Source organism: Rhinolophus sinicus, linkage group LG05 (assembly GCF_036562045.2).
Source record: "Rhinolophus sinicus isolate RSC01 linkage group LG05, ASM3656204v1, whole genome shotgun sequence".
Taxonomy (NCBI): domain Eukaryota; kingdom Metazoa; phylum Chordata; class Mammalia; order Chiroptera; family Rhinolophidae; genus Rhinolophus; species Rhinolophus sinicus.
In genome coordinates, this window is record NC_133755.1 from 60605945 (window position 1) to 60678033 (window position 72089).

The 72089-nt window shown below is 34.3% G+C and overlaps 1 pseudogene; it reads left to right on the plus strand.

Annotated features, from left to right (window-relative positions):
• Positions 1 to 36747: 36747 nt before the first annotated feature.
• Positions 36748 to 39076, plus strand: LOC109454019 (T-complex protein 1 subunit zeta; annotated as a pseudogene).
• The last annotated feature ends 33013 nt before the right edge of the window (positions 39077 to 72089 follow it).

A 72089-nucleotide genomic window follows, 5' to 3' on the forward strand; every position in this document is an offset into this window, starting at 1 on the left:
ATAACATTGGATGGAAAGACAGGAACAACAGGGCTTTCTGGGTACCCAGCAGGGGAAGGATGACAGCAGTGAGGAGGGGAACTGCTGGCACATAAGGGATACAAGTGAGCAAGAGGAAAGGAGTACAGGGCTCTGGAGATACGAGTATATTCTGTTGGCTTCATTTGTTTCTGACAACTTGAGCTTTAGATTAATGTACAGCTGTGACTTAATTACTTTACACTTGACTAGAAATGCCAAGAAATTTTGACAATGGGGGCACGGTTTCTAGGTACATATCAACTTTAGAAGCTTCATGGAATATTGGAAAGAACATAAGTTCAGGAGACAAACCTAAAATTAAATCCTGGTTCCTCTACTTTCTAAACTGGTAAATTTGGGCCAAGTACTTAACATTTTTAGTCACAAAAATTAGCTTCACCATACCAGTGATAACAGTTACTACTCATGGAAATTTATTACATGCCAGGCACTGTTCTAAGAACGTTAAGCACACCAGTTCATTCTTTTTTACATAACCCTGTGAAGTAGGTCCTATCATTAACCCTTTTACAGGGAGGCAAATGAGTCACGATGTTTTTAAGCAACCCACCTAAGATCAGACGGCTAGGAAATATGCAATACCGGGACCTCTGGCTCCTTTAAAGCCTTTATTTTTAACTACCTCGGTAGTTAAAATCTACCTCCACAATGATATACCACAAGACATGTATTAGACTGGCTAAAATCCAAAGCACTGAAAACAACCAAGTGTTGATGAGGATATATAGCAATAGGCATTCTCATTCATTACTAAGGCAGATACAAAATGGTAAAGCCATTTTTGAAGACAGTTTGGCAGTTTCTTACAATGCTACACAGGCCCACCAGAATCCAGCAATTACATTTCTAGGTATTCATCCAAATGAGTTGAAATCTTGTATGCATACGAACTCTGCATATGAATGTTTACATTCGCTTTATTCATAATTATCAAACATTGAAAGCAATCAAGTGTACTTCAAAAAGGGAATGAATAAACAAACTGTGGTACATCCATTCAATGAAGTATTTATTATTCATTGATTAAAAGAAATTAGCTGTCAAGTCATGAAAAAAAGGATAGAAGCTAATTTGTGTATTGCTAAGTAGAAGCCAATTTGAAAAGACTACATACTATATGAGTTCAACTGTGTGATATACTAAAAATGCAAAGCTGTATAGAAAATAGAAAGATCAGATGTTGCCTGAGATTTAAGGGGAGGGGTAGAGGGATGAAATGGCAGACCGAGTGTTTTGGTGAATATATGATATTATGCATTTGTTGAAACCCATAGAAAGTACAACACTAAATATTAACCCTCATGTAATGGAAATTAGTTATTAATAATGGATTAATAGTAGCTCATCAGCTATAACAAATATATTAAGTTGGTGCAAAAGTAATTGTGGTTTTTGCAATTATTTTCAGCCTTTTAAACCACAATTACTTTTGCACCAAGCTAATACTATACTAATGCAAGATGTTAACACAGTAGGAAAAGCTTTCCAGGGAGAGTGGAGAGAAAGTATATGGGAACTCTCTGTACCTACTGTGCAATTTTCCTGTAAGCCTAAAACTACTGAGAAAATAAAATGTATTAATTTTAAAAATTATTTTAAAATTCTACATTGTAGTGTTTTGAAGGGTAAGTGAAATAAAATTGTGTAAAATACTGAACCTGATGTCATGTAACCATTTCAGGAAAGAAAACTTACAAAAATCACTCGAGTTTTTATAATTAGCGTGGAAGATAATCTCAAAATTTGAAAATCTTTCTAAAATGCAATTACGCAGTGCCTACAATTCAATGAAACTGTTTTTTCTACTGCTTAAAGAAAATTAAAGGCGATCCCCTGAAGGCATTCTGATCATTAGCTATAAAGCACACTTCAGATATTAAAAGCTGAAAGCTGAGATTTTTTTTCCCTTTAGGTCATATTTATCTTCATGATACACTCTCACTAATTGTTTCCTCGGGAGCCCAGCTCTGTTTACTCGGGCTCTCTGGATGGTGATCATTTCTAAAGCTAACAGCACTTTATTAAACAAAAACTTTATTTTTTATTTAACAGATCTTATTCCCAAGAATAGTGTAATCCTTGAAAGGAAAGCATTCAAAAAAGCCATCAACTTAATTACCCTATTTTAAAATATAATTGTGCATTAATTGAATACAAATGTTATTTGTCAATATCTTTACTGTGTTATGATGGTCACTGCAATGATCCACTTTCAGGGCTTTGTAGCACTGGTAAGATGTGTTCAAAGGCAGTGAATTTAGACTAATGAGTAAAACAAATAAGCATGTAACTCAGTGTTGCATTTAGTGTGTATTCAACAAATCCATTTACAAATATAAGGCTGTAATAATTCTCCCTGGCAATTAAAAAATTGCATGTTCAGATAATAGCAGGATTAAAAAAACAGAAAAGGGGGGAAAAACAGGAAGAAAGAAAAGGAAAGGAGATAAAAGAGAAAGAAAAGACAGAAAACATTTTATCCAAATGCTAATGTCTGAAGAGTTCAGTAGGAGGAAAACAATTGGAAGCTTTAAAATTGTGCTTCTTTTTGTCTCCCTTGTAAAGAGCTAATTCTTTACTGAATTTCTTTTTAATATCACCATATTTGTGATGTTAAATATGGGAACATTTTAATATTATAGGTAGGATTACTAACCTATGGGCCTTAGAACCAATTCTGCCTTCAGCAGGGAGTTCTAGCTCACACAGTCATGAACAGAAGGATCTTTAAAAATGATTACTGAATACCTGGATGTTCACCATCATCAGCATCTCTCATGTGTCAACTCTGACCTTATATTGCAGTTTTATTATCTAGGAGGGAGTTCTGGTTTTTTGCAAGGAATTCTCTGTGGAAGATGAAACTAAAACAAAAATGATCGCTTGTAGAATTTACAGTATCCTAAAAGAATGAAGGAGTCAGAGTCTCAGGAGGAACAGGAAATAGCACAATTCCTGACACTCAGAACAAAGAGATAGTTTATACAAGGCTTCCAATAAGAGTGAAAATCACCCTCCATAAACAAAGCAAAATAATTTCGGAGCTGTTGCTCTATGGCATCATACCAAAGCAAAATTTGGTTTAAGCAATTATTCATGGAATTAGAATTATGTGTTCCTGGTGCAGTTTTCTCATAGTCATAGTTGTATTTTAGAAGTAAGAGTATTTCAAATAGTGGTTCCCTTTTTTCTTTCTTTATTGATTTTGGGTACATTTTGGGTGAGGTAAGTGGGAGACAAAGGTTGTAGGGGCTCTTAGACGTTTTAAAATTTAACTTATATATGAATACATAACAGATTGTTTTAGTACAATTTTAGGGAGTTCAGACAGCTCTGAAATTTATCCATGAAACCTCAAAGAGGTCATAAACCCAAATGGATGAATATATAGCATATTCTTCAAGGATTTTTATATGCAAACTATTATCTCTTGGTTTGTGATCGTGGAAATAATGCTTTTCAGTAGGTTCTAAATTACTGTCTGTCACAAATACCGAGTCTGTCATGAATGATTAATGTCTATTTCAGTCCATGATCTGAATAGATGTGCGGCCTCCCACATCAGGAGCGAGTGAGGCCCTGTGAGGCTCCAATGAATAAAGCGGGGCCTGGGAAGAAGCAGAAGGCAAACTGCCATCTCAGGAATATGAACTGCATGATGACTTAGTTCTCTTCAATTAAGAAAAGAAACTCCTCCATAGGCTTGTTAGTAGCATTTGACATCCCTTATACCATTGAGGGAATGTCAAAGTTGTCAAAATTGTTCACTGGCTGGGATGTGCTAGTTATTTCTCTACAGTCTCTTCAGACTACAGTCTGTGGAGACATTTTCCTACTTGATAGTCTGGGAACTAGCCAAGGTCATTCTCAAACATCCTACACATTGTAATTACCTGAAGAGCTTTAAAAAAATGGATCTCGCACCTTGAAGACTTGATTTGATTAGTCTGGAGTGGGGTCTAGGCAGGGGTATTAGTAAAATGCCTTAGGTAATTTAATGTATAGCCATACCTGACATTCACTCCTATTGTCTCAGTGTGCGTCCTATCCAAGCAGGCATGTAGAAATCCCAAGGCATATTCCATTAATGTTAACTGTCTCCTTCAGCTTGGCTAGGAATTAAGGCAAATTTTAGGTCTAAATCTGTTGTTGTTGTTGTTGTTACTGTTGGCACATGACTTATAAACTTATAGGATTATAAAATGATAATTTTTTATTTGTTTTAAGCCACTAAATTGGTGGTAATTTGTAGCAGCAGCAATAACAAAGTAATATGAACAATGACAGATTTGATGGTTATTATTTCTTTGGTGTTGTAAACACTCTTGGATTTCCCAGAATCTATGAATGAACAGTTTAAAATGGGTGATTATTTGGGGATATCCTTATTTTTCAATTGAGCTACAGAACATGATCAAATCCAAGTTCAGCTATTATAGAGCTTGTCTGAGTTGATATATGTTTGTACAATGTTAAGTGAAAACTGGCAGCAATGTGTTAGCATCTGGGAAAGGCTACAAATTGTGATAATCTGATAAAAAGGATAGATGGTAAATTTCTGAAGAAATGAAAACATAATCTTATCATCTTAAGAGCCCAATACCTAAAAGAGTTCCCGGCATCTGGTGGTCAAAAAGTATTTATGAAATAGAGGTGTGATTGAATTACCTACTCTTCCCAGAAACATCATGTTGTTTCTTACCTTTAAGTACTTTCTTATTCTGTACCTTTGTCAGAAATGGCTCACATTCCCTATTCCACTTTTTTCACTGGCTTACTTGCAAGCATCATTTATACCATATCAGATTTCACTTCCCTGGAATCTTTATCCACTGCCCTTTGTGTAACCAGAATATTTGGTGTGCATTTGAATAATAATATTAACAAAAGTTTTAATTAATATGATCCTTTCCTATGTTTATCTCCTCAACACAAAATGATTTCCTCTTGGTGATCCATCTGCCATTTTTAGGTATATATCCCTAGTATCCATGCGCAGTGGGTAGAACTCAGAGATTATGAATGCATATAAAAATGAACAAATTATTATGTGAATGAAAGTGTGATAGGTAAAAATATTAATACTTGTATATATGAGGGAAGGTTATTTCTAAGTCCTTCCCCTCTTTGTTTCCTGTTTATTGTCACAGCTACTTAAATTATTCTAATGACCTATTCCTTTTATTTAAAATTGAGAATTAGTGGACATACAACATTGTGTAAGTTTAACGTATACAGTGTGTTGATTTGACACCTTTGTGTATTGCGATGTGATTGCCACCATAGTGTTAGCTAACATTTTCATCACATCATATAATTTTTATTTCTTTTTGTTGCAGAAACATTTAAGAGCTAGTGTCTTAGCAACTTTGAGGTATATAATAAAATAGTCTTAACTATAACCACAATGTTCTGCATTAGATTTCCAATGAAAACACTGCAAGTGTATGCCCTTTGACCTATTCTCTGTTGAAGATAGAATGGTCTCAGGGAGCCAGAAAAGTTGGTTCTAATACTTCCTTTGGAAAAATTCACCTTACCTACTAAAATTCGCGTTTTTTTCATGTGGAAAAAATAAAACCAAGTTTGGAATGGATGATGTTTAAATGTTCTTCCAAATTTAATGCTCCAGTTCTTAATTTGTGTAAGTTATGTCCCCTAGAACTAATCCTAGAAACATGATTAGCCATAGCCTTGATGATTGAAGCTTACTGAAACTATGAGAATGTAATACTGACACAACTAAAGGATAAGATAACCAGTGATGCTGTTGTCTCTTGATATTGTGCACAAGAAACCTTAAATTCTGCTACGAGTAAGATTTGTGTCCAATAAGATCATGATTACTCAGCTGCTATGTTCAGCCCTGCAGTGTAATGACACTGTCACAGTGTATTTAGTGCACATATAATCAGATACTCCACAAATACTCCTGGATGGCTATTACCCAGTTCCCAAACCAATGCTTTTATCTTTTTCAATATACCCAAATCCTTTATTCTGTATTATAGGTACTGGTTTGTCACATAAATTATTCTGTGCAAATACTATCTTGCTAATGTGTAACATTATAAACCAAAAAGGTTTATTTGCTGCATTTTATTAAAAGTATCTTTTATTTAAAAAGATTTCTTGGAGGTTTAGTCAAGATGGCAGAGTAGGGTAACGCTATCCTTTCCTCTTCCTGTGACCACACTAAAATTGCAACTAAATTATAAAACAATAAAATTGGAGAACGATCCAAAGACTAGCTGAACAGAAGTAAGTAAGGATATAAAGAAAAAGCCACATCAAGACTAGTACGGAAAAAATAAATAAATAAATAAATAAATAAATAAATAAATAAATAAAGACTAGTACGGGTGCAGAGATGCAAAATGGGCTGGCCCCACACTCATGTATGGTGTTCAAGAATTGGGAGGGTTATCTTCACTGCAGAGGTCCCCCCCTGAAAAGTGAGGGAGTCCCAGCTTCATACCAAAATTCTGAATCAAATATTGTTTCACTAAAAGAATCTTTGTCTGGAGCTAATGAATGACTTGATAAAATTAAGCAATAACAAACTTGGCCTATCTACCTAGTAAATCTTTGTTCATTTTGTCCTCCGGTTGTCTCTGGGTACAGAGTTATCCCTCTTTCCCTTTTCTTCCAATCACTCTCCTTCTGCACTTCCTATTTTTCCTGCTTTTTTTTTCTTTTTCCAGACCACCTTCATTCACCCAGACTGTCTTAAGAACCCCAAATGCTGGTTGCCTCTAAATATTCTTTCATGTGAGCCAGGTATGCAGTCAACTGTTTACAGTCAACATTTACAGTCAACGTTTTAAATCCTGAAACAGCTGAATTAAGCACTATACTTAAGGAATACCATAAATATAAATCCAGGCAAGACCAGCACAGAATCTAGAATTCTCTTGAATGCATACAACCCAGGGTTACTTGCCCTATCCCAACTTGTGCCATATTGATTGAGACCTCAGATGCTGTGTCCTGGATGGCAAAAGCTGATTGGACTGACACAGAGAGGGACCTACATAATTCCTCTCCCCACAGTAAACCTGAGGGTCAAAATATGACCCCAAAGTAGGATAAATCTCCTCAAAGATATACCTGAAATACTTCCAATAAAAACCAATTACATCATAAATTACTTATGCAAACATAGAAAGCATAAAACTTTGGAGATTTTTTTAATGGACTAGAAAAGCTTCAACATTTGAGACTTAAAGAAGGAGTTGATATAAAAAGTTATTTCATACCATTTAGTCAATGAAGTTAAAACTGAAATTGTAAACCTAATTCAAAACAGAAGTTACAGTGGGAAATAGCCCCTTTATCTGAATTGTAACACCTGACAGATAATTCTGGAAAAGCTTTAGAAAAAAAATTAAAGAAAATCAAAATTAAATTTATGGCCCTGAGATCAAATAACCAAGTGGCCACTTCTCTATTGATAATGTATTTATAAGGACCCATGTATTGTAAATAGAAGGGAAAGTGGAGGAAATAGTGTACCATCTTATTAAAAAAATACATCGAGATAAAGAAAAATCTCTCAATTCTGATCATTGAGGATACTCTGAGGAAGGAAAAAGCACCTCACCCTTAAATATTCAAGGTAAATTAACTATAAATATGGATGGTCAATCTTACTAATTCCTGCTATTACAGGAGCTGCTCTTTCTACATTAAACTCTGCCACCTTCACTCTGCCATATTCGCTAAACCTCTTCCTCTGACTAAATATACCACAGAGGTTTTCCCTATCTCCCATTTATTAAGTGGTATCTTTGCAATCTTACATATATATATATATATATATATATATATATATATATATATATATACATATATACACACACATATGTATACACATATACATATATACACATACACATTTATACATATATACATATATATCTATATATAACTATATATATATATATGTGTGTGTATATATATATATGTATACACACACACACATACACACACAATTCTTTCTGCTCTGTGGTAGCCTTCTGCAGATTTAATAGGAGACACTTACTTTGCAAATGGAGTGTTAACATTAGAAGCACATCAGATGAATAATTCCTTGACATCCCAGAGGACTCCTCCATTCTTATTTAAATTGCATCTTCTCCAGATACACTTTTACCTTCTCCATTGTATTTGATATATACCTCAGATAAAGATCTTGACACCATATTTGACACTCTCTGCTATAAAAATTCCCTTGACATAAGAACAATAATTGGAGCAGAACCAGAGAAAGTGAAAGATGCTCTCCAAACCAATCATATAAAATGCCAAGAACTCCAAAGTACACCATACACTTTCCCTGAATTTCACTGTGACGTTTTCCCACTCCCTTGACTACCAAGTGCAGGCGATGTTGGCTAACTCTTTTGCTATAGCAAGCTCCAAAAAAATAGCTTCTGTGTGTTCTCATTTGAGTAACTTTTGCTTATTTTAACACCACTAAAGGTGAAATAGGTGGGAAGGCAACTTCAATGAGAAACTATATTATAAAACTTAGTTCAAAGTCTTCAAAAGGAAAATTGGGAGAAGGCACACTCTATCTTTCTGCTCGACTGGATGCTTGGACGGAGTAAAAGTTGTTCAAATAACCAATATCATAGAAACACCAAGGATTTTCTATGGAAGAACTTGAAGATGTTATAAGAAATGTTCAGGAGACATGTGGAAGGAAGTCTACTTTCATCCCCATGGAAATATATTTAAGAAACTCATTATTCAAAGTAGTGCTTTTATATTTAAATAGCTCATTCAACTTTAAAAATGCCAGACTTAAATAAGGGAACACTGGGTTGTTCTTTAACCCAAAGTTAGATACAAAGAGTACATAATATACAACACAGGGAATGAATGGTCAGAATACTTCTAGAACTTGCAGAATGAGCTTCAGTTTCCTCATAATTTCTCTGCTTTTAGAGAGCAACATCCATATTCTGGGCCCGTATTTCTTATTTGTAAAATGAGGAGGATTAACTAGATTGCTAAGAGCACTTTCTCCATGTGTAAACCTAAAAAAATAAATAAATAAAAAAAGTTGTGCAAGATATTCTGCTTCTCCAACCTAGTAAGAGCCCACAATGTCTCCATTGCATGATACGTGAAGTAGAAGAGTTTCTGTAGAGACTCTTTTTCCAAAGGTATACTCATGACATTTAATAAAGTCAGTCTGAGACAACCGTATTTTGTTTAAATGAATGCACATATCAGATAGAAAAAAAAGTAAAACTTTGGTATTGTTTCTGTCCTAATTTAGAAAGAAAAGTAATTGTCCATCCAATTATTTTAATATTGAAAGTCTGAGTTGCCAAAAAGTCCTCCCTAGAATTTCTAAATTCACTGCAGCTCAACTTTATTCTCCAACCCCACTCCCTGGTTTAATGATGAGGATTGATTTTTTTTTTTTTTAATTTCCCTGTCTGAATTCTTTATTCAAATGTTAACTACAGCAATCCATTCAGCTAAAGCACTAAGAATGTAGTTTTACAGAATCCAGTATTCCCTACATGTGAGGCTACATACAGATAATGCTGCTTGAAGTGCAGTATAAAAAAATCATATATTTGCTAGAAAAATTTACCATTTTCAAACATAACTCACATTCAGTGTTGTCTAGTGTAGGAGTTTGTTTACTTGCATCCTTCCTTTACGGGACCATTATGAGTAAAGTGCCAGTTTCTTCAGTTTCCATAGGGAAATATTACACAATAGATTTAGAATAGTTTGCTTTATTTTTTTATTGGCAACATATTGTAAAACTGATGTTCTTTAATTTTGAATGCAGAATTCTTTCTATTCAAATTCAGGACAATAGGACAAGAACAGTTTTCCCAGCTGCAGAGAAAACATTTAATCTCTGTGAATGTTAATGTGTAGCCCTGGACTTCCTAATTTGATTTCGCTTCTTAGCTCTTCTCTCTTAGTTCCCTCAGGCTCAGACTTAAAATTGTTTACCAACTGCTGCTTACAATTACAATCACTGTATATTTTAATAACATAATGAAGAAACAAAATAGGCATTCCCCAAGGTTTGGATTTATGTCAGAACATGCCAGAAGGTTCACATTTCACTGGGATTCAGTGAAAGAATTCAGTGGAAGCCTTCGGTTCCTTAACTGTTTCTCTGTTCTCTTTGCTTTCTCCTAAGTGTACCCTGAATCAGAGTAATGAGTTCCAAACGCGGAAATGTGCCTAGGCTCTTGGGTGGGCTGTCAGGTTGAGGAGATTATGCCCTGTTTTGTTACAGGAAACCAAAGTAATAAAGTGAATTAGCCAAAAACCCAGCACAATCTTCTTTTACTGAATATATGTTCATTGCCAAATGCTCAGGGATCAGTCACAACAGATGTTAACTGTGCAAGTTGTGAACAACACTAATAAGATCTCTGCCTTCAGGAAGTTTAGCTTCTAGTGGGGGAAACAGGAGTCAAACATTAATTTCCATACATTTGCATGTAAAAATACTTCAATGTTTCTCACCTTTAAATATATATGTATCTTTATATATTTATGTATACAAGTATATGTTTATATATACTTGGTCCTAGTAAGTCACCATCCAATGAACATGCTCCAGTGTATAAACCAAAATTGTGTGGTATTATTGATAACCTCTATTTTTATTTCCTATTCTTCCCACTCCAATCAGACTCTTATTCCTAACACTGTTAATATTCTTATCAATTTTGTCAATGTCTGTCATGTTCCAACTCCAATGAATATTTTTCTCATTTTCACCATATCCATTAGGGGCATTTGTCCAATTTATTATTTTCTCTTCCTTTAAACATGATCTTTACTTGAACATCAGGATATATCATCTATCTATCTATCATCTATCTGCATCATCTATCATCTATTTATATCTATATTTATCATCTATTTATATTTAGATCTATCATCTATTTTTATCTATAGCTATCCTATCTTATTTCTCTATCATCTATCTGTCTATCTATCTATCTATCTATCTATCTATCTATCTATCATCTATCTATCTATCTATCATCTATCTATCTATCTATCTATCTATCTATCTATCTATCTATCATCTATCTCTTCTCTTTTCTTCCCTCTCACTTTTCTCTCTGTTCTCATTCCTTACTGGGTATGCCTTCTGAGTTGCTTTTGCTGCTTCCTACTCACTTGCCTCATCTCTAAATAGCAGAATGCCCCAGGACTCAGTCGTTGTACAACGTTCATTATAGGCTTACTTCTCATGAGAGTTTATCCAGCACCATTTTTAAACATTATGTGCAAAGGATACACAAAATTTTACATTCATATCTGACTACTCTCCTAAAGTAGATCTAAGAGGTATCTCAAACTAACCATGTCTACAATCAAACTCCTGGGTTTCATTTCCTATTTCTAAATCTTCCCAAAATAATAATAATAATTTTAAAAAGCTGCTACTTCTGGTCTTTTCTAGCTCAGTAAATACAACATCACTTAGCTAGTCTGTCAAGCATATATCTAATACACTTAGAGAGTGCTGTCAGTGGTGCTTCAGTATAACTCTGGAATCTGACCCCTTCTCAACCATCCTTGTTCAGTGTGTATCTCCCTTCTAGCCTATGATGTTTGCCCTCCTAAAAAGTCTCCCTGGCTGTTCCCTTTACCCCTATCATTTTCTGTATAGGGACATGAATAATTTCCTAAAACATAAAAATCAATTTCCTAAAACATAGATCAAATTCTATCATATGGAGTTCTATTTTTAATTTTTTTAGGAACTTCCATACTTTCTATAGTGACTGTACCGATTTACATTCTCACCAATAGTGCACAGAGTACAAGAGTTCTCTTTCTCCCACATCCTTGCCAACACTTGCTATTTCTTTTCTTCTTCGTCTTTTTTTTTTTTTTTTTTTTTTACACTAGCCATTCTAACAGGTGTGAGGTGATATCTCATTGTGGTTTTGAGCTGTATAATTACAGATAGTTAGTGATGTTTATCACCTTTTAATACCCAGTTGGCCGTCTGTATCTTCTTCGGAAAAATGTCTATTAAGATTCTCTGACCATTTCTCATTGGATTGTTTGTTTGTTTTTACTATTGAGTTGTATGAATCTGCACTTACTCTCAACAAAATAATTCTATAAGTGGTTCTTTTCTATGGATCTCATTTTAAACTATGAGAAGAAACTTCAGAATATGACAAATTATCAAGCTTTAAAATTGGAAAAACCTTAAAAAAAAATCCAATGCAACGTTTGAAATCTTGCTGTTGAATATTTTATACTATTTTTCTTAAATATATTGTTTTCATGATGCGATTAACCTGCCAATTAGATGTCTGTAACTGATATCAGTAAAGAGACACATACACAAACACACACACACACTATCTAATGATAATTTCTAAGATTAGTGGTGATATTTCTTTTTCATCCTTTTATTTTGTATCCAAATGTTTGAACACATGGAGAATATTACTAGTGCCAAACTTAGTTTCAAAGCTCCAAATCTGACAGCTTTTGACAGTTCTCTTTAAATGCTTTTAAGTAGTGACAGATGAGTATGCAAAATAGATAATTGAAACGGATGGACTGATTGAATCCACAATTCACAGTAAACTCACAGACAGAGCCATTGCAAAATGCAGGAACTGCTGACCCCAGTAGGAGGTAGCTAACAAATATTTGTTGACTTGTTGACCTAAGTTTACTGTTAAAAAAACTTTATTTTTTCTGTCTTTCATTTAGCACAAATAAAGAACAAACTCAACAGTCTGCTCGTTTTGGCATAGATGTTTTGCTTACAATTCAACCTCCTATTTTAAACATTAAAACTGTTATTCTAGGAAGCAGTAGCATCTAATTAAGGCCTCCAAATGGTATACAGCTTTATGATTCAAGAAATCAACTGGGGCATGAGTAATAGGTTACATGCAACCTGGGATTTTATTCTAATGGAAACATATGTAAGATTTTGACAAGGGAAATGCAGATAGCTCAGTTAGACTCTACAGCAGTTAGCACAGAACATATGTCTAAAGCTGATCTATCTGCTCATTTCGTTGTCACTTAAACATCCAGATATTTGAAAACTTAGCATCAAAAAATGATTTGGACTAAATGTGGTTTCAGAGTTTTAAATGTAATAGCTTTTGAGTTTTCCTTAAATGTTTTCAAGCAGGAAAAGAGGGGATACAGAAATACTTCAATCAATAGGGCCTACTGAATCTGTCACTCACAACAAGTTTTCAGAGTCATTGTCAAAAGTACAATTGTTTGATAAGTGTGCGCTGTTATGGAGGACTAAAGTAAGCTTTTTCCCAATGTTGATTGCTAAAACAGTGTCTACTTTTTCACTGACAAGTCATAAGTCTCCTTCAAGAAGAGTACCCTCTTCTTTTTTTTCTCTCCTTTCATATATATGTTTTTTAATTTTTATTTTTCGATTACAGTTGACATACAATATTATATTAGTTTCGGGTGGAGTACCTTTTTATTTAATGGTGGTATGCCAGATTCACCATTCGTTAATATGTATGCTTATGATTAGAAATAGTGAAATTATCTGTTATAATACAGATTTTTTTGTAATGCAGGAAATAACTTTTCACAAAACTCACATATGTTTTAGAATCTATGTTGTGCTCTAAATTTTTTTAGAAGGCTGTAAACTTAACCTTGAAAAGGCAATATGTTCTGTAATAAGAGTAGTTTTTGAAATCCAGCAGCTCTAGATTCATGTATCTACTTGGACTCTTTAAGTCTATGTGACCAATGAAACATTATGTGTTTACTGTGAGACTTAATCTGTCTCACAAAGCACCAATTATAATACAAATTTAAATACTTATGATGAGGAATAAATTTGATCATATATGTAGAGTCCTAGGTAGTGCCTTTTACAAAGCAAACACTCCAAACTTATTGTTGTTATTGTTCTTCCCCTCTCCATCTTCCCTGTGAAAGACCTCAGTTACTACCGTGTTTCCCCGAAAATAAGACCTAGGCGGACAATCAGCTCTAATGCGTCTTTTGGAGCAAACATTAACATAAGACCTGGTCTTATTTTGCTATAATATATTATATTATAATATATTAATATAATATAATACCGGGTCTTATGTTAATGTTTGCTGCAAAAGACGCATTAGAGCTGATTGTTCGGCTAGGTCTTATTTTCGGGGAAACATGGTAGTGACCAATCATCTTGGCAACATCCCCACAGTCTTCAGCATCCGATACAATTTCGTCAGTATGAAGGAATTTATCCAGTGCATGAAAATTGTATCGAAATGGGATACAGTAAAAAATTAACTTCTACATAGTTCAAGATGCATACAGGATGACAGCATGGGGAATAATCTGAAAATATGCCAGAATTTTCTGACCTTCAGCAAATTTTCAGAATTGGGCATAAGACAGGTCAGCCTTGGGAGAAAGTCCTCTGCATCTAAATTATTTTATAAAATACTGAGAACAGGAATATTTCTTTGATTATATATCAGGGAATAGTAAAAAATAACAAAATGGGCCATATGCAAATAAAACAACACATATTTTGTTCTACATTATGGCTGACTATTGCCTCCCAAATAGAAAAGTAATGTCTCTTGAACAAGCTTCAGTTTTCTGGCTGGAGTCTATATATTTTTCTTCTTTATTGACAATTTCTAAAAAGTTCAGTGTACAGGTATTGACTTTGATTGGATGGAGTGCTAATCATTACCCATTTTTGGAGTGAATCCAAGGTTATAAATTAGAACAGGCTATCAGCTATGGTTGAATTGTAATGCTGAACTGGGAGATTAAAAACACACATGCAAAAATAACCTTGAATCTATTGGATAGGAAATAAACTTGGAAACCACATGAAGTGGCCTCAAAGTGTAAAGACTGTTTAAGAAAGTGATAAAAGAGATGGCTAATGAAAGAAACACAAAGAGCTAGACACACACACACACACACACACACACACACACGAACCTGCAAAGCAAATACATTGAATTGTTATCTTTGCATTTATTTCTCAAATATTTATTATGTGTCTTGGGCAGTGTATACATATATACATAAAACATTAAACCATTGCCCTTTTCTGAAATAATAAGCTTGTGAGGAAAACGCATATACAAGCAAAGGTTACAATAGAATACATTAATTGCTATAACTTAGATATGACCAAGCTGATACAGGAAGCAGCACTACATAATTAAATCAGCTATGGTTTTACACAGGATAAGAATTAGAAATGAATATCAAAAGAGTACATCAGACACAAATTAGATAAGACAACACTTCGGCATGAGATAAGTGCATATGCAAATGTTTAGAGATATGCTCAATGAGCAATTTCTATGACCAGGATACAAGATAGCTCCAAATGGAAAAACAGAAAAGGAATCAGAACTTAAAAGTGGGAATGTTAAAGCCCTCATAGGACAGCAGTAAAAGCTGCAGTATTCGCTTGGAATTTGACACCCTGCCTAAAGCCTGGGAAATAATAGTTGCATCTGAAAAATTTGTACAAGAGCATGTAGGACAAACATGGGATATACTTTGTTCTACATTATATCTGAGCATTGCCTCTAAAATAGAAAATAAATCCCTCTTGGACAACCTTCAGCTTTTTTTTTTTTTCCTTTACACTTGGATTATATACGATTGTCTTCTTTAGGTACAAGATGAGGCATGGAAGGAATTCAAGCCAAGAAATCAGAGTCTTAGAGTCTTAGTCTACAGCATATAAAATGATGTACCCTGAGTTTTTACAGGACTTGAGAAAAACAGGAATTCTTAAAGAATGCTATCAATGTAAAAAGTAAAGTACAAACTTCTACGAGAACAATGAATACCGTAGAGCCCAGAAAACGAGTAGTACCCTTTCAACCTCACTTGTGTTGCCTCTGCAGCCCAGGGATTACACTTCTGAAGGAAGCCATTTGTGTAAGTCAATAAATAAACACAAAAAATAATGTCAGAGGAAAACAAACTAGGATATATCCAACACAATAAAAATAAGTCAGCAACAAACTTTATAAGGTGTAAACTAGGAACTAAGATACTAATAAATTATTGTAAAATTGAGCTAAAATTTTTGAAAACCTACATGAAATTGACAATTATCATGAAAAGAAACAACCTTGATTTAAGAATAACTGGAAAACCTGAATTGACAAAAATGACTAAAGTATATACATTTTATAGCAAAAAAAAAAAAAAAATTCCTTCAGAATAGATATCAGGCCCAGAAAGTTTGAGAGGCAACTTACATAAAACTTTTAAGGAATGGATAAATGGCAATTTATATAATCCAGAGAAGTCATAAAAAGTAACACTACGCAAATCACTCTGTGAGACTACAATAACCATCATTGGAAAACAGAAATGAGAAAGTAAGACAAGTTAAATAAAGGATAATCTCATTAACACAAAAACATACATGCACAAATCCTCTGAAAATAGTATTAATTTTACCTAGAAATACATTAAAAAGCATGGCAAAGTTGGGTTATCATAGAAATACAAAGGTATTGGGAAATATAAGGAGTTGCCCAATAGATGTAAATAATTACCAAGTTTTAAAAATGTAAAGAACATAGAATTTTATGGGAAAGACAACTAGAAAAATGCAATATGACATTAAACCCAGAAACAAACAGATGCATATATGGAAACTGCTTTGTGGAGAACTTTTCCAAAATCCATAAAGCTGTGCGTGTTCTTCCTGCACCAAGTTTCTAATATTTATCAACTTAAATATTAATTTGTGTAATCCTTGTTCACATATTCAAGGTTCTTCCTTTCACTGTTGCTTATAATAACAATAAAAGTAATCTAGAGTTCTGTTCATAAGGGAGAAGAAAAATACGCTGTGATATTTCACATTGTGGAAGATCGTCAAATGGTTGAAATCTTAATAAATATCAAAGTTTCACTGACAAGTAAAAAACCTAAATTGTAAAGTCATGCACATACTATTTTAACTGATAACACTTTTTAATTCCCAGACTCTAAAATTTTATAATGGTTTCATATATGAACAAATATATAAACATATAGATTACAACTATATGCAAAATATTCACACATGGCCCTTATGTAGGAAGAAACAGAAAAAGAATCACAGATTTTATATAAAAAGGAAGTCAATCTTAATCAATTTTACATCTTTACAAAATGATATAAACACAATAAAATACTCTAATTCTGGATGGTGAGTTTACAACTTTTTGCTACATTTTTCTCTGTATATTTTGCAGCTCAATTTTCTTAAAATTAAAAAATAATAAACAAAACTTTGAATATGAAGTGCAAGTAGAAACTGATGGAAAATATTCTAATTTTGAGGTTACAGCAATGATCTATGTGAGGATTTGGACCAACCAAATGGTTTGGGATTTGTAAGTAAGGGGATGATTTGAAAACACTTTGTCAGAATAATTAAGAAGGTGTAGTGATGAATGGCATGTAGAAGTTTTGGGGGAAAGGCAATTGAATGGATAATGAGAAAATTGAAGAAGAAAGGTTAAGTGAAAGTCCTACTACTGCACGCAGGTCAGGTATAGTCTTTGGTCCCAAATTACAATATGCCAGAGTCTTACAGTAGAAAAGAACGTTAGGAAAGATGTACCTCAAGGCATATGCAATACATGATAGACAAACACAATTAAGCTACACAGTTAAGATAGGAAAATGAGGGACCTGAAAATTATAAAAGGCCTTTGTTGATACTGGTTACCTCCTGACTTCTAAAACAAAACAAAACAAACCCCTATAAACTATTTTTTTGCTCTTTCTCTCTGGCAGTCAGTCAGTCAGAGTTGGTGGCAAAGTTTGGAACTTTAATCTGAGGCTTTTTATTAATGAAAATGAATGCTAATTCTGAGATTACATAGTGTTAATGTTTAGAAAGCTATCATTTATTAAATCATTACTCAGCACTTATATTTAAAAAATTATTTTGACACCTTATGACTAAAACAATAAAATGATAACAAATATTCATATCACCTTCAGAGGTACTTACACTGAGTGGGTATTATACAGCTTTTAGAAATATGATAACTTGGTCACCGTAAATAAATCTGCAATGAACATTGGAGCACATATATCTCATGGATAAATGTTTTCAGATTTTTTGCATAGATACCCAGGAGAGGGATTCCTGGATCCTATGATAATTCTATTCTTAATTTTTTGAGGGACTTCCACATTGCCTTCCATAGTGGCTGCGCCAATCTGTATTCCCAACCAAGTGTATAAGGGTTCCTTTTTCGCCACAGCCTCTCCAACACTTGTTACTATTTGTCTTGTTGATGATAGCCATTCTAACTGGTGTGAGATGATATCTCATTGTGGTTTTTATTTGCATTTCTCTGATGATTAGTGATGTTGAACATTTTTTCATATGTCTATTGGCCATTTGTATGTCCTCTTTGGAGAAATGTCTCTTCAGATCCTCTGCCCATTTTTTAATCGGATTGTTTTTTTTTTGTTGTTGTTGTTGTTGAGTTGTATGAGTTCCTCATATATTTTGGATATTAGCCCCTTATCAGAGGCATTATTTGCAAAAATCTTCTCCCATTCAGTTGTTTGCATCTTTATTTTGTCTATGGTTGATATTATGCTAAGCGAAATAAGTCACACAGAAAAAGTCGAGAACCATATGATTCCACTGATATGTGGGATATAAAACTGAAAACAACAAAGGAACAAGACAAGCACGTAAAGAAACAAAGATTCATAGACACAGACAATAGTTTAGTGGTTACCAGAGGGTAAGGGGGGAGGGAATCGTAGATGAGGGTAAAAGGGATCAAATATACGGTGATGGAAGGAGAACTGACTCTGGGTGGTAAACACACAATGTGATATATACATGATGTATTACAGAACTGTACACCTGAAACCTATGTAACTTTCCTAACAATTGTCACCCCAATAAACTTTACTTTTTTAAAAAAAGAAATATAATGAAGTGTCTGCTAGCAGAAATCAAATAATTTAATGATACCTGTGGTCTCAGTAAGGTAGAGAAAATTTCACTTTTAATGAGATCCTTTGTTTTGGGGATGAAGTATTAGGTTACTAGAGGAACAGACCCCATTACTTTGGGTTAAAGAGTGGTGTGTGTGTGTGTAACAGACAGGAATGGGAGGGGGAAAACTGAACAGAAGTCTCAATTTTGTTAAGCACAGTCTTGAAAACTCTGTATGTAGTTTTCATGATATTTCAAAATCCAGCCTGAAGAAAGAATTCCAGATTCTAGCTCTTGTTTCAAAAACCATTCACAATGTGAGAGTTTGCTATAAGTAATAATTTAGCCAGAGTCATGGTACTAAGAAAATCCAATAATAGATAATGTGTGTTTCTCTTAACATATTTCATTAATTGATTTCCCAGGAAGTTAGGAGATAAGAACAGGACACCTGCCTCCCTTTCTAGACATATACCCAGAAAAATTGAAAACAGGTATTCAAACCTTATACACATGTATTCATAGCAACACTATTCATAATAGCCAAGAGGTAGAAAAAATCCAAGTGTCCACCAACTGCTGAATGGATAAACAGAATTTGGCACACCCATATAATAGAATAGTATTCAGCCATAAAAAGGAATGAGGTACTTCTGTCAACTTGGCTGAAACTTGAAAATATTATGCTAAGTGAAAGAAGCCAGACATATAAGGTCAGATGTCATATAATTCCATTTCTATGAAATATCCATATTAGGTAAACCCATAGATACAGAAAGCAGATTGGTGGTTGCAAGGAGATGAGTAGTGGGGACTAAGGGGTGATTGCTTCATGAGCGTGCAAGTATCTTTTGGGGTGATAAAAATGTTTTGGACCTTGATAGAGGTGATGGCGAACAACATTGTGAATGTAATAAATACTTTAAAATGGTTAATTCTATGTTTTCTTAATTTCACTCAGTTAAAAAATGTTAGGTGCTTACATATATACACACACAAATGCATTAGATTTTTCAAACATTAGATGCATGGCTTTCCTCCATGCACCTGCTGTTCCTTTTCTTGCATCCCATCTATTTTACTGTGGACCTAGAAACCCATCTTTTCCCACTCCACTCTTGAAGTAAATTGATCAGGTTGAAAAATCTCATTTTTCAATCAAAAGGGTGGTATTTTTCAAAACACTTTTTCAGGCACTAAAATAAGTCAGTAAGAAAAATATCCCTCTCATAATGCATGGTTTTGAATATAGTAGATAATACACATTTAGCAGGACCAGAAATTAAGTGCATAATACCAAGGTGGTTTCTATTCTTCATGCAGCATTCATTGTGGTGGGGATTTTAAGCATGTTTTATCAGATATTCTAATTGTAAATACCAATGGGATTGTTTCTAGGCCCAGTGGAAGATTCATTTATTCCAATACCTGTTTGCAGATTTGATGTATTCTTATAAACTCTTAGAAATCATTACCTAGCGGGGATCTCTCTCAATTCAGTTCCTCCTGAGGGTCTGCAGAAACACTCTCACATGTTGTGGATGCCATCATCTCTATGGATTCCATCTTTATGCAGCCTTCTTTTATGAGGAGGTGTTTCTCCTTTAGTCAGTTCCTTTCAAGATCAATTCTGATCTTGTTTTTGAATACATTTCTTTGGTTTAATCCGCTTGCCAATGGGAGCTTATTTATTTTTACCTGTTCATTTTACCTATCACATATTATTTGCCATTACTTTCTTTTTAACCCTCTAAAAAGCTTTAAACTCTTCCTTGAAGATGCTGACAGAAATTCTTCTGTAGTCCTTCATTCTGTGGAAAGTTAGTGGACCTATTCCCAAGCCTTTTGACTTGGTTTGGATCTAGCTATACACCTGCTGTAGAATTTGTCTCCCTTACTCCTTCCACCACTTCCTATAATCTTTTTTTTCCAAGTGTAAATTTATTTTTTCCTCATATCTCCAATTACCATGGTGGATTCATTTTGATTTAAAAACCCAGAGCACAGTTTAATTTTAACAAATAATTTAATTTCAAAGAACTGTTTATTGAATGTTACTAATTTTTTTCCAGAGTACTGCCATATAAAGTTCAATTGTCAAACATTGCTTCCTATTATTTCTAGCCTTTTCAAACTAGCACTTAACCACTCTAATAAGAAAAAATCAATCTCTCCTCAATTTTCTTATTCAACTTATTTCACCTATAACTGATCAGAACACAGTCATCCTAGAAGCAATTTATTTAGAAGACAGATACTAATCCAGTTACTGAGCGATTAAACTGATAAATCAGTACTTAATCCTGATAACTCTTTGCTTTAACATGTGTTGGTTATATTTGCATTTTTTTTTTAATTCTTGAGTTCATTGATATTGTCCATGTCTGCACTCTGTTTTCCCTCAGCAGAGACAGACTCTGATCAGGTGAAATATAAGGCATTCCTGGAAAGACTATGCTCTAGGTAAAAAACAGAAGATTGGCCATCAAAAGCCACTCCTCCTGCTTTTGGCAGAGGAGTCTTTTGTGGTTCCATACAAATCTGAGGATTTTTCATTATATTTCTTTTAAAAATGCTATGGAATTCTTATAGAGATGACATGAAATCTGTATATTGCTTTGGGTCATATAGCCATTTTACCTGTGTTGATTCCTCCAATCCATGAACATAGGATATCTTTCCATTTATTCGTGTCTTCTTCAATTTCTTTTAATAATGTCTTATCGTTTTCAGTGTATAGGATCTTCAAGTCCTTTATTAGGTTTATTCCTAAGTATTTTATTATTTTTCTTGCAATTTCAAATGGAATTGTATTTTCTTTTTCTAAAATTTCATTGCTAAGATATAGGAATGCAATTTATTTTTGTACATTGATTTTGTATCCTGCAACTTTATTATATTTGTTTATTGTTGCTAGTAGATTTTTGGTGGAGTCTTGGTTTTCTATATAAAAAATCATGTCATGTGCAAACAGTGACAAATTTTCTTCATTCCCAATTTGGATGCCTTTTATTTCTTTCTCTTGCCTGTTTGCTCTGGCTAGGACTTCCAACACTATGTTGAATAACAGTGGTGAGAGGGGGCATCCTTGTCTTTTACCTGATCTTAGAGGAAAGGCTTTCAATTTTTCACCATGAAGTACAATGTTAGCCAAGTGTTTGTCATATATGGCCTTCCTATAATCTCGATAAATGGTGACTATATTTCTGCTTGAAGGGTATGCTGATTTCAGGGAGTTTATGCTTCTACAGTGTGGGACTATGATAGTTTGTGCAAACTGAAACTATGCTAAGCAGTATTAATAATCAATGAGAAAATGTAAGATAGTTCTATGATTTTCAAAAATTTTTGTCAAGTATTTCAAAATCTCTTACTGTTAATCATTAATATATATGGGAATAAAACGTAGTAAAGCTAGTACTTATTTATACCATAATTTAAAATATTAGAAATGTTGACAACTAAAATATTTTATTTCTTTGTAAAAATTGTATTGAATAGTTTGAACAGTACTTATCCTGTTCTTCTTGTAGTATAACCTACAAAATTAAGAACATTTTTTGCTATGCCTTGGTGAATTGTCATGTTTCTGTCTAAAAGTGTATCAGCTTACAACATTTTATCCTTTGCAATTTTTATTTTAGGAGTTCCTTTAATGGGAGATTTTTGCCGGTGTCATTTTATCTAGAATATCCTTATCTTTTTCACCACTAAAACTTCATTTATGTTGATAAGTTCACCTTCACTGAATCCTTTGGCTGCTGATTTAGAGTATCTCAAATGTCAGTGGTGTCAACATTCCCACATTCATTTTGTTATAACTCCATTTATATTCTATTTGAATTTCACCTTCATGGTTGTCACTTTTTTTTTCTGATTGTCATTTTTGTTAGCCAAACCCCCTTTTAATTATTGATTTTTGGCAAGGGTCATGAAAGTTTGACACTGAGAGACAAGGAGGTCACTCAAATATGTACTTTATTTCTTGTGCACAAATTGACTAACAGATATGCAGTGACTAATCACCAATAGTCTTTGAAAGAAGTGATGTAGTTAGTCACTGATCATAATGGGCACCTGTTATTTACATAGTGATTTGCGATGCTCCTTTTTCTCTTTGGAACAAACAAATCATTTGCCTTTTACATAGTGATTTGTGCACTGAAGAGCTAGAAGTGAAATTTGTAATTTATGCAACTACTTATAATTAATATACCATATAACTGAAATTTGAATCATGACGTTGGGGGAGTTGTGTTATTTTACTAGATCATGGTAACTGAAATTTTGGTGTATCTGAAACAAATCTAGAAAGGACTGCTATATCTATTTCTTGTTTAAGGCAACTGATAATACGGGTGAGAATATAATCATAGTCTAATAGTGTGCACCTTCAGAGCTAGTTTCTAAGTCCCACGCCACATTGTTGTTCTACATCTTCAGAAGTGCTTCAGAGGACAACCTCACGTCCACCATACTTTTTAAAATACTTGATTGTTAAGGGCTTGCAGCCAAAACTCTTGGCCAGTATAGGATGGAATGTCAAAAATCAGCAACAACTTAAACTTTAAAAGGACTTAATCTAGATGGCTATTTGACACCATACACAAAAATTAACTCAAAATGGATTAAAGACCTAAATATGACACCTGAAACAATAAAATACAAAGAAGAAAATATAGGTAAAATCTTATGGGCTTTGGTCTCAGAGAGGCTTTTATGAACTTGGCACGAAAGGTACGGCAAGTAAAAGCAAAAATAAATGAATGGGACTACATCAAATTAAAAAGTTTCTGCATATCAAAAAACAAACCATCAACAAAATAAAAAAGCAACCAAACAAATGAGAGAATATATTTGAACATTATACCTCTGATAAAGGGCTAATATCCAAAATATATAAAGAACTCATGCAACTCTTTCCTGTGTCTATGACTTTTTGTTTCTTTATTTGTTTATCTTGTTCCCTTGTTGCTTTCAGTTTTATATCCCACAGATCAGTGAAGTCATGTGGTTTTCAACTTTTCTGTCTGTCTTATTTCGCTTAGCATAATAATCGCAGGATCCATCCAGGGTGTTGCAAATGACATTATTTCATCTTTTCTTGTGGCAGAGTAATATTCCATTGTATACCACATCTTCTTTAGTTCAGTGGTTACCAGAGGGTAAGGGGGAAGGGGCAATAATAGAAGAGGACAAAGTATGTCAAATACATGGTGAGGGAAGGAGAACTCACTCTGGATGATGAACACACAATGTTATATACAGATGATGTATTACAGAATTGTACACTTGAAACCTATGTAATTTTACTAACCATTGTCACCCATGAATTTTCATTATAAAAAAAGAACTCATACAACTCAACAACAGCAAAAATCCTATTTAAAAATGGGCAGAGGACCTGACAGACACATTTCCCAAGAAGACATACAAATGACCAACAGATAATATGAAAAGATGCTCAACCTCACTAGCTATAAGGGAAATGCAAATCAAAACCACAATGAGATACTACCTCACACCTGTTAGAATGGCTATTATCAATGATACAGGAAAAAATAAGTGTTGGAGAGGATATGGAGAAAAAGAAAGCCTCTACACTGCTGGTGGGAACGTAAATTTGTATAGCCACTATGGTAAACAAAAAATTAAGAATATAGCTTCCATATGACTTAGCAATCCCTCTTCTGGGAAAGCACATGAAAAAAAAAAGGAAAACATTTATTTCTGAAGACATATGTACCCCTTTTTTTATTACAGCATATTCACAGTAGCCAACACATGGAAACAACGTAAGTGTCCTTCAAATGATGATTGGATAAAAAATATATGGTACATATATGCAATGGAATATTACTCAGCCAAAGAAAGGATAAAATATGGCCATTGGATGGCCATGTGACAACATGGATGGATCTTGAGAGTATCATGTTAGGTGAAATAAGTCAGACAGAAAGTGACAAGAAACATATGATTTCACATATATGTGGGATATAAACCAGAAAGCAACAAACAAACAAAACAAACCAACTAATAGACACAGACAGTATGGTGGTTACCGGAAGGGAAGAGGGGAGAGAACAAAGAGGGTAAAAGAGGTCATCTATACGGTGACAGAAGGGAGACTAGACTCTGCGTGGTAAGCACACAATGCAATATCCAGATGATGTATTATAGAATTATACATTTAAAATTTATGTAATGTTTTTAACCAATGTCATCCCAATATATTTAATGGAAAAGGATTTGAGTCATGCGATATATGTCAAATATATCACTTATATGTCTGAACCAATAAATCAAATATTATTAAAAGTACAATATAAAGAATCATCTCAGTAAGTCATCAATTACACTATAACACCTCTGCTTTAAATCCTGTTGTTCTTTAGATGAATCTCTTTCTACATTCTCTAGGATTTTTGTAATATCTACTATTTGTTATCTGAACCACTCTCCACATTTTTAAATGCCCACCATTGTCAGTCTACTCTCCCAAGTGGAGGGAAACACACACACACACACACACACACACACACACACACACTCCCTCCACTGCACGGCTAGAATGCTGAACTGTGACGTGGCACACATGGCAGCTGTTTTCCAGGTGTAGCTGCAGACAGAAGCAGCACAGTGGTTTGGGGTCTCATAGTGGACGATCTGATTTTCACAACAGCAGCTTTTTGATTGTGACAGATTTGATGTGGTTTGAAGATTAGGGGAAGCAGCATCTTCCTTATCTGGCTAGTTGGCCAGAGCATTTTTCATAATTGTTCATATAAGCTCAGACATGACTAGTTTCTCTATCACTCCTAATGAATGTTGGGTTAACTAACATCTGTTAATAAATTTCTTTCTAATGAACTAGCTAGTGCCAACTCTGTCTTCTGCAATGAGACAACCAAACCTACGTTATACTGCTTCACCTACCAGCAGCTTTCTTGAATATTAAGTCCCTACTCTTGCATTAACCTTGACCTAGATTTAATGTAGTTTTAACTCATCCTAATGACTGATATCTTTTTTTATGAGATTCTCCCTCATTAAAATATTTCTGTATTCCACCCTTTATTTCAACTATACAGTTTTCCCCTTATTGTTTCCACTTCTGAAACTTCTCTGAAAAATAAAACAATACAAAGGATACACTAAAAATCAACTTAACGGAACACTTTACAGTTTTTGCTCTAATTGACTTTATTGTTAGAATTACAGACTAACCCTCCAGTCTAAAATGTCTTAGTTTACAAATTCAACTTGGTTCCATTCCCCGATTTCTATTTCTGTCTTTTGCATGCTCTAATTTTTCATTCTGTTCATTGTTTCTTAAAAAAAAAAATCTTCCTATTCCTAGATCTTGTGTTGAGTGGACCCCAATTTCCACATTTAATACTTTCATATGGTAATAGCTACATGAAGAATTATGATAAAGATTGGGAATATTGACTATCATACATTTGGAACATTCGTGGCACATGGTACATGGTCAATAAGTAACAAATCCATCACATTGCAAATCATTTTCCCCCCTTCTCTTTCTTTCTTACTCTGTCTAATATTCTAATATTAAACAGTGTATTTAACTCTGTTGTTTTATATGAAATAGATTGCTACTAATTTAAAGTAACAAAAATTCAGTTTAAATATGCTTAACACTAATGCAGCTTTTATTTCTATCCACATAATTGGAAATACTGTGTTACATTAGGTTTCAAGTCACTGACTCTGAATCTCTGTAGTTCTCTGTGCATTACTGCTTTCCATGGTTCCTTTTTAGTTGTTAAGACAATTGCCAGTAGACATAACATCAGTGTTTCTTTGGTCATGCCTAAGGATGTATTTTGTGTGGGGAGAGATAAAAACCACTCTCCTCTGACTTGTACTTATGAACAAAACATTTTTATTCCTAAATGCTTCCAGTCAAAATCTTCTCATGTCTCGGTGGCTCACATTAGCTTTACTTTTACTGATAATGGTGAAGAGAATACAATGAGTAGCTAAGTCTAATTAGGACTCAGCACTGAAGCCACTTTCAGATAAGTAAGCTGCTGATTCCTTTGGTCCCCAAGCTACAACAAAACTGCCATCATTTGACGGATGCTGTTATAAATGTCAGAACCACCCAGAGCCAATCCTTCTAGCCCTGCAACCAGATTGCCTCTATTTCTATCACCCCCTTAACCACATTGCAGCACAAATGAGGTGGGGTTGACTGGCCTTGGACTCGGAGAGACATCCATAATGGCCATTCTATCCTGCTTCTGAAGTCTAAATCCATATTCCAATATATTGCCAGAGAATCATGAAAGTTCTCAAACTGCTCAGAATGAAGTCTACCCACGTATCCATATCATCTCCTTTCTTCCTATTATAACAATAGCAGTAATAATAATATCATAATAATGAAACGGAAGGGTTTCACCTTCATCTGTCCCCACATCTTCATCTGTCAGTCACCCTTCCTTGTACTCAAGCACATTCACACACTACTTCAGATGTGTGTTGAGCTTAGTAGCATAATACAGCATCATACTATAATTTACTTAAAGCAATTGTAGCTTCTGAACCATTCAGAACAATGAAGTCACTAAAGTATTATGAAGAAACAATACTTTTTTCCTATTTTGATACAAGTTAAATCTTATAAAAATAATATAATTATCCAGTAGAGGAAAGACTTGCTTGTTAAGAGCTCATCGAATCTTCCATTCATTTCCTGTTCACATTTCTATTTTTTAACCATAAGTCTTGGCCTTTGTTATTTGTGGCAATAAAATCAATTTGGATCAACAATAAGTTAAAGAAACCTTAAATATTTTTATAATAGTTAGTCTAAAATAGCACTCAGAAACAATTCCTTGCCTACTGTAATTTCTTGCTTGGCTGCACAACAATTTTCTACCAAAAATTGAACTGGTGGGGGAGCTAAAATATTTCTAGGGTTGGTCATACACCTAAATTCATCTTTTTTTTTTTAAGTTACTTTTACATTATCCATTGAATTGTTATTTTCCTTTCTTGGCAGGTATTCTTTCTGGATACTTTACTTTCTGTATGTAGTAAATTCAACACACACACACACACACACACACACACACACACCGAGAGAGAGAGAGAGAGAGAGAGAGAGAGAGAGAGAAACCCACATTTTTTTTTTTGTTTTGTAAAAATATTTAATCTCCTCTGCATACAATGAACTTAAAACTACTCCTCAGTTCACGATACGTTATCATAACCTATACATGTAAGATTTCTCTCTTGGTCTATTTTATTTTATTTCTCTTTACATTCTCCACCCTTGTTCATCTACTTTTCTCTCATAGGCACCAATTATAATATTTTTTATAATTATTTCACACTATATTATGTATTTTATTACCTTAAAATGTACCTAATTTCTGGCTTTTATCTGCTGCAGATAGGACACCCCGTGTAACACATGCATCTTATATCCATAGCCTCTTAGGATGAAAGCATAGGCCACCTCCACCTCCCCATTTCCACAACTAATGTCACATGGGCGTCTTCTTAATGATCCTGTGGACATATATGTGGGGTCATTTTACATATGAATTAACATATTTAGTTTCACTAAGTATGTTAGTGATTGCTTTCCAGAATTCTTGTACCAGTGTACTGTAAAGTGCAAGCCTCCTTCATGCCAGTACTTTCTATTATCTACTTTTGCCTTTTTGGTGAGTGTATAATGTAGAAACACATACTATTTAAGTGTTGTTTGAAACATACCTCATAACTGCATCATCTTATGAATTCCACATCGACTTTCAAGAGCGTGGGTCCATTGCTTTGTACCCTCTGATACTGAAGAGATTTCCAAAAGAAAAAGAAAAGAAAAGCAGAGACACTGAGATTACAAAAGGATAGGGAAGAACGGTTCAGTGGAGAGAGAAAAAGACTATAGATATAAATATTCATTCCCTTTCCCTCTCCCATTATTATATACTGATATCGCCATTTTTATGCTGTGAATGCATGTACTTATACTCAAGCATCAGTGCCCACCACCAAGGACATCGAGGGTCCTGGTACTCGTGCTGTCACCGACAGCAGCCCTGCCAATGCTTCTGGCAGAAAATTACTTGAATACCAACCAGTGTTATGATCTGCACACCCAGCAGTATTGCCATGTATGACTGTCATCCCACTGTGACATCAGTGATTGCCACCAATGTTCCTGCTGTTGACAGCATTTCAGTATGAACAGCGCTGCCAAGGATAGTTAGTGCCTGCATCATGCCGGCCTCCACTGCCACTGCAGCCCATGCTCAAATCACCTATGACCTAACCACTGTACCATCTAATGCTCCCCAGATTCATAGAAAATTTTAAATTAATTTTTAATTTGTGTTTTAATTGTAGTTCCTAAGTGAAGAGACTATTTGAGCATTAGTTTGTTATGTATGTAGAGTTAATTTGGTCTTGAGATAAACTTGCTTTCCAAGAGCTTTGGTCTCCTAGGAGAAAAATAACTCCCATCATGCTCCTTATTTTGTCATGAACCTAGATCTGAAGTTGATCAATGCCAAGATAGGACTGGTTAACAGAGCGAGCAAAACTGTTTCTCAGGCAGGGGCCCTTGCTACAGAAGGTGGTAAGAATTAGTAAGTGTTATGAGATAGGTACAGATAAAGGTGTTCTTCTGAAAATAGAGTTTTTAAGTATATCTTCATCTTTAGAAAGCAGTAAAGTTTTTTTAATATTTCATAGATAAAGTGGAAAAATAGTGACTTTTATATAAAATATTAATAATAATATACTAAGTAAGTCGTAAAAATTTAAAGCAATATGACTAAGGTTATATTTTTATTTGGGATATTAGATTAGGTATGAAATATAAAGAAAAAGGTAATAATAACATAAAATGAGTAACAATAACAAAAATAAACCATGTTTGACAGAAACTTCCAACTATACTCTTATCCAACAATCTCTGGTAGGAGACATAGGTCTTTCTGAGTTTGGACCTTGCTATTTAATGCTATTGAAACATTTGACTTTTGAAATAAAGATGATGGTCTAGGATTCTGCTTCAATTTGATTTTAATATATAAAACTCTGTTAAAAGGGAAATATACTTAGTCTTCCATTGTTGAGTTAAATTATTTTGATTACGTTACATAAACATATATATAAACATAAAGCAAAGTGTAAACTAATGTTTTAGCTTATATACAGCCATAAAATTAAGACAAATGCATACATTAAATAAAAGAAAAAAAGCTGCAACAAAATTAAAATTAACAACATTTATTTAAAGTGTCAATGGAAGGTTTTTCTGAACTAAATCGCCACTCACTATAGGAAAATGCTATTGACTACCATGGTACAGATTCTTTTGAGTCAGCATTTCTCTATTTTGCTACACCCTTGGAGAAGTCAATTTCTTACCACATTTCTCTATTCAAGGGACTATGGAAACTTTATAAAGCATGCTATGAATCAATTGGATAGCACTTAGCACAAAGTCATCTTTTGCTTATGTAGTTAACTTCTTTTCTAATTACCCTAAGACAGTTAAAGTCATACTTTTGTTGCCAGCATAATTTTAAATACAAACAAAAATGCTGATTCTGAATGAGTATGTGTTCTCTTGGTTATAAGTTAGCCATCCAAATTATCTGAGTATACTTGGATTTGTTTATAGCATTGAAATAAACACACACACATACACACACACACACACACATACACAGTTAAATTTCAAGATTACTTCATTATTTATTTTGATTTAGGTGAAAGGCAGAAGGATATACACAATGTTAATATGTACAAAAAGCTAGAGCACTAGCAGTGAATGATCATGGAGGAGAGGAAATATTTTTAACATAAGAAGCTGGGTAAGTTTTATTAAAGGGAACCTATTTTTTTCTGTTCATTACAAAATATCTTTATTGAATATCAGTCCTTTATTGCATATAGTCCTAGAGAAACTGGTATGTAAAGATAAATAATTCATTTTGTGTACACTCAAGAAAATTAAACCTAGCCCAAAACAGTGACTCAAAGTAAGGTGGTGATGACTCTGGTAGTGATTGTATATAAGCTACATTCAGAAGTTAGAACAGAGGCTTTGCTAAATAATACTTACTGTGTAGATTTGTTGTAACATATCCCTGGCTCACTGAAGTGACTTTCTGGGAAAAGATGTTAGACCTATACTCTAATTTTACATTTGACACAGCAAGGGAAAGTTTAAAAACATCTCACCCTCTGTGCAAGTTATTAATAATAAACAGTGTCAGAAGGAAAGCTTGTATATAGGAACTGTATACCCGCTATTCAATTCTTCTGTGAACATAAAGCTTTTTAAAAATTAAGTATATTAATTAAAAATAATCTATGATTGATATTAATTTTCTGAAATAGAAACTAAATTAATTTCAGTTCAATGGCATTTGGCTAGATACATTAATTTTAATGCTTGCATATGAATTTAAAATAATTGGTAAATATCAGAGTGCTGCAGATTTCAGAATTATAGATGAATACCCAGCCAGTCTATTTCTTAAAAAAAAAAATTTTATGGCAATTTTGTTTCTCTAGATAAGGAATTCTAGAAGTTTTTAGGATATCTGACTTTGTCCAGTGCATTATTTTCCTCTCATGGTCACATTCATTTGTAGATCTACCAGTAGATATACCAGGCAGCATGCAGTAATCCCCTTCAATACAACGGGCGTTATCACCTGTCTTTCAAAATGCATGAAAGATAGTTGAGCTTTTTTATGATAGAATCTCATCAAGAGTTGAAATTTCATGATTAGTTAATTTAAAAACATATATTCTGAGAGCTACATTATCAGGCCTGATAAGATCATCCGCCTAATTACAGAGGACTCTCTTGTGGCTTATCTATATCTACATTAGTATTTTTATTACTTCAAGGAAAGACAATCCTATGTTATATTCCTTGCAGACCCATTAATGATATGCTACAACAGACTTAGCTATCTACTGAATCTCAGTAGGTAAGAACTGATTCCCTCTAATTTTTCAAGAGTAAATCTGATGCCAAACACTCTCTCTACCAAAGGTAATTTCTTTTTTTTTTTAAACTAAAACTTATTGGGGTGATAATGGTTAGTAAAATTATATAGGTTTCAAGTGTACAATTCTGTAATACATCATGTATATATCACATTGTGTGTTCACCACCCAGAGTCAGTTCTCTTTCCATCACCATATATGTGATCCCTTGTACCCTCATCTACCACCCTCCTCCCCCCTTACTCTCTGGTAACCACTAAACTATTGTTTGTGTCTATGAGTTTTTGTTTCTTTATTTGTTTGCCTTGTTCCTTTGTTGTTTTCAGTTTTATATCCCACATATCAATGAAATCATATTGTTCTCGACTTTTTCTGTGTGACTTATTTCACTTAGTGTAATAATCTCAAGATCCCTCCATTTTGTCACAAAGGTAATTTCTCATGTAAATTTCCTACTCAGCTTCAAAGCACCTAGAAAAATGAAAGCTTTTTTCAAGTCATTCTGGAAAAGTCATGACCTAGGCCTCACTGACCCTTTCCCAAAACTCACTTTAATATAAACACCTATATTCTGAGAAGGTAATTAATATCACAGACCATCAAAGTATGGGTGACTGATATCACATTGGGTTGCCATCATTCATTCTCAGATTAAAGTTTCTTTAACCTCTGTGGTGGATCAAGCAATTTTCAAACTGAGGATAATGTTTCAGTTTCTCCTTTTCTTTGTTCTCTCTCTCTCTCTCTCTCTCTCTCTCTCTCTCTCTCTCTCTCTCTCGTACCTTCACTTTTTTTTAAAGCAAACTGCTTAACTTTCAACAGCATATGAATTTCCTTGATAGGTCTTCATTTAATTAGTTGTTGAAAATCAGTCAGGTGATCACATTTCTTGGGTGCCAAAATTTGTTTTAGGCTGTTGAAGGATATGAAAGGAAATAAAATTAATTACCTGTGCAATTCACTTGTATTTTATGAAACAAACTGCACTGCAAGGGCTCAACATAAACTTAATCTAAATGCTAAGTATTATCCCTCTTTCAATCTTGCATATCGTCATCAATAGATCTAGATAAGGCCTTTTTTTTTTAGATTCAGAAACTGAGATTTAAAGAGCTTAATAATTTTTTTTTCTGCATCTCCATTATTTTGAAGAGAAGAGAGTATGGGCCTAGAGGAAAAAAGAGAAGTCATTTCAGGAGGAATAAGAGGGTTTCTACACTATAATCATCCTCAGAATATTTTCTTTTCCTACAGTGTCACAAAAATCAATGAAGCCTCTCTTAGAGTTTGGAACCTATTAGATATTGCCATTCTTGGTTGTGGAGACTAATCTAATCAGTAGGCATTGCATGTGTTCCCAGACGTTGGAGCAGAGAAATATCCCCTTTATCTTCTGTATTCCATGTAAGTGATCAATAGCAAGAGAAAGAGACATTAAGAAAATACTAAGCAACAAAATAGACATAGTCAGACTTCATAATTGATTAGAAATCTGCTCTACTTCAGGACCATCTATATTATACATACACATAGACACACATATATTCAGATATGTATATAGATACACACATGCGTGTGTATGCATGTGTGTGTGTGTGTGTGTGTGTCCTGTGTGTGAAAGACATAATACTAGTCTCCAGAGGATGAAGAGCGAAAAACAGTATAAGCCCTGTTTTTGAGGAGGCAAGAATTTATTAAGGGATATATGCAATTAAACTAAAATTACAACAAAATGTCCAGTAAACCTCTAGGTTCAAAAATAGCAGACTGATGAATTTTGCCTGAGGTCAAGGAAAGAATCATTAAAAGAAAACAAATATATTGGGTAGATTATGAGTAAGAGTTCTGAAGTGGGGTGTACAGTGGGACAGGAGTGTTGTGAGAAGAGAGTTCTCAGTCATTCCAGTGAATTGTCAAACCTGATGGGTGTCATGAAAACCCCCAGTTTTGTAGTCAGTTGAGCAGAAGTGCAAGTAGGTGCAGACCCCAGATGTGGCTGGCATCTGAAGTAGGGGCAGTCTTCTAGAACCATGACCTTAAACCTGTGGATTCCAACACTACCTCCAGGCGGGTAGCAACAGAAGTCAATTGTATTTTAGTACAACAGTTGGTGTCAGAATACAGAGTCTCTTATACTTGATAGTACATCATGAGGCTTTGAGAGTAAATGTGACTGAACTCCAAGATACCAGAAACACTAGTGGTTTATACTTATTGTTGGAGTTTAATAGTTTAATTGTCTTTGGATTGGACATTTACTGTCTCTACCTACAATTAGCACCTTTTTAAAGAATAAAAATTACTAATTGATATGATCTTGGAATTCAAGAAAAAAGTAAAACAAGTAGCTGAATCTAGATTATAAAAGAAAGCTACAGGGAAGTAGGAATGTTTGTCAGATGAAAATAACCATTAAACTATAAGATAAGAGTATAATGTAAATAATTATCATAAATGCAAGACTAAATGCAAATAAAAACTACAGTAAGATATCACCTCATACCTGTTAGAGTTGTTGTTGTCAGTAAGACAAGAGAAAACACATGTTGACAAAGAGGTGGAGAAAATGGAACCCTTGGGCACTGTTGTTGGAAATGTAAACTGGTGCAGCCACTGTAGAAAACAGTATGGAGGTTCCTCATTTTTTTTTTTTTTAATGGAACTACCATATGATCCAGCTATTCCATTTCCATGTATCTACCCAAAGAAAATAAAACTACTGACTTGAAAAGATATCTGCACCCCCATGTTCATAGCAATGTTATTTACAATAACCAAGACACGGAAACAACCTAAGTGCCCACTGATGGATAAATAGATAAAGAAGTTGGGATATATAGATATAGATGATATAGATATTGATAGATATAGATACAGACACAGATATATCTATATATAGATATAGATGTAGATATAGATATATAGATATATAGAGATATTATTCAGACATAGAATGAATAACAAAAAGAATGAAATCTTGCCATTAGCAACAGCATAGATAGACCTCTAGAACAATATGCTAACTGCTAACTGAAATAAGTCCCCTTATATGTGGAATCTAAAACAAGAAAAGAAAAAAGAAATTTTGATGGTTGCCAGAGGCAAGGAGTTGTGGGGTTGAGGGAAATGAGTGGATAAACTGTTTTCTGTTTTTTTTGTGTGTGTGTGTGTTTTTTTAATAAACTTAAATTTGAAAAATAATGAAAGTACCAACTGAATGGGAGATAAAGCCCAACATCATTTTCTTTACCACATTTGGGAAACCTTAACTTCTGAACCTTTTTGTCTGTAAGATTTGCTCATTTTGATCTCATGATGAAAATTTTCATGGCTGCTATTTGAAATTTCATGGCTTTTGAACTGTGAATCCCAGTGTTTTAAATGTATTAGTGAATTTTGAATTTAAATGAATTTAAAAATCAAATATGTAACATTTTTAGACATTACTTAAAATTTAAATTAAGTAGCTGACCCCATTAAAGAAATTTGACTGAAAACCACCACTATGCATCTCATCAACTTGATATTTGCTATTAAGTCCCTTTCAGGTTCCTTCTTTTTGTCGTTTGTTTGTTTGTTTGTTTGTTTGTTTTCCCATGCAAGTGATATTTCTTGTTTCCACTGATCATACCTCTTGATTGCAGTTGGCTTTGAATTCTCTGAGTCTGTCTTCTGGGAACTACTTGTCTGGAAATAGTTATTTTCAGTTTAGCCTATTTCCACCAAAGAGCCTCTTGTTACTCTAATTGAAAGTTGAAGGAACCCAGGGGATGGTAACTCAATTCTGTAATCTGGCGTCCCATTGTACCATTCACCTTTCTCCTGGAGAACACCAATTAAACACCCACGCAATTCAACAATGAGTTCTTGGCTCATACCATTCTCTCCTGTACCTATAAAGAATATGTGGATTATTATTGCAACCATGTTTAGCTACTCTTCCCTGCTCTGAATCTCTGCAGAACTCTGGCCTATGCCACACACTTCATGCTTAACATTGGTACTTATGTTGGTTATCATTGTTTGGTGTAAATGTCGTCTGTTTTCATTACAACATATACATTGACATCTAGCTTTCTGCTGCTCCTTAGAGTATGATTTCTTTAGTGGAGTATCTGTATTAACATAATTTTATAAAATATGTAGCACAGGAAAACTTCCACAGCCATTCTTTAATTGGGATTAAAAGTAATTTCCTAAATCCCTTTCTCTTTCCTATCTGCTGGGCTGCACTGGATATGAAGGAAACCAGAAAGTTCTTTCTTTTTTCATTTGTGTAACCAGAGCCAATAGTAAAATCCAGCTGCCTGAGTCTTCAATTCTGAGTGTTTTTCTCAATCAACACACTATTAGCACTTTGAATTAGATAAAATTCTTCCTTGTGTAGGATGCTTAGCTAACCTAGCTAGCCCCAACCAGGAAGTGTCTGTAGTAGTACAACCCAAAACACCCTTACTCTTTTCTACATGACCCTTGTGAAAGAATACCATTTCTAGTTCAAAACAGTTATTTCCAAAAGTCACAGGATGTGACAGACCTGAGATTTACAAGATGTCCCACAGGCCCCAAATCTTTGAAAGAACAGCATCAGGCCTATGTCTAAATTCACCTGTGCCTCACATTCACATGTAAGGTTATTCCTGCAATTCTCTCTCTTCTCACCTGCAATTGCTATTACATGGATTTCCATTGTGGTGTCTTTCCATTCCCCTAATACGTCCATGGAGTATTCTCTGTGCCTAACAGGAATCTTTCTCGTGAGCACTGGTCAGAAGCTTAATGAGAGAGAGAAGTGAGTATTAATGTACATATTTTTAATAAAATAATGATGAGCATATTTTCTTTTTTACTTTTTTTACTTTTGATAAAAGAAATATGAAGGGAAAATCAATAAAGAAATCAGAAAATACCTATCTAAAATGTGATTTTTGTTGCACTGTTTATTAATGAATAAGATTAGGTAATGAAAATTAAAATTCCATCCTCTTTGCCTTCTGTTGAAGAACATAAATAAATAAATGAATAAATAATTCTCCTTATTGAAGTTCTGAAATAGAGCATTTTTTCTATGGAAAGCATACAGCGTGAATTCACAGACCTCTGACTTAAAACACAAATCACTTCTGGAACTGTATTTTAAGAGTTAAGCTATGAAGTCATCAGTTACACAATTTCCCCTACCTTCTCCAATATTTGGATTTACTTCTTAGACAGGCTTGTCTATAATCATCACCATTGTTCAAGCTGAAATTCAGAAGTTTCTAGACTAGCTGCTTTTATAAACTTAGAGTGTTTATTCCAACTACCTTTATGTACAAATAATTTTTCATTTAAATAGCAATATATTTAGCTCAGATAGCATCTCTGGGCCATGCTGAGCTGGCTTTAGGCATTCTTCATGCCAGGTCTCATTTTATTCTGCTGGGTCAGCTATGGTGGCTGTGAAGACCCTTCCAAAGCCAGGTGGCCCAAGCCCAGGCAGCATTGGCGGTCAACATCAGTGTGGCCCGGGTGCTGCAGGACATGCTCAGGACCAACTTGGGTTCTAAGGGCACCATAAAGATGCTTGTTTCTGGTTCTGGAGACATAGGCTTACTAAAGATGGCACTGTGCTGCTTCATGAACTGCAAATTCAACACCCAAGAGCCTCCTTAACAGACTATTGCCACTTTTGGCAATAGTCCAGGATAACATAACTGCTGATGGTACCAGTTCCAATGTCCTAATCATTGGAGAACTGTTGAAACAAGCAGATTTCTACATTTTTGAAGGTCTTCATCCCAGAATAATAACAGAAGGATTTGAAGCTGCAAATGAAAAGGCACTTCAGGTTTGGAACAAGTCAAAGTATGCAAAGAGATGGACAGAGAGGCACTCATAGATGTGGCCAGGGCATTTCTAAAGTTCATGCTGAACTTGCTCATGTCTTAACAAAGGCTGCAGTTGACTCCATTTTGGCCATTAAAAAGCAAGGTTAACCTATTGACCTCTTCATGGTTGAGATCATGGAAATGAAACATAAATCTGAAACCAATACAAGCTTAATCAGAGGTCTTGTTTTGGATCATGGGACTCGACATCCAGATTTAAAAAAAAAGAGAGAGAGAGAGAGAAGAAGAAGAAGAAGAAGAAGAAGATGCATACATCCTCACACGCAATGTGTCATTAGAATATGAACAAAGCAGAAGTGAATTCTGGATTTTTTTTTTTATTTAACAAGAGTGAAGAAGAAAGAAACTTATAAGAGCTGAAAGAAAATTTGTTGAAGATAGTATAAAAAATAATAGAACTGAAAAAGAAAGTCTGTGGTGACTCAGATAAAAGATTTGTTGGCATTAATCAAAAGGGAATTGACCCATTTTTCTTAGATGCTCTTGCAAAAGAAGGCATAGTAGCTCTGTGCAGAGCTAAAAGGAGAAATATGAAAAGGCTGACTCTTGCCTGCAGTGGGGTATCTCTCAATTCCTTTAATGACCTAAATCCTGATTGCTTGGGACATGCAAGACTCGTGTATGAGTATACACTGGGAAAAGAGAAGTTCACCTTTATTGAGAAATGTAATGGTCCTCGTTCTGTCACATTATTGGTCAAAGGACAAATAAGCACACACTCAAATCCAAGATGCAACACAAGATGGCTTGAGGCCTGTTAAAAATGCTGTTGATGATGGCCGTGTAGTTCAAGGTACTCATGCAGTGGAAGTGGTGATGGCAGAAGCCCTGATTAAATTGGAGATCAAGCATTTGCTGATGCATTGTTCACTATTCCCAAGGGTCTTGCTCAGAATTCTGATTCTGACCTTCAGGAAATGCTAAAGTTCAAGCAGAACATTCAAATTCAGGTCAACTTGTAGGTGTGGACTTGAATGTAGATAAGCCAATGGTAGTAGCACAAATAGGCATATGGAATAACTGTTGTGTAAAGAAACAGCTTCTTCATTCCTGCACTGTGATTGCCACCAACATTCTCCTGGTCGATGAGATCATGCAAGCTGGAATGTCTTCTCTAAAAGGTGGACTTGAAGCTCCCCATCTATCATCTGAATCATGAAGACTCTAAGAGTGATCCTAAGAATACAGCGATGGAATTTTTGTTTACACTTCAAATGATTTTCAAAGAAATTTTGTTCCCATATGAAAAATGGAGAGAATACTGGCATCTATTCAAATGCCAAAGTTTGAAATTACAATTACAGCATTTTTTAAAATTGCACTCAGTGTACACACATAAAGCAGCCTGTTTTCAACCAATGAACAGAATGCTTTGCTTTTGCTTCAGTGAGAAAAATGCACATTATAAAATATGTTATCTACCTTATTAGATATTTCTTAAAAAACAAATTTTAATGGTTTAACAATTTCTTCTAATGATGTATCTCAATTTATCCAATAGTTTCTTATTGTTAAGAATTTAAGTTTAAAATTTGTGTGCTAATATAAATAACACTTAAGTAACTTAAGGTTTTGAAAGCATCCCTGTTTCCTTAGTATAAATGCCTGTGAGTAAAACTATTGGATCTCTCCATTGGATTTTTCATGCTTTTGAAACAGCTTAGCTTAAAATGCTCCTCAGAGAAGTTAAGTGGTAGTGGGTAGAAAGGTGGGTGAACTAGACGCAAGGAAGTTGAAAGAGCTACAAGTATAAAGTGGCCAAAAATAGAAATAGAGGAGGCAGAGGTAGAAAGATGACTGAAGCCATGGTGACTAAAGGCTGTGTGAGATAAGAGGTTTTACAGATGGACCATATTTTCACACCTCTAAACCTTTGTTTATGTTGAAATGACCATCCCAAAATCTCCAGTGTCATCTTTTTCTCAAGTTATTCCCTCCTATGTGTTTCCACAAAATTGTTTTGATAGTTAGTATATCTCTGCAGTTTGAAGGTAAGATTGTGCTGCTAAGCTTTGTATTTTGAGAACTTGGGAGTTGCCTGCAGTAAGTGTGAAATAAATGCTAACTTGCAAACAATAATAATAATACATTTACTGAATGTCTAGGATATTGAGCTGTATACAAGGGCGCAAAGCTTTAATATTCCTGTGTTTAAAGATCTTATATTCTTATATTTTCATCAGATAGGATTGGCTCTCAGGCTTCTGTTTATAAGTGAAATGGGTGAGTATATTCTAATGAATATTCAGCTAGCAATAGGTGAATCTATGTCAGCAAGGAACTGAGAGTAGACTCATAGCATAGTAGGACCAGAAAGTGGACCATCACAGTAGTCCTGCAGGAAGTAATGAGTGTAGATCTTCCTAAGCAACAAGGAAACCTTATACAGGTAATAACAGAGCTGAGAACTCAGGCTCAAGATAGGATTGCATATTTTCTAGGGTGATGCCTAAAGCACTTATTTTGCTCCTCTATACCATTTTTTCTACTCCATAGCATTGAGTAGTAATTACATATATAGAGAGTTTACTTTTTTATTGTATGTTTTATAAGGACCACCAAGGCAAGATTCTTATCTTTCCTCCTTATCTAAGTCATATCTAAGTCATATCAGCATCCAAGATACCGTCAGATTCTCAGTATACATTTGTTGAGAGAAAACATATCCAAGGTCACTTCACTTCTCTGGAATTCAGTGTGTTCACCTTTCTGTTTACTAAAATGATCTCTGGGTTACGTATGGCTCTCACATTACAAAACTTCTCCAGTCTTTGTTTATATGTATGTAATGGGTGCCCTGGCAAAAAGAAGAGGAAATGAAATGAGTTTCAAAGATATAGAGTTATTTGATTCCACGCCCTTCTGGCTTGTAGAGTCTCTGCTGAAAAATCTGATGATAATCTAATCGGTTTTCTTTTGTAGGTTACCATCTTCTTTCCCCTGGCTGCCTTGAGAATTATTTCTTTGTTATTAATTTTTGACAACTTCATTATAATGTGCCTTGAAGAAGGCCTATTAGGATTGAGGTAACTAGGAGTTCTGTTTGCTTCTTGGATTCAAGGATCCAGTTTCTTCCACAGGTTTGGGAAGTTCTTGTTGATGATGTTTGAATAGACTTTCTGTGCCCTTCTCCCTCTCTTCTCCTTCTGGCATACCCATTATTCTTTAATTGCTCTTTCAGATGGAGTCAGATAGTTCTTGTAGAGTTCTTTCATTTCTTTTAACTCTCAAGTCTTTCTCTTCTCTATCTGCATCATTTCCAGATTTCTATCTTTGATATCGCTAATTCTTTCTGCCATCTGGCCAGCTCTAATAACTAACCTCCTTGTTTCATTCTTAATCTATGTTATTGAGTTCAAATATTCAAACTATTAAAAGACAAAAATTACCAACCAAGAATAACATATCCTGCAAAGTTATTCTTGAGATATGAAACAGGAATAAAGACCTTTCCAGAAATATACAGAAGCTGAAGGAGTTTCCTACCCTAAGGCCTGCATAGTGGGGAATACTGAAGGAGGTTATTCTAGCTGAAACAAAAAGACAACAGGATACAAAACTATGAGTAAGATGACTAACAGACAGAAGCAGGAAATGGCAACCCTTGCACAGAATAGGATACTATACACTTAAACATAACATATAGGGTAAAGAAGATAAAAACATGGTTTTCACATGTAGTCCAGCACATATAGAGTCTAATTAAACATGAGACAGTAAGGTGGACGCTAGTTACAAAGATTCACTGACAATTTAGGTGAGATAAGAAGGTTAAGGTATAGCACTCAAAGCCACAGCTCCTGGAGTTTGTGGCTTTCCCTCTTATGTTGATTCCTTTCTACCAATTCTCTATATTTGCTAATGTCTTGTTTTCTTTTCTGACTTCCCTTCCTCTCCCATTTATATTCACCTTTGTCCCTTGATAAGTCTGTCTATGAGGAAACCTTAGCCAAACTGGATATCCGAATAAGTTCTGGATATGAAAGAATTATTAACCAATATAAAAAGTATAATTAATATAGGGAAAACATTGAATTTAATTACATTAAAATTAAAACTTAATTTCACCAAAATGCAACAGATACCATGAAGTGTTTGATTGTAAGACCTGAAAAAAGAAAGAAGGAAAATTTCCACATGGAAATGACAAAGGATATGTATTGAGGAAATGCAAAGGAATTTTTAAGACCTATTAGAAAAGAAAAAAACAGGGCAAAAATACTTGAGTGACATTTCACAGAAGAGAAAAGATGAATGGCCAATAAAAGATAATAATGAAAAAGAGCTACATCACTTTAGAAGAGTCCATCAAACAACTTTTAAATTATTCTACAGTCAGTTTGTCTGAAAGTTCCCTGGATTTACTCAAACATACATAGCTAATAGGAAATCAAAATATATTCTGGTAAGTGAACAATAAAGTCATTATATCTTTGAAAACTAGAAAATAATAATGGAAGTTTCAAAAATAACTACATTTTAATTGAAAATTTTGAATTTCCTATAATATTGATAAAAAGAAAGAACAATTTTAAAATGTAGAAAACACTAGCTTTTTACTTTTCACCGTCTAGTGAAATCTCAAGTTACATTGGCTTATTAAAACAATATTCTGTAGAACCCAAAGATATTCATTCGCATTCTATAAACATCTTTGCTCTACACTACTGTTAAATTAACCCATTTTGTTTTGCTTTGTTTTGTTTTCTAATTTGACAAGAATGAAATTTAATCCTCTTTGTTTGTTTTCTACTTGTCTAAGAATAAAATCCTAGCTTGGAATCTTTTCTTGGAACTAAACCTCACAACATTCTGGCAGAATCAGAACTCGCTAATCCAGTCTCCCTTAACCACCAAGCCTTACTTTCTTCATTCACTCAAATTTTCACCATTCCCCAAACCCACCAGATTCCTTGACTCTATTTGGTACACTTTATTCTTTTTGGAAATGAAGATTAGTGCTTTCTCTTTGTTTCACAGTCTCTTACTTCATGTAAATCTCAATGCATTTGTCATCTTTCTTATTATAAACACACTAGACCCATTATCATACCGTATATAGTAAAATTAGCTTGTTGACAAAACAAATAATCAAATGACAATAAAAAATATCTGTAATGAGCATCTAAAATGCTTGAAATTCTAGACTGCAAGTACATGAGTGCATGCATATTGTGATATGCCTTGTTTTTTTGTACATTTGATTTTGTTCCTCCAAGCTTAAAACAAGTAAGAGACCCAAAGTAAAACTTCAGAGCAACATTGTTGCCCAAAATAACCATTAATAACAGTTTGGGTATTTTTTTTTTCCATTAAGTATCCTTGAAGTATTGGTTTTATTCATAAGAAAATTGGTGGCTTCTAATGTTATGATATTATGTCTAATGCTACCATTGACCAAAGTCAAAGGATAGCTTGTGGAAAAAAAAACACGTGTGTGTGTGTGTGTGTGTGTGTGTGTGTGTGTGTGTAAGTATATATATATATATATATATATATATATATATATATATATATATAATATATATATATGTATACACATATACATATGTGTGTATATATATATATATATGCCAAGAAAATCTATGAAAATTAAGATTATTTAAAATAAAGAATTATTTAACAATTATAATGCAGACCTGTGCTCAATATAACCAGTGCAGTTACCTAAAATCACTTCTTTTCAGGGATTTCTATGTCTGAAATTATAGAGCAAAATCTCCATGATCACAATCTTTGATTAATGAACACAAATTCACATATTGATCATTATCCCCTTCCTTTGACTTTCAAACTAATAAGCATCTGTGTGCTTGTTTCTAAATGTGTTTTTTAATTATATGATTAAAATTAAATTAGCTGAGGAGTTAGATGAGATCCTTGGGAATTCCACAGTGATGTTTGTTACCCATCTAATTTGGTGTCATTAATATAATTTTCAAATTGAGGGTGGAGTTATTTAAGACACGTATTCACCAGAGGTTAATTGTAAAAGGATTTGGGTTGAAAATATTTTTGTCCCCTAGAAGAAATATTCAATAAAGACAATGGAGTAGGTATATAAGTACTCCATATCTAATATGAAAACAATGGAGAGCAGAACATAAGTATAAAAGTAAAAGATACTGCCATATATTTCAAAACATAATCATGCTTATTAGAATGAAAATTCCCACTTGCCACACAACCATAAACTCTATGGAGATTATCTGTTTAGATACGCATAGATAAGTTTATTTGCATGGAGTGCACATGCAGAATTTCTTTTTCCGTTTGTCATTGTATTGTACTGTGGAACGTACGGGTGCTAGTATATAAAAATTCAAATCCTCACTGGTCATCTAAAAATTTCATAAATTCTGGTATCAGGATGTTTTGATATTAGACAGCTCATTATATTCCCTTTCCAGTACAAGTGGTTTTGTAAATTAAAATTACAAATATCAATAACCTACTATTTCCCTGATCATATTAGTCTTTAAGGCAATAGAAAATTTAAAAGCAGTTATTCATATATGTAGTCATGTAATATCCTTTTTAAAAGTTACATTAATTCAAAATGCAAATCAGAAGTAATAAGTACCAACATCTGAAACCCTCATTTATACTGATTGTTACAAATCCTTTCAGTATTTTTTGTACCAACATTTTAGTGAATGAGTTATACAACATTGTGACCTCATCTTCTATTTTATTATTTTATAGTTACAAGATATACATATCATGACAATTATAAAGAGGCAACAATAACTATATTGAAGTGGATGCAGACTATGTAATGATGATTTTAGTGGTTGGTGCTCAGCCAGATGGTTCAGCGAACTAAGAAAGTCCACAGAGGGGGAAAAGGTGGGATATGCCAGTTCTTTTTTCAAACAATCTGCATTCTTAATTTATCCTTAATATTATCTCTTTCGTTCAGTTCTTTCTTTCAGTATTTACTAAGCTGAGACTATAAGATCAGCTATCTGTATTTAATTTGTGATTCTTTAGTAACTGAAAATCATTAGTGGGAAATTACAAAATTCAGCCCCCCACTTTAAATTAATTACCCAAACCTCAAATGTCACTGAGATATCCTGTTCTGTTTCCCTAGTGAGTATGTTCCCCACTCTGACAAGTCTCATCTTCTCACTCTCCATAAAGACCAAGCTCATGGCCTTGCCGGACAATTTACTGAGAAAATGGGAGCAGACAGGAAATCCTCCTTTTCATTATACCCACCACCTAACTCATCTCTAACTATGTTTTTCTCATCTCTAATAAACCATTGAAAGCATCTGTATCTGTCAGGGTATTATCAGGCATACAAAACAACTAAAACTGATAATTTTTTTAAAATATATTAAAGAGATTAGGTTTTATGCAAGTAGTGGATCTGGTGGAGAAGACTATGCAAAACTGTTGTCTTGTGTCTGTTGTTCAGACTAAAATCACTACAGGTCAGCTAGACAAGTAGTCAGGAAGGAAAGCTTGATATGGACAAGAGCAACGGCAAAGAATGCATGCAAGGACCTCTGGGACACATGAAGACAAACCTGAACTCACAAAGACTCTACTTCCAATCTCATTGCTCTGAGAGACTTTCTGGAGCTACTTCTGGAGCCCCTTTGGAGCTAGACACCCAGGATTCAGTGAAACTGAAGTAGGAAATCTGGCTAGAACAATCCCAACAAATGGTACAACCTTCTGCCCAATAACTGAGGAAAAAGAAAACGTGTTCCCCTGATTCTTGCCCTCTCTCTAAATATGTCTAATTGCTCATCAAGTTCTGTTATTATTATTCTTAAAGTTGATTTTGAATTTGTTCTTCCTAGCTTTACAATTAGGACTTGATCACAAGTGGTGATCGTATTTCAATATGGATATGTTTTTTCTGCCTAAATTTTGAGTCATCCCACCTCAACAGTATGAACTCCACACAGCACTTTTACCCCAGCCGCAACTCTATCAACGGTTTCCCAAGACATGTAGAATGAAATTCAAAGTCCTTCCCTGAGCTCTGAATTGCTGTCTCCATCCCCTTAATGCAAGAGTTTATGTATTCAATCCCATCTTCTTCCACTTTTTCCCCTCACTTTACTTCACATTCTGCCCAATCTGTCTCCTATCTGTTTCTGAAATATTCTAAGCACTTTATCATATTTCAGTTGTTTTACCCCAACCCACGATCATTCTTCCTGTAGTTCTTTATATGCTTGGCTCCTTATCTTTCAAGTTCCATTTGAAATATCAATTCTCTGAAAATGAATTCTCTAATTACCATATCTGCAGTAAAGCTCCTCACCCCTCACCCCTCTACACACACACACACACACACACACACACACACACACACGAGAATATATTTTCTTAACTTCCTCATGGCCCTTCTAATAATGAAACATGTAGTCACATAAACAAGTCTTAAATTAGAAAAGCAGGATCTGGCACGATATAGTTCACAAATATTTGTTGAAAGACAAAAATTATCATATTCATTTGTTTTCATTTTATTAATTGAAATACTAAAAGTTATTTTAAATGTTCATTTGCAATTGGCAAATCTTTTGTATATGAACTGCCAAATTGTATAATTTATTTCTTTTTCTTGCCCCTTGTCTTATTCAAAGTGTCTTATTTATTGGCGAAGGCTAAGTGCATACTAAGAATATTTAGTTTTCATGTCCTATATGAGTAACATATTTGCACTTGATTTTTTTAAATTTAGTAATTTGTCATACAGATATTTTATATCCTTTGTATCTAAATTATCTTTTGATTTGGCTTTTCCGACAAAATTATACCAACAAAATTATTTTTATTGCTGATTAATTTTTTCTATCATGCAATTTTATACTTTAAAGTCACATATTGAACCGTCTGTGATATATTTTGTTGCATGATATGATATGGATTTCTTGCATTTATTTATTTATTTATTTATTTATTTATTTATTTATTTAATTTGTTGCAAGAGACATTGTTAAACTTCTTTCTGTTTTACTTATCTATCATATATAAGGACCTAAGGTTTTAGTAAATATAACTTCAAAATGAATTTTCATATGTGACACTTCTTTTTCTAGAACTTTAAAGATTATTGTCATATATATTTTGCCAGATGAAATTAAAATAATTTTAAATCATTTTATAAATGCATAATCGTGTTTCTAAGCATTAGTGAATTACTTAGATGCTTGATTTTGTTTTGCTGTGGATTTGTGGAAAAAAAGGTACTTTTGTTAACTTATGAAGAATTTCAGTTTTATTATCACCCATCTAAATCTGTGCAAAGAATTATTCCTATACCATTATAATTTAATTTCCCTTAAGTGTCTTTGACTTTGATTTCTTCTTTGATTTAATCAACATTCAGCTGAATCATCTTTGTGGCCCCAAATTTATCTTTTGGATCAGCTTATCAATATAAATTTTAATAAGGGTTAAAATGTATTAATGTCTTGTTCTTAGAGTATTAATTTTATTTGGAGTTATTGTTTTACTTTAATTCTAAACTACTTTTTTTTAGATTGTAAACATTCATGAGTTCATTGGTGACTAGGCAAATGGGATTTTTTTTCTAAACCTATCTAGCTAAAAATAGTATGTATGAGGCTCAGAAAAAATAATCGCTGCCCCACATAAAACTCAGGCTTCCCTCAATTCATGATTTCAAATGGCTTACCAATCATATAGATTTTCTTTCTCCCTGAGCTAGCTAATCAATTCCCTTGGTCCTATCCCCTCAAATCCCCCGGCTGCTGTTCATCGTATTTCATTCAGTCTTGTTGCTTTGTCTCTTTGAAAGTCTTGCTATTTCTTCTTTTACTTTCTACTGCCACTTGAGAGTTTTTATCATTTTTTTCCATTTATAGGAAAGCTTCATCCCAGTACAATCATTTGGCAAAAAAAGATTAATAGCAAGGAGTCCAAATACTAGAGATCTAGCACTGAATATGCCACTTAAATAACCATGCTGCCTCTGTCAAGAAAATGTTCTCTCAGACTCTTTCCTTTCTGCCTAGTGAGAAACCTGTAACTCCTCCTAGCTCCTCAGGATTCTTTGGAGGAAAGGCATCATAGAGTATGCAAAAATCTCTGGGCTTTTGAACCAGAAAATCCAAGTTTCCAATATTTGTTCTATTGTGCAAATTCAGGTTTATTTTTAAAAAGTGATTTCTGAAAAGGTAAAACTGTGACTGTCAAGCAGATATAAAAATGAACACATTTTAAAGATTTTATTCTTCTCATTAATGAGGCAATCAGAAAGACGTTAAAAATATGTTGTGTGTGTGTGTGTGTGTGTGTGTGTACCAGGAATATTGAAATGAAGATGTAAATGGAAGTAACACTGGTTTTTCCACAGGGTAGAAAGCAAGGAAAATGTTGTCCTACAAAACAAGAAGATTTTGCACATCTATTAGTTACCTACAGCATACAAAGTATTGTATGACTCAATAGCTATGAAAAGCTAATATTAGATAACCTGGAGGGATGTGTTCTAGATAATGCATAGTTTTCCATTGAAGTATATTTTTGCCCAAGAGGTGAATTAAAGAAAGTTACTTTGCTTATTTTTGCCTTAACACTCTCATCTGCAAATTGTGGATTTATTGTGGAAACTACATATTGGTAATGTATACATGGTGCTAGCTACGTAGCTGAAACCCAATGAACAGAAATTTCCATCCCTTACCTCGTATATATAGCATATATGAGAACACAATTTAAATTGCATGTTTCTATTAACATCAAATATGTTATTACCTCTTAATCTATACCTAGGAAACAGTACTGTAGAATTATTATGTGGAATGCAAAGTTAGGGATTATTTAACTTTTCCCTCTCACTCAGAAGACGTATTTGAGACTTGCAAGAATTAAAGGGCTGTAACTAGATCTTTCGTCAACCTGTAGTTGAACTTTAAGCTCTGGTCTATATAGTTGTTAATGTGCATTACATTTGTCATGATGAGGCCTTAATTGTTATTTATAACCAGGCATAATTTGTATCATTCATTATATTTGTGACCTATTTTGTGCTTTCAAATCTCTCACAATCATTAAGAAATTAATGTTTCCTTAGAGACAAGGGTGATGTTAGATCAAAAACTCATTGCTGCCTCATTACTCCCCCCATAATGATCTGTTGTTAACGAGTATGTTTAGTAGTAATGGCTTCCAGAGGCAGCACATGAACCAATGTGCATGGTTGGTACTTTTCACATAATTTTCCTATATAGATAAAAAGTCATTCTACTCCTTAGTGAAACAGCATAGATTACATGTCATAAGACTGAAGATCTACTTATAGGTCTACTGTTGGCACTTATCCAGTCACATGACTCGTATTGATTTATCCTTCAAAGCCTCAGTGACTAGAGAATTAGAATTATTGTTTTCTCCCCAGAACTATAATTACTATTTTAACCTTTCCTACGAAATCCATTGGTTTATTTCAAAACATAATTTTATAAAACCTTTAAAAAAATAGGTCAAGGGGAGGCTCTCTTCTAAAATAGGAGTTTTCAGGTATACCTGCAGATTTGATAAGTCTGTAATATGTGTGAACTCCCTTAGAGACCATAAAATGATTTATAAATAATTGATTTTTGAGTATAATGACTTACAAATTCATTCTTACCATGCTCTTACCAAATGTCAAATAACTGCCAAATCAAACACAGCATTGTGTGTGTATCTATATAAAAGTCAAAAGTATGTCAATTATGTATAGTGCTTGACAGAAAGAACAAGACTAAACAGTTTCTCGATAATAGAAAATACCCATAATCATTTTTTTCTCTGTATAACACACTTGATATCATAAATGCTTCCACACCACTCATTACATTTTAACTAGCATTCAGGTCATTAAAAATGCTAGTAAAGTAGAGAGCCAAATTCAAAATTTAAGAATAGATTACATTTTTGCATTTAACTAGATACTTTTGGAGCCTCAATAGAGTTTTAGAGCCTCCAGTCTCCATTAATATGGTTAGTATCATAATTAATGGAGACTGGAAGCTCTAAAAGCCTATTGTTGATTAACTACACAACAAAGATTAAAATTGTCACATTGTAAACAGTATCTTCTATGATATACATGTATATCATACGTGTTTTTCTTTAACCACCATAAGCAAATATGGGAGTGACAACAGGCTGTACTCAACTCTGAAATCTAAATAGAAGTTCTAAAGATGAAACCCACCTGTATCTCCTGCTAAATAGGTGACATCAAACAAATCACTAATTCTATCAATTTTTTTGGGGGGGAGTTAAAATGAAAAGAGTCAGGAAAAAATATTCTAGGACTTTCATGGGATCATGTAAGATATTGCATATGAAAGATTTGCCTCAACAGCAAAGAGCTTTTTTAATATAGTCTTGAATATATCATGGTCATCTTTTAACTAGAAACATTAGGATAATTAAATATTTTACCAAAGTCTATACATCTCCCACTTGGTTGCTTAGAAACCCTAAGTTACCATATTGCTTCATCCAACAGCTCTGAATGAAATCTCAACTAAGCACCAGCATCAATTTTGAATAAAGGGAACTCCAGATTCTAATCCCCCAGGTTTCTAGTTTGCCACCTATATTAGTCAACTCTGACTACCAAAACAAAATATTACAGACTTCAATGACTTAAACAATATGAATTTGTTTAGTCAGTGTGGAGGCTGAAAAGTCCAATATCAATATCCAGCAGGTTTCAGTTCCTGGTGAGAGCTCTCTTTCTGGGTTGCAGATAGCCATGTTCTCACTATGTCCATACATGATGGAGAGAGAGAGAGCAAGCAAAATCTCTGGTGTCTTTTCTTATAAGGACACTAATCCTATCAGATCATGACCCACCTTTCTGTCCTCATTTAACTTCAATTACTTTATTACTCCAAATTCAGTCACATTGGAGGTTAAAATCAGCGTATAAATTTTGGAAAGACACAATTCAGTTTATAACACTAGTCATTGAGTCTCCCAAACTGAGGCCCCTGGCAGCTCAGAGCACAGAAAAGGTACCTTTATAGTGTGTCTATCTAAATTCCTGACTTCGTCATCAAGATGAAGACATAATTTATTCCTGACTAAAGTCCTCCTCCAAAGAAACGAACTTTTCATAAACAAGACACCATTGTGAAGGCCCTAGAAACTAAGGTCGAGGTTGAAGCAGTCCCCCTGGACAGCAGAGACTGAGAAAGACCACATTGGAAAGAAAGGAGTGGCCACATTTTGACCACATTGCCGTTCCCACAAGACAGCACAGCACCATATTGAGAAAGCCCCCCTGGGTCTATAGTTTCTCCCATGGCTACAGGAGAATTCCAACTTCCTCAGAATTGCTGAATGCTTCCAGGAAGGCTCAGTCTTCAAAGCTGAGCTAGAGGCCCCAACTGACTGTGGAGCTATGTTGGCAGTTCTGTTTAACTTGAATCACCGGCCAATGGGCCATACTGGCAATAGAACCCATTCTATTGCCTGCTGGGAAGGGGAGCAAATTTGCAGTAGCACCCAACTGTTGAGCACTGCCTCTAGTCTCATTCTTCCAGTCCCACACTCTGAGAAGCATAGCCACAGCTGCCCAGCAGCTGCAAGGAACATTGTATGGCCCACCAGCTAGGGAGCAAATTCACAGTCACATTCAACTTGAGTATGCCTCCAGTCTTCCCAAGGCAGTAATCCTGACCAACTGTTGAACATAGCTTCACATAACCAATAATCCTGAGCAACCTTAAAACCCAGCCTACAGTACAGCACAGCTGCAGAGTTCAGCCTAAAACCCCACCAGCAGCAGAGCACAGCCTACAGCCTTGCTCAATTGCAGGACATAATCTGTGGCCTTGCTCAGGCAGAAAGCTCAGCCAATGACCTTGCCTGTCACGGAACATAGCCTGTGACCCCACCTGACCAGGAACCCCAGGGACCCCATAAGACTATGGAGCACAGTCTCCAGCCACACCCAATTTTAGGGTACAGCTAGAGGCCCCATCCAACCAAAGAGCACAGCCAGTAACCTTGTTAATAGCAGAGCACAGCCTATGGCCTAATCATGAAGCATAGCTGTGGCCATGTCCAACTTCAGGGCACAGCCTGTGGCCCCACCAGATCACACAACACAATCTGAAGACCTATACGACCATGAAGCCTGGCCTCTGACCCCACTTGAATGTGGAGTCCAGCCGTTAATACCATCAGTCAGGAAGCACAGCCTGAGGTGCAACATCATCAGGAACAATTGCAGAGCAAGCCCACAAACCTGTCCAATTGTGGAATCCAACCAGTGGTACCACCATGTCAGGAAACACAACCTGCGACCCCACACAATCAGAGGTAATTGCAGGGCCCAGATAGTGGCCACATCCAAATGTGGAATAGAGCCAGCAGCCCTGCCCAATCATAGAGCCCCGTCAGCAGCCCCTCTTAAAGGCAGAGTAAGCTAGCAGGTCCATCTAACCATGGAGTTCAGCCTGTGGCACCCCTGACATGGGAAATATTTTTACCCAACTACAGATCCTGATAACAAGCCTTGTCTGCCCTCAGTTGCTATCAGTAAATCTATCCAGTACCCCAAGCTGAGTTGAATGGTGAGGATCTTTCCCTAATTAAGAGAACCTGTAAATCTGTAAGGAAAACCACTTGCTCAAATGCACAGTTTTCAACACAAGGAGTCAAGGATCATGAAGAATCAGGCAAACATACACCACCAAAAAAACTAATAAAGTTCCAATAATTGACCCTAAAGAAATGGAGATCTAAAACTTTCTGAGAAAAAATTCAGAATAATCCTATTAATTAAGTCAGAGAAGTACAAGAACACATAGGCAACTATGTGATACTAAAAAAAACATGAACAAAATGAGATTTTCATTTCAACAAAGAAATAGAAAAAAAATTTTCATACAGAAATCTTAAAGCTAAAGAATAAATGACTGACCATATATTTGATCCTTTTTATCCTCAGTAACTTTACTAACAATTGTCACCCCAATAAACTTTAATTTAAAAAAAAAATGACTAAAATGAAGAATTCAATAGAGAGCTTGAACAGTAGACTCATACAGCAGAAGAAGCAGTAAACTCAAAGACAGGTCATCTGGAAACATTCAGTCATGGGAACAAAAAGAAGAGAAAATGATGAAAACCTATGAGACTTATAAGACACCATTAAAAAAAAAAAAAAAGCAGTACATAAATTATGGGAATACTGAGAAGAGAAAGAGAAAAAGACAGTCTATTTAAAGAAGTAGTGGTTGAAAACTTCCATAACATGAAGGGAGAGAAATGGACATACAGATTTATGAGACCCATAGAACTCCAAATAAGTTGAACCTGAAAATGGCTACACATAGACACATTCTAATTAAGGTCAAAGAAAGTGGGAAATTCACAAATATGTGGAAATTGAACAATATACTCCAGAACAACGAATGGATCCAATAATAAATAAAAATGAAATAAAAATATCTTGAGACAAATAAAAATGGAAATAGAACACACCAAACTTAGGGCATACAGAAAAAGCAGTTCTAAAAGAGTAAAGTTTATAGCTATAGATGGATACATCAAGAAAAAATAAAGATCTCAATTAAACAACCTAATATTACACCTCAAGGAACTAGAAAAAGAAGAACAAAATAAGCTCAAAATTAGCAGCAGGTAGGAAATAAGAATATCAGAGCAGAATTGAATGAAATCGAAAAGCCAGAATAAACAATAGAAAAAAGTCAATTAAATTAAAAGATATCTTTGAAAAGATAATTAAAATTGACAAACCTTTAGTTAAATCAGCTAAGAAAAAAACAGAATATTCAAATTTTAAAAAGTCAGTAATGAAAGAGGAGACATTACAACTGACAATGCACAAATACAAAGGATTATAAGAAATTACTAAGAACATGTAACTGTATGCCAACAAACTGGAAAACCTAGAAGATATGAATAAATTCCTGGAAACACATAACCTACCAAGATTGAATTATGAAGAAGTAGAAAATCTGAACAGTCCAATAAGGAGTAAAGGGGTTAAATTAGTAATCAAAAACCTCCCAACATACACACACACACACACACACACACACACACACACACACACTCAGGAGTAGATGACACTGGTTAATTTAAACAAACATTTAAAGAAGAATTAATGCCAATCTTTCTTGAACTGTTCCCAAAAGTATCAAAGTGGAGAAAGCACTCTCAAACTCGTAAGACCAGCACTACCCTGATAACAAAGCCAGATAAAAATATTGCAAGAAAAGAAAATAATCAGCCACAATCATTGATGAATATAGATGCAAAAATTCTGACTTAATACGAGAAAAACACGAGTATCTGCACATTTAAAGAATCATATATCATGATCAAGTGGCATATATCCCTAGGACGCAAGGATGATTCAATATATTCCAATCAATAAATCTGCTTCATCACATTAATACAATGAAAGATAAAATTCATATAATCATCTCAATAGATACAGAAAAATTAGTTGACAAAATTGAACATCTTTTTATAATGAAAACTTAAAAATTGGGTATAGAATGGATGTACTGCAATATAATAAAGACCATATATGGTAAGCCCACAGCTAACATCATACTCAATGGTGAAAGCTTGAAAATTTTTTCCCTTAATATCAGGAACAACACATGGGTCTCTTACTGCTTCTTTTCAGTATGGAACTGGAAGTCCTAACCAGTGCTGTCTGGCAAGGAAAAGAAAGAAAAAGCATCCAAATTGGAAAGAAAGAAGTAAAATAGTCTCTGTTTGCATATGACTTAATTTTGTATGTTGAAAACCCTAAAGACTCCACACACAAAAAAAATTATATATATATATATATATATATATATATATATATATATATATATATGTGTGTGTGTGTGTGTTTTATATATATATTAGAGTTGCAAGATGCAAAAATCAACATACAAAAACCAGTTGTAATTTACATGCTAAAAATAAACTATCTGAAAAAGAAGTAAAGAAATCAATTCTGTTCACAATAGCGTAAAAAACAATAAATGCTAGGGATAAATTTAATCAAGGAAGTGAAAAATGTGTGTACTGAAAACTATAAAATTTTGATTAAAGAAATTAAAGAAGACAAAATAAATAGAAAGATATACTATATGCATGGATCAGAAAAAACAATATTATTAAAATGTCCATATTACCCAAAGCCATCTAGATTCAATGCAATCCATATCAAAATTCCAATGACAATTTTTTACAGAAAAAAATAATATGGATCCACAATAAACTTTGAATAGTTAAAGAAACCTTGAGAAAGAAGAACAAAGCTGGAGGCATCACACTTCCTGATTTCAAACCACACTACACAACTGTAGCAGTCAAAATAGCGTGGTACTGGCATAAAAATAGACACATAGAATGATAAAACAGAGTTGATAGCACCGAATTAAACCTATGCATGTACAGCCAACTTATATTTGACAAGGAAACTAAGAATACTAAATGGGGAAAGGATATTTTCTTCCTTTCCCACAATAAATTGTGCTGGGAAAACTGGATATACATATGCAAAGGAATAAAACTGATCCCTATCTTACATCACTCATAAAAATCAACTCAAAATGGATTAAATACTTAAATGTAAGACCTGAAACCATAAAACTCCTAGAATAATGCATAGGGAAGAAGCTCCTTGATATTGGTCTTGGCAAAAATTTTGATATTTGACACCAAAAGCACAAGAAACAAAAGCAAAAATAAACAAGTGGAACATCAAACTAAAAAGCTCTGCAAAGCAAAGGATACCATAAACTAAATGAAAAGGCAACCTACCAAATAGGAGAAAATATTAGTAAATCATATATCTGATAATGGGTTAATATCCAAAATATAGAACAAACTTATACAACTCAATATCAAAAAACAATTCCAATTAAAAATGAGCAAAGCAATGGCTAGACATTTAAAAAAATACATATATAGCTATAAATATATAAAGACATATTTATATATTGCATATAAATATATAAATATGTATAATACATAAATATATATTATGTAAATATATATAAATATATAAACATGTATTTGTATATTATATATAAATATACATAAATATGTGTAATATATAAATAAATATATATTATATAAATATATAAATATATGTAAATATATATTATATAAGTAGACATATATATTTAATAAGTATATTTATGAGTATATATAAATATATTTATATACTTACATATAAATAAATATATTATATAATATATGTAAATAAATGTATAATATATAAATATACATGTATTCATACATACATATATATATATATATATATAAAAATGACCAATAGGTACATGAAAATGTGCTCAACGTCATTAATCATCAGGAAAATGAAAATTAAAACCACAATGGTATATGTATCATCTCACATCTTTTAGACTGGCTATTACCCAAAACACCAAGAGGAAGCAAATATTGGCAAAAATGGGGAGAAAAGGGAGCCCTTACGTACTTTGATGAAAATGTAAATTGCTATAGCCATTACAGAAAACAGATTTCTGAAAAAATTATAAGTGGAACTACTTCATGATCCAGCAATCCCATTTCTGGGTATTTGTCCAGAGAAAATGAAATCACTATCGGAAACAGATATCTGTACCTCTATGTTCATTACATTTATTTACAATAACCAAGACATGGAAAAACCTATATATCTATCAAGGGATGAATGAATAAAGAAATGTGGTACATAAAGACAAATAGAATAGTATTTAGCCATACAAAAGAAGGAAATCCTGCCATTTGCGACAATGTGGATGAACCTGGAGGACATTATGCTAAGTGAAGCAAATCAGAGAGAGAAAGACAAATACTGCATGATATCACTTGTACCGTGTTTCTCTGAAAATCAGACCTAACCGGACAATCAGCTCTAATACGTCTTTTGGAGCAAAAATTAATATGACCCGGTATTTTATATTATATGATATTATATTATATTACAGTATATGATAGTATATGATAGTATATGATATTATATTACATTACATTATATTATTATACATTATATTATTATACCTTGATATAGTACATTAATTTTTGCTCCAAAAGACTCATTAGAGCTGATGGTCCGGCTAGGTCTTATTTTCAGGGAAACATGGTACATAGAAGTTCTTAAAAAATGAACTCCTAGAAACAGAGAGTAGACTGGGGTTTCCAGGGGCAAAGGGGGCAGGGGAGTGCAGAAAATGGATGAAGGTGGTTAAGAGACACGACTTCCATTTGCAATATCAAGTTCTGAGGAGCTAATGTACAGCATTGTAACTGTAGTTAACAGTTCTGTATTGTACTTGAGAGTTGTTAAAAAGGTGATCTTAAAAGTTCTCACCCCTCAAAATATAATAGTAACTTTGTGAGATGATCGATGTGTTAACTGATTTATTGTGGTAATAATTTCACAAAATGTATGAACGACAAATTGTACACCTTCAACTTACACAATGTTATATATGAAATCTACGACCACTATAAAATTATCACTTTAAAGCACCAAGTTTTGGGTGTGGTTATGCAAAAATAGTAACCAGAATACCTTGATATAGTAAAGAATTTTGTAGAGAAAGATAGATAAACTTACTCTTCCATTATAGTGCCTTTTAGTAGACATTAGGAAGACCACTCCCCACCTCTTTTATTTCTTTTCTATTATTTTTCTGGAGGAGTGTTTTGAGAAGTAAATCTTGGGTCTTTGAATGTGCAGAGACATAACCTAAAAAAACATGGGAAGACATTTTCCTGTAAACAGTTAAGATGGATGAAACCTATAATCAAAGCCTAAGGCAACTCATTTACCTTGGAATCGTAACTTCCCACTTGCTTTTCTTTGCATTTTGAAATTCCTTGCACTTAAGTCCTTTGGCCATGTTTCAAGCAGCATTATATGCCCCACACATTAATAAAACGTTCCTGGTGCTCACCTTCTACCTTAATCACTGCCGGTGCTCTAGTTTTCTGTGAGCAAAACGCTGAATCGATTGCATTTGTAAATCCAATGCCAAATTTGGATTTTTTCCATGGTGTAAAATAGCTAGAGTTTATCTTGTTTAGATGGAAACTTCTGTGAGATGTAAAAGGTGGCACTCTTACTGATAGATTTTTTCACATCATCGCATAAACAAATACCATCTTTGATCCATTCTTTGTTTTAACACACTTAAACACTGTGCACGCATAATCTTTTTTTGAATAGGATATTTACTTGGGAACTGGGAGATGAGAATTCGGCCAGTAGCTTTGTTATAATGAAAATGACAGGGGAAACAAAAAAAGCATGTTTGTCTTGGCCTTCAAGTTCTTTTAGTTAAATGAGAGTTTGGTTTAGATTAGTAGTTGACAAAATGGGTTAGCAGTCAAAATCCTTTTCTACATATATAAAAAAAAAAGCGAATCTGTCCTGTTTGATACTTCCTGATTTGTGATTGTCTTTATTATATATTGAAGATACACACACCTTCTTTAAAGATTTTTTTTTAAACTCAATGTAAAATTTAGTATTATTTCTTTACGGAGGTTAAATTCACATATATTGATTTTAACCATTTTAAAGTGAACAAGTCATATCATTTAGTTCATTAACAATCTGGTGAAACCACCAACTCTATTTTCAAAACATCATATTTTTTTTTAAATAACTGATCTCCTGTTTATTAAATAATACATAGTTAGACAATGTGAAATGAGTCAAGATGAAAATTAAAATTAAATCCACCTAATGCTGTTACATAAAGCAAGAATTAAAATTTTGGAGAAGACATATATGTATCCCCCCACACACACACAGTCATGCACTTAATATCAACAATCACCTAAATTTCTCATAAGTAAACTATTATTAATGCACTACCTAAGGAATGTCCTGTGTGAACCCTGCCAAAACACATCAGGGTGCTGTCCTATTTAATAACATGGCAGAAATACATGTAATAGTAATTTTCATGCAAAATATACAGAACCCTGAAAGAGCTCCTGGACAGTAACTATGATGTAGTCAAGAGAGAGAATGAAGGAAGAAAGGTTTTTCTTTTTTTATAAAAAGAATATCATAGCCTGCATGTTTAAGAATTTGTTCAGCACTCCAAACTTTTGCTTCTTCTATGTTGGGTCAAAGCATTGATTGAGGAGTTGTACATTATCAATTTGCAAATCTATATTGTCTCTCCTATTTCAATATTCAATATGGCTGCACATAGAAAATCATGATAGATAAGTGGTTTCAGATTTTACAAATAAATGTTTTCAAATTTTGGGGGTAAACATCCAGAAGACATATTGCTGGGTCATATGGTAATTCTATTCTTAATCTTTTAAAGAACCTCCATACTGTTTTCCATAGTGGCTGTACCCATTCATATTCCCACCAGCAGTGATATTCAGCAATGAAATCTGTAGTACTTTGTCTAGGAATAGTTTGCAAATTTAATTGTCCTACCTCATAAGGCAGGCAGAAAGAGTCGGGAATCATACGATTTCACTCATATGTGGGATATAAAACTGAAAGCACCAAATGAACAAGACTAACAATCAAAATCTCTAGACACAGACAACAGTTTAGTGATTACCAATGAGTAAAGGATGGTAGAAGAGGGTAAAGGGGTTCAAATATATGGTGGCAGAAAGAGATTTGACTTTGGGTGGTGAATTCACAATGCAATATAGAGATGATGTATTATAAAAATGTATATTATAAAAATGTATAAAAATAAAACCCATATAATTTTATTAACCATTGTCACTCCAATAAATTTAATTTAAAAAGTTTAAAAAGTAAAATCATGAGTTAGAAAATGGTTTTCCTAGTCAATAGCCCCAGCCACATTATCCATGATTTCACTTTTTACAGTCAACTGCAGCCTGAAGATATGAAATGGAAAATTCCAGAAATAAATGCTTCATATGTTTTAAATTGCACATCGTTCTGAGAGGAAAGTTTGCACAGTACCACTCCGTCTGACCTGGAACATCAATTATCCCTTTGTCTAGTGTCTCCACGCTGTGTAAAGCCCCACCCATTAGTCACTTAGTAGCTGTCTTAGTTCTCAGATCCACTGTCATGGTATCACAGTACTTGTACTCATGCAGCCCTTATTTTACTGAATAATGGCCCCAAGGCACAAGAGTAGTTATGCTGACAATTAGAATATGTCAAACAGAAGCCATAAAGTGCTTTCTTTAAATGAAAAGGTGAAAGTTCTCCACTTAATTAAAAAAATAATATGCTGAAGTTGCTAAAATCTATGGTAAGAACAAATCTATCCATAAAATTGCCTAATTTGTACATTAAACTTTATCATAGTATGTATGTATAGAAAAAAACAAACAAAAACATATGTATGGTTTGGTACTATCTGTGGTTTTAGACATTCAGTAGTTTTCTTGAATCACATCCCTGTGGATATGGGCTGACTAGCGCACACAGTGTCTAGGTGAGGAACAATCAACCAATCTACTGCCAAAATATTTCTCTCACTACACACACTTATTAGACACTCCTCGTCCCCTGAAGAGAGAGTTCTAGAACTGGGCATCAACACATTGTGTATCATGATTTTCCCACTTCTCTGAATATTTTATATCAAAATTCTACTAGGAAATCACTTTAATGACTAAATCCTTTTATATCAGATGGTTGTTACCATAATTTATGTAATGATGCTGAGGACTCAGATCTGGCATTTCATTAAAAAAAAAAAAAAAAATGTCCCCTTCGTAGACAGGATGGAATGACAGGAAAAACTACTTTGAATGAGCAAAAGTTTAGAACTTAGTGTATTTGCTCAGCTTTCCTGACAGTATCCTGGGTTTTCTTTAATATCATGTTCTGCATCAACAAGTTTCAACTGCAGGTGATTTTCCCCACAGGATATGTGGTGAAGTCTAGGACCATTTTAGTCATCACAACTAGGGCAGGGAAAAGAGAGTGCTACTGGCATCTAGTGGAGAGAGACCAGGAATGCTGCTAAACATCCTCAATACACATGATTGCACCCCACTCCACCCCAAAGAATTATATAGACCAAAATGTCAATAGTGCTGAAATTGAGAAACCCTGCTTAACATAAAGCAGAAATGAGAGGAAGGTGACTATTTCAGACAGCTCATATTTCATGTTGTCTTCCTCGTGCACACATGTTTGACTTGTGTTAAACAATTAAAATCACTAAAGATGATTTGCATGTGTGCTGTGTGAAGACACTTTTGATTGGCTTAATACAAGAATATGTGGGCCCTGGCTCCTGTTTTTCTTAATGGGCTTCTAAGTTTATGGCTACATCTCTCTTTAAACTAGAAATCCAGCTTTTTACTTCATGCCTGCCACTCCAAGTATTGAGAATGACTGCTCTACACGTAAGGAAAGAAAATTGTGTCTAATTAGTCTGTTAGCTAATTAGCTCCTAATGACTACTACGGGGTCTGTTATTCCTATGCGTTATTATTTAGATATTTTTCTTATCCTTAATGCTACGTGGAATCTGCCTTAAAGTCAAGATTTTACACTGATGCTTTCAAGTTGCTCCATTTTATTTATAAACCTGGATCTGATATTTCTGTTTTCTCCCTAAGTGGAAGCCCTTGGAATGGTTTTACTCATTTTGACACTGCTACTCTGGGTCTATGACTGAATACAAATCCCCAACGTAAGACTCCTGTACACTTGGGTTACTTGTGTAAACTCTTTGGTTTCCATGAACAACTTCTTCCCTCTCCTGGTCTGTTGTTGTTCTGGCATATCTAATTTTTGTAGACAGGTACCTGACACAACTATTCAGAGTTCACCTTGCCACACCTTATCCCAGCCTCATCATAGTATATTTTAATAAGTGGTTAATGTAGAGAAAAATTTTTCTACATTGCTTTAACATACAAGTCTCGGATAAACTGTATAAGCACTGTTAAGGCATTTGCTTCCATGGCCATAAACATAAAATGTTAGAATAGTGGTTAATACCTAGCCTACATGGATCAATTAGAATTTCTTTTTAGTGAATTTCAAATTGAAGCTAAGAGACTCTAGTCCAGAAAGCACATAGATAAGTTACTTTCATCTAAAGGCAAGAGGTAGCAGTGGGAAGAGTCGCAAATTAGAGAATATTCAGCTTCAGTGAATGGTTGCTCTCTGAAAACCATCGCACATCCTTCCACATTTTCTAATCTAATTACTTTTTAAAAAGCTAGATTTCAGATTGTCTTAGGAATTCTCCCAATCATTAATTTAGACTTAAATATTTTTTTAATTGTTTTTATTTTAATTTTTTAAATTAAAGTTTATTGGGGTGACACTGTTATTATAGGTACTTAGATTTCAGTTGTACAATTCTGTAATACATCATCTATACGTCACATTGTGTGTTCACCACTCAGTCTTATTTTAAAAATAACATATAACTGAGAAAGAAAATTGGTACTTGTTTCCCTGGACACTAGTTTCTAGTTTAAAACCTTAGCTCTGCCTGGCTTGTGTTGCTTTTTTAATCCATCCATGATAATTTTATAGTATATATTTTTAAATTGTGCAACAAACTAGCCATAGTCAATGAGCACTACTATGTAAAAGTCCCATTTTTTGATTAACTAGAATAGCTGTTGAATTATTGCTTCCAAACAGTTGGATTATATTTTGAAATGAAACTGAATATTTTATCCCAAGAGAGTAAATGATGGGGATATATAGGTGCTTTAAGAGATTTGTAGATAGAGTCTTTGCTGTGTGATCGATGAATGATTTCCGCTCTTTGAAATAATAATTAGCATCTACTTGCTAATTTACAGGTAATATTCCATGCCAGATTAATGAATTTAACATGCAAAATAATCCATGTAAGGCAGCTCTTAATATGCTCATTTAATAATTTTTGAAGTGCAGTAAAAAACTTGATAAATACAGATTTTAAGTAAAAAACACTAAACCCAAATACCGATGATCTGACTTCAAGTTTCAGATTTCACCCATTGTACAAAGCCAGTTGTATCTGGAAAACATTGAATCTGCATATCCATCTTCAAATGCCTGCCCAGGCAGATGAGGTAAAAACGTACTGACGCAGTAACTTTGAAACATAGAATTATATGACACAGCTGATTTTAGTGCCTCTGCTATCACCTACTGATGAAGGAATCCTTGGTATTATCATCTCCTAACAGTTCAATATTCGGAGGAATGCAAAGAAAGGAAACCACAGAGTGGCCTGAAAATTGCCCCTAGCTTTTCAATTAAAACAATATTGAATTTTTAAAAAGCCCAAAACATGCTGTGCTTACAACTGTGTACTATCCTGATATCCAAAAAATAATGATGACCAAGGGCAATTTCTTTATTGTGTACCATATGTGAGTGTGATAATGTGACTTCCTCAGGACAGAATGCAAATAGGTCACCTTTTTTTTTTTTTTTTACAGAATTGGTAGGGTATTTTAAAACTTACATAAAGGAAACATGAAATTATATTTGTTCCCAAATTAATCAAATTTGGTTTTCTGTATAACATACTCTCCAAACTGCTGGTCTGAAAGAGGTATTTGGCTTTTGAAATTTTCCCTGTCTTTATTAATGGATTTCAAATTCTGTATAAAATTGGAGAATTTCCTAGTTTAGCTGCACAAAGTGATGTCTGTTGGCCTTCAGGGAAATAATAAAATTTTGCTTTGTTTTCTCTCTCCAATCCTTACAGGAAGAAACTAATGCTTTATTCCCTGATGAAAGTATGACTTTCAATGGGATAAAAGTTGTTTCATTCTCATAGTGTTTGACATATACTTATTAGCTTTTCCAACACTGAAAACTTATTTTTCTCAACAACTGTTTGTTCAAGATTTTCTCAGAGCCTCCTTTTTTCAGAGGTGAGCCTGAAGCCTAAGAGAGGAAGGCAGAAATTCAGGTGAGCCACGAGGAAAATATGTATGAAATAAATGACTTAACTTCTACTTTATATGATGAAGAGATGAATTTGTTAAATTAGCATTTATTAAGTGGAGCACAGGGTGTAGGTGGTGAGCCATGGTTCAACAGATGACCATATGAGAAATTTAAATAAAGAAGTTTATTGGCTTCTAGTCAAGATAGCAAAGTAGGTAAATGCTGTGCTCACCTTCTCCCATGACCACATCAAAATTATAACTAAACTACGGAATCATCATTGAGAAACACTTAAAGTCTAGATGAACAGAATTCCTACAACTAAAGATATAATAGAAGAAGCAACATTGAGACTGGTAGGAGGGGCAGAAATGTGCAACGGGCTGGTCCCACACCCATGTGTGGGGTTAAAAATCAGGAGGGATATGTCATCTATGTATGTCTTCCCTGAGAAACAAAGGGTCCCAATCCCACACCAGACTCTTCATCCCAGAGTTCAAATGCCAAGAGGAGAAGTCCCCACAACTTCTGGCAGTAAAAATAAGCAGAAAATGTGACTGAGTGAGATGGAGGGCTGCTGGAGTCCCAGGCATTCCTCTTAAAGGACATGTGCATGGATTTACTTGCTAACAGACTCACTCACTCTGAACTCCAATGCTGGGGCAGCAGCCAGAAAAGAGCCAGGGACATAGAGGAGAATCTGAATTGTCTGGCTGCAGGGTGAGGGCTGGAGGAGGAGTTTTCTGCTCCATAGGCTCAGCCCCTACACAACAGCTGCTCCATGGTAGTCACAGCCAGTCTTCACAACCAATCAGCTTGAGAGTCAATTCCTTCCACTAATGTGCCAGCAACAATCAAGACTCAACTCTAATAGGAGGGCACATACCATCCACACAAGGGACACACCTGTAGCATCCGGCTCAGCTGACCAGGAAAATTGTGCCACTGGGCTCTACAGAACACCCACTACATAAGGCCACACTCTACTAAAGCTGGGAGACATAGCAGTCCTACCTACTACATGGAAACAAACACAAGGAGGCAATTAGAAAGAGGAGACAAAAAAACAAATGTCCCAAATGAAAAAACAGAATTAAGTTCCAGAAAAAGTACTAATCAAAATTAAAAGAAGCAATCTACCAGATGCAGAGTTCAAAACAATTGTTAAAAGGATGCTCAATAATCTCAGGGAGAACTTCAACAAACAGATAGGAAACATAAATATGGAGATGGGGGGGAAGACTCCAGTCATAAAAATGGAGTTAAAAAAACTGCAGTACCAATACTTATACCTGACAAAATAGAATTTGAAACAAAGGCTGTAACAGGAAACAAAGAAAGACTCAGCAATTCCACTTCTGGGTATTAAATGAAGAAACCCAAACTCTAATTTGAAAAGACATATGCATCCATATATTAATTACAACATTATTTATAATAACGAAGATATGGAAGCAATTTATGTGTCCATCAATAGATGAATGCTTAGAGAACAGTACCTATAATACAATGGAGTATTACTCAGCCATGTAAAAGAATTAAATCTTGCCATCTGCAACAACATGGATGGACCAAGAAGGTATTTCTGCTAGGTGAAATAAGTCAGACAGAGAAAGACAAATACCATATGATTTCACTTCTATGTAGAATCATAAGTTTTCTAAAGAACAAACTAAACAAACAAAATACCAACAAACTCATAGATACAGAGAGCATTTTGATGATTGCTAAATAAGAGGGGGTTGGAAGGACGGGTGAAAATGGGGAAGGGATTAAACGTACAAGTTGGTCGTTCCAAAATAGTCATGGGAATATAAGTATAGCACAGGGTATACAGAAGATAATATCGTAGTAACTATGTATGGCGTCAGACGGTACTCGATTTATCAGGGTGATCCCTTCATAAGTTATATAAATGTCTAATTACTATGTTGTATACCTGAAGCTGATATAACATTGTATGGCAACTCTAATTGAAAAATAAAAAATTATTTTAAAAATAGAAAAAAAAGAAGTTTATTACTCACAGGTCCTGGAAGAAATACATTGCATGCTTTGAGGAGCCACACAGAGAAGCAAGGACAGGGTGCAAGCAGAGAGAGAGGCAGGACTGTGAGGCACGTGGGTGAGTGCTTTCAGGTTCCCAGACTAAGACCAGATTGGTCAACTCAAACCAGAACAGTGGGGCTTTCATAAATTCTACAGGGGTCTTATCTAAAGAGTGCACAAGCATGAGGCCATGGGAAGTGAGGGAGATTGTTGATCACAAGGGCCGTTGGGGATGTCATATCAGGAACTTACATTCACTTGTGACTCTGCAGGCTGTTCTCTAGGAAATGCACTTGCATGAGGGGGCTAGTGCCAGTTCATGACCCCCTCAGGACTCTTGGCCAAATGAAATGGATGTTGAAGAAGCAATGCCATGCAATACCTTAGCTAAACTCTTGACAGGAAAAAATATCTATATTTTTTTGTATTAGCCTCATGTTTCTTTGTCTGTTTTCAGGATGCTGGTAGCAAGTACTTAAGGGCTATATAAGCAGAGTATGGGCCTAGAGGAGAATTAACAAGAATGTAATATTCAGTATTCAGTGAGGAGGGGTCCACTCGTATGTTTGGACATCAAACAGGGGTTACAATCTGCAGACAAGGATTTGGAATTAAAAAAAAAAAAAATTACAGTAATGCACAGAATAATTTCACCTGGACTCTCGCCCTGTGTATATAGCTCCCTATTTGTACTATTTTAGAGTCATACATGCCATATTTTCTTCCATATTAACCACAAAAAGATATGAATTAGCATACAAGAAATGTATGAGTTAGCAAAATAGGGTCAGACATGCACAAAGACCTGTGATTTGTGAAGTAGGCTTACTTTCCAAAAGATTGTCACAGCTGCATTTACTATGGGCAAACTCCCATGCAAAATTATTGTTCAATATGATAGTTAGATGGAAAACATCTAAGTTTTAAAAGGACATATGTACAGTTTCAGAGTTAATTTGGGCTTGTATGAACCTCAAACTGCAATGGCAGTCACATTTCTCATGATGAAGTTAACTCCATTGAGAAATGGTATTGAATTTTATATGAAGGGAATTAGGTTTTGCTAGGAACGGGGATCCTTTCCTGGAGATGCATTTGCTGTGCTGATGGGTAGAATTTATAGGAAGCATAGTGCTATATTAATATATTTAAAGCTATTTTAATGTTCATATTTATGTCTTTCCTGTGATGAAACTGCAGAGGAGGTGACTTACTTTCTAAAATCTAAGTGTTTGAGATTAATATGATATTTATACAAGCATTATTGACTCTCTGGAAGTTAGAACGGTCCTTTCCAGCTTAAAATTATTTATCCAGCTAGATCTACTCCAAGGATTCTGAAACGAAATCTGTTACCCAAAATCCTTCACTAGTAATTAGAATTAGAATTCCATCAGGTTTTTTTTTCTAATAGAAATATAAAGAACAGTTTTTTCCTAGAATGTCCCTTCTCTGCTTCTGTCTTAAGAATCAGCATCAACGATAGAAATCAGATCAATAATTGAGAGGTTCAAAATCTGGTCATCTATTTTCTTTCTAATCTCAAATATATTCACCACAATACCCATGACACTGTGCAGCTGTTTCCAGTTCTAATCACCAGAAATTCTTCACCCTCCATTTTGAGGACTCCTACATTCTATCTCAGCTCTGCTGCCTATACAGAGATGTTAATATAAATCAGGAAGATTCTCTGTTCCCCGTGGAGCCAGATTCCTGAAATACATTAATCAAGGTCAGAGATGATATTTGAGATGCCAACTTTAAAGATAAGAATATTGCCTAGCCTGGGCTGAAGTTGTTTAATGCAAAGTCAAAGCAAAAACTTTAAGAGATGTCAGAGAGAAAGTGTATCATAAAGAGCTATACCGATACCAGTGAGGTTTTAAAACAAGAAAACTGAAAAAAATGGAGATAAAGGGCAGAGTTTGTTCCCTGGTGGACAGTTCACAGGTATTGAATAGGAAAATATCACTTCTTTGATCTATTCACTACTGCTTATAATGTGATTGAGATGAAGATATTGACTTCAGAAAATTTGGGAGTAGGGTTATCTGTATACATCTATTGACCATTTGGAAGGAAAAGTTGTACATGTGTTATTATATTTTATTTTATTTATTTTAGTCTGGCTTCACTATAACATTGTTTCTATATAATTAGTTATCATGGGAGAAAAGACAGAGCAATAGTGAACAATGTATAATAAACAGACATGCAAGGCAAGGAAGTCTCCCTTTGTTTCAATAGAGTTTCTCTGTCTAAAAGGGACAGAGAAGTCGTGGCTGCCATTAATAGTTCTCTCCCTAATCAGTAGAGTTTTGAAGCTGCTGTTCAGTTCTTTTTCATTATAATATCTTGACATTTGGTGATTTGAGAAAATTTTAATTACATTGCTATTTAACTAATTTAGAATTAATGGCTGCAATTTTGTCACTTTGAAAAGTAGGTATTATTTGTTTTATTGATGATGAAACCTTAGCTCTGAAACCAGCAGAAACTTGTCCAAAGACAGTTGGATCTGATTCCAAGGACAGTGCTTTCCCCATGGGACCATACTTGCTCTCTTCAAGCCTTTTCCACCTGTAGAATTACCAACTTAATGATTCTGACCAAGTCTTTTTTAGAGAATAATTTTGAAGTTCTGTGTCACCTTAGAAGCGTTTGAGACCAAAATCCTATCCAATACAAAAATAGCATCCTCATTTTATCTGAAGAATGTTATTTCATCCACACAATAGGACGTATGGTATTTCAAAAAGAAGCAATTGTATTAAGCAGAAATTGCATTATTTAATTAGCTATTACCCTCTTTACTTGGTTCTGCGTGTGGCACAATTTAGGAAAAAAAAATCAATCCTTATTGTTCATAACCTGTAAAACATTAAGCATTGGCTAAATCATATCTTTAACCTAGTAAGACAATCTTGTGCCAGGAAACCCCTAGGAAACCTTCTATACAGGCCAGAGAGCATATTAGTCATTTGCCAAGTAATCATTCCTTTACCTGGAAAGTAGGAGTTTTGTAAAATGTTATGAAATTAATTTATCAAAATTAAGGCAAATGAAGGAAAGAAGTAGAAGCATGTCATGTTTCTGCCAAGCTCTAACATCTTTAATTTCAGTCCAGATAAATTGCACACACTCACTGTTTTGTAATCATTCTAGTTTTAGATAAAGGAACCCCACTTTCATTGGCAGTCCAGAATTAGAAAAGATGTAACTACATATCATTGTCATTCATCTTGATCAAGTTACCTAAGTCTTGAAGAGGCTGGGAAAGGCCATATCCATAGATACTGGCTCTGATGTATCACTATGAGTTTAGATGCCTGTTGCATTAAATGAAAATGAAAACACAATTTATCAAAATTTCTGGAATGCAATGAAAGCAGTGCTTAGAGACAAATTTGTAGCATTGAATACATATATTAGAAAAGAAGAACGCTCTAAAATCAAGAACTTAGGTTTCCATCTAAGGAAACTAGAAAGGAAAAAAAAGTGCATTATGTCCAAAGTAAACAGATTAAAATAAATAAGAATTAGAGTAGAATTCAAGGAAATTGAAAGCAGAAAATCAATAGAGTAAAGCAATAAAACCAAAATCTCGTTCTTTGAAAGGATCAATAAAATCAATAAGTCCAGGGCCAGGCTAAGAAAAAAACAAAAAGGACACTAGTTAATAATATCATAAATGAAAGTGGGGCTATCCTATAGCTCTTAGGGACATTAAAAGGATAATAAAGGAATATTTGTTTTATGTCCACAAATTTGATAACCTACATGAAATAGACCAATTTCTTAAAAAACACTATTTGTCAAGACATACAAGAAGAAATAAATGATCTCAATAGACCTATATCTATTAAATAAATTAACTCATTAATTAACAACTTTCCAAAACAGAAAGTGCCAGGCCCTGTCGGGTTCACTGGTGAATTCCACCAAGTATTTAAGGAAAAGACTGTACCAATCCCCTATAATCTATTATGTGAGTCCCCAATCAGTCATTCTTCTCAATGTCCACTTACAACAGTTTTAAAATTTGGTTTTCTTCAAAGATTATCTGTGTTAATACATTTCCTAAGTCCTATTGAAAGAATTATCAAATGTGAAAGGCCATGGCAATTATCCTTTTGTACATAATTAGTATCATTTTTTTATAAAAAGTGAATATAAAATGACACAATAGCAGCAACAATAATACAACAACACTGCTTTATCTGATTGCATTAGTTTTCTAAAACTGCCATGACAAAATATTACAAACTGGATGGTTTAGAACAGACAGAAATTTATTCTGGAGGCCAAAAGTCCAAAATTAAGGTATCAGTCAGGCTACGTTCTCTCTAAAACCTATTGGGAAGAATCCTTCCTTATTGCTTTCTAGTTTCTGGTAATTTCTTGGCAATCTGGTGTTGCATGGCTTGCATTAACAATAATTCAATCTCTGCCTCTGTCATGACTTGGCATTCTCCCTGTGTGTCTGTGCCCAAATTTCCCTCTTCTTATAGGGACTCTAGTCATATTGGATTAGAGGTCCATCCTGCTCCAGTATGACTTCATTTTAACAAATTAATATGCAGTGATCCTATTTTCAATAAGGTCACATTCTGAGGTATAGGAGTTAGGGCTGTAACACATCATTTTAGGGTTCACACATCATCCCATAACACTGATACTGTTTCAGGTCAGGCTAGTTTAGACTGCAGTAACAAAGGCCAACATATATGTTGCTTACAGTAACAAAGACTTGTATTGTTCACACTATGTAACATTCTGCTTATTGTCATCACTCAAGGATCCAGGCTAATGAAATAGGAATCCTCTCAAAATGCCAGTCACCATGCCAAAAAGAAAAGAGTGCTGCAGAGTTTCACAGGTGCCCACTGAATATTCATCAGCCCAAGGGAACCAGGAATCTAGTCAAATGAACTAGAAGGAAGTAGAATCAGAATGCCACTAAGGTCAGACTTCGTCAGTCACAAGGAACAGAAAACAAACCTCATATTAACTTAAATCTCAAGGTTATTTTTGTTATTTTTAGTCTAAGCTTTATGGCCATTAGAAATCAAATGATTGCTTTGTTGGCTTATTTATTTATTTACTTATTTACTTACTTTATTTTTTTTCTACCCCTATTCCTGAGATAATCTTTTACTTCCAGGCTAAAAATGTCATCACCTTGTAGCCTTGGCTTTTGAAAGCAAGACTTATTCTCTGCATTTCTCTTTTATCACTTTTTTTCTCTACAGCATCAGGTATCTCAAAATCCAGTTATTTTACGAGTGCAGGGGAACCAGGGTATAAAAATCTAAATATTTGCCTTGCCTTTTCTCACATTTTATCTCTCTCATTCTCATGGCATCAAAAACCTAGAAGTCTCTCTCTCTCTCTCTCTCTCTCTCTCTCTCTCTCTCTCTCAGTCAAAAGTCTCGTCCTTAGCCAATCACCACCACAGGTGAGCTAGGTTGCCATTGTCAGCCTTGACCCACCCTGCTGTATCCCTTGAGGCCAAGGATGTGGCTGCTCAGACTAAACTGGTACTGTTTGTAAAAACAAAGGGAGTCAATTGGTGCATTGGTAGAGTGAGAACAAATGTACATCACAAACAATGATGAAGTTCATAAACTTAAGCATTATCTTACAGCACATACAATAAGTGGGTATATAGGTAAATATTTTTTTCTTTACTTGAATTTTTTAGGTTATTAAGAAATAAGTAAAATTTCGATGTGGGCTATAATTAGCTAATATGCCTATTCAAGGGTGTTAATAATTGTTCACCAAATAATAATGATAGGAGTAATTTCTTCCACATGCATAATATTTATTATGTATGTTATTACATATACTTATTTTTGTTTCTCAGAACATAAAATGTGATAATGAAGTCAGAGAGAGTTAATTATGACTTACCTTTATTAAAAAATAAGGCAGCAGACATAAGTGTGTGCTATGGATAGGACTCAGGATGGAATTTCCTAACCCAGACCAGTGCTTTTCCACTGCCCCCTGTTGTTCCCTCCTCTTCTTGTGTTTTGTCCATTTTTATAATAATGCACATTTTCAAAAATAAAACTCATGGGACCAATTAAATAGCCCATATGGTTACTCTTTAGATTTATTTTGAGATAAAGCACAACTGAATTGCAGACTACTATTTTGGAAATAATTGAAGTTTCAAGGAAATAAACTCTATCAAATGTCTTTTGTGTTTCAAATGAGAAAGTAGGATTAGAAACCA